Source organism: Peromyscus leucopus, chromosome 4, assembly GCF_004664715.2.
Source record: "Peromyscus leucopus breed LL Stock chromosome 4, UCI_PerLeu_2.1, whole genome shotgun sequence".
NCBI classification, from domain to species: Eukaryota; Metazoa; Chordata; class Mammalia; order Rodentia; family Cricetidae; genus Peromyscus; species Peromyscus leucopus.
Genome location: NC_051066.1, coordinates 91,774,520 through 91,846,608, shown reverse-complemented (window position 1 = coordinate 91,846,608; position 72,089 = coordinate 91,774,520). Strand labels below are relative to the sequence as shown.

The following is a 72,089-nucleotide window of genomic DNA, read 5'->3' as shown; positions in this document are numbered from 1 at the left end:
TTTAAAGAGTTCCTAAGAGGAGGAGAGAGGAATAAGAAATGTTTTAGATAGAAAGATGGCAGAGATGAGACAGACAGAAACACAGGATAGCTTCAGGAGGACCTGGATCAAAATCTACCGGCCTCTTCTGTCTCTTCAAAAGGGCTTTTTATAACAATACCAAGGGGTGGGGCAAAAGACCTCCCCCTTGGTAGATCAAAGCATACCGCACAGCCAAGTGCAGACCCTTCCAAACACCTGGTAACCACGCCCTTGGTCAAATCATCCCCTTATGCAGCCCTGCTGGGTAAAGCAAGTTCAGATCTCACTAGGAAACCTCTGTGGGCTACCACATCAAAACTGATAAATACTCAGATAGCATATGACGGCAGGAAGCAAGGAGAGTTGGTACTTCAGACAATGGCCTGAAGCCTCAGTGGAGGATCGTCGATACAGAGGGGAGAGGGTGGTGCTCTGTGGCAGCAACTGACAGAAAAAAAAAATATGTGTCCACTCCCTGTTATGTGGGTGTCAAGACAGTCAGCAACCTATGACTAGGAGATGGGAACAAGGAGGTGGAGGAAGTATGAGAGGAAGTTGTGCAATGAGGACAGTCTACGTGAATGGGGATTCCAGAATCTGGGAAGGGTGGGGGGGAGCACTGATCAATAATTGAAGGATGGCAAGTGGTCTTAGGGGAAGAGATTAGAAGGAAGGACAGGCCTGGAGAGGTTTGTGTTTCTCACAGTGTTGAAGGACTGGGGATGGTCAGTGACAGCTGTCCCAGAGGAGCTGGCTGCAAGGTGCAGACGGGATGCCTGTGAGCCAATGGCTTCAGCTAACAGAGGCATTTGCCCTGGCAGTGTCTGAGGTGAGGTAGCATTTGTTGTTTGTGGACTGGTGCGTTCGGGCAGCAGATGCTTGTTATGGTTTGTTCCGGCCAAGCAGCTGGGTCAGTGTTTGGTCGGGAGTGCAGCCAGCCTGGGCAGCACTGGGGCCTGTCTCCAGAGAGGCTCACCCCTTGTGGGGCCTGGTGTTAAGGACAAATGGAAGCCTCCATCCCTGTATCCCCAGGTTTGGTTTTACTTAGTGCTAAGAAGACTCTTGAGGAATCTCTAACTCTCCATCTGAGCTTTGCCTCCTAAGGAGACAGCTGTCCTGGTCTGCCACTGATGTCTGGGGCCGAGGCCACTCTTGGCTCAGGCCTCATGTGGAGAAGCTGTCCTAGGAAACAGAGTGAGCAGGCCCTAGGATGAGCCTGAGACTGCAGAGCTGGGAATTCTGAGGTCCTGAGTACCTAGACTGTTCTAGATGAGAAGTATGGGTAGGTCCTCATGCATCCCTTGTTCTTTGGAAGAAGAACAGCCCAAGGGTGATCAGGGAATCTAGATGTGTTTAGGCACTGTGTTGGGATCTGGATATGGGGTCCATTGACCTGAGTCTGAGGATGGAATAATGTCTTTGGGATCCTGGGACCCAACTTCAGTGACTAGAAGAGGACCCCAGCAGAAGTCAGAGCTGTTCCTTCTCTTTCTTCATGCTTCTTTGCCTTCTCCAGCCTCACTTTCTGGAGTTTACCACTATTAAAGGATGATACATTCTTCCAGGCATTTATAATTATTATTTGCATCATTGTTCAGTGGTTGAATTTTGAAAGCCTAATGGCAGACTCTAAGTGTCTCAAAGTTTTTGTTACTGTGATAACCTGGGGTGGAGGTGGGGGCTATTTCAGCTCAGTTTCACATCACAATCTATCACTGAGGGACGTCAGAGCAAGAACTCAAACAAGGCCTGGAACCTGGAGGCAGAACCTGATGCAGAGGCCATGGAGGAGTGCTGCTTACTGGCTTGCTCCTCATAGCTTGCTCAGCCTGCCTTTTATTTTTTTTATTTTTTTTTTATAGAACCCAGAACCACCAGGCCAGGGATGACACTACCCACAGTAAGCGGGGGCCCTCCCATATCAATCACCAATCAAGAAAACGCAGCACAGTGCAGAAGACAATTTTGTGGGGGCATTTTCTCAATTGAGGTTCCCTCTTCTACAATGACTCTGGCTTGTGTCAAGTTGACATGAAGCTAGCCAGCTCAGCAAGGGTAAGCCAAACGAACTCTTTTCTCTACCAGTTGCTTTTGGTCATGGTGTATTGTCACAGCAATAGAAACCCTAACTAAGACATACGACCTGGCAGAACCATTTTGTACTACAATTTGTGATGAATGAAAGTCCCCATGGTTCCTTGCTGGCAGATGTCACCGCCAGTGTGTTCGGATTTGGCTTTTCTAATAAGTCATAGTCATTGACTCCTAGGTTCATGAGGCATGCTTTCCTCTAATTGACAGCACTCTTCTTTCTTAGAATCTTTAAGTGACCTAGCATTAATTATTTACCCCACTTTCTCTGCACTCATATGTGGCAAAGGAAAAAAAAAAAAAGGAAGAAAATTTGGAAAGTCCGGGATGAGATCACAAAAGCAGTGGACTGTCCCTTCCTTCTCTCCCCCACCAGTCAGCTTCCATATGAAGAGTTCCATGAAGAGGCAGAGGACACAAGGGGCTGAGGGTGAGTTTGCCAATATCCACCGATGATCAGAGGCTTGTGACCACTGGAATTCTGCTTGGATTCCTTCTCAGTCAAGCCTCAGAATGAGAACACCGCCCTTAGCCAGCATGACTTCGGGCTTCCATCTTGAGACAGAGACACGCAGATAAACTATGCTTATGTTGTACGGCTATATCCCCTACATGGAAGCATTCTGTTCCAGAGGGAAATATACAAAACGGTCAGGGTTCAGGAAGTAGATTGGGGTTACATATGGAAGTATGGGTGAATATTTACTTACATGAGCATGGATGACCCAAAGTCAACTGTTTCACCAAAATGCCCACACCAGCATCCCTGGAGCTCCCAGGGAGGTTGGCAGCTGTGCAGGTGGGAAGACCTCCTCTCTTTAGCTAACGTTACAGCGAACGTAAACTTGGAGCAGGGCCTCATAGATCATTAAAGTTTGGGGAACTTCCGGAGGCTTCTAAATTTCTTTACTTCAAGCCTGGCAGTGGTGGCGCACATCATTAATCCCAGCACTTGGGTGGCAGAGGCAGATGGATCTCTGAGTTTGAGGCCAGCCTGGTCTTTGTAGTGAGTTCCAGGACAGCCAGACAGCCAGGAATTGTGGTGTGTATGTGTGTGTTGATCATTTACCTGTGCCTTATCTACAGTGAGCAGTGGTTTGTTTATCTCCCCCAAAAGTCACACAACAGACTAAATTCCCAACCCCGGTATTGTTTATGTCCGTGTTATGGTATACATTCATAGACACTCAATACGAATATATAAGAACAGCATACTTAATGTCATGTTAGTTTCCATGGATGTTGTAACATCAAGCTGCATGGCTCAAAATGACAAAAATTTATTCTCTTGCAATTCTGGAGTGAAGAAGTCAGTATTATGAAGCTGAAGTCAGGGTCTTGGCAGGACCACAACTCCAGAGTTTTTTTTTTTTTTTCTTACTTTTCCAGAAGTGCCTTGTTCTGTGATAATACCCTAGGCTTCAAGGCCAGAATTGTAAACCTCTGTCTGTGCCCATCTTCCCATGACCTCTGTCTGTGTATGTGCATGTGTGTATGTGTGTGTGTGTGTGTGTGTGTATATGTGTGCATGCATTTGTCTGTGAGTTTGTGTGGATGTGTGTATGCTGGTTCCCTGCTTTCCTCATAAAGAGACCTACAATTGCACTAGGGTGCACTGTGATAATCAAGACCCCCAACTTCCATCCTCCATCTAGGGATTACTAGCTTAGTTAAATGTTTAAAGATACTTTTACCACATTGCACAACATTTATAGGATCCAGAGGTTCTTGGGGGAACCATTTGTTTTTGTTTGCCTATTGTAAGCAGCTACAATTTCCAAATCTTACTATGTTCTAGATATCACAAGAGACATTTCATGTGTGTTTTCACTTACATGCATTAATTTACATGTGTTATCACTCTCCATTTATACACAATAGCATCTTAGGGAGCTTGAGGGACTTGATTAGGTTACCTAGGCAGGAGGCGACAAATTCAGCAAGCTGTCTTCAGAGCATGGCCTGCTGAATTGTCTTTCTATCAAATACTTAGGGTGATTAGAAAAGAGGTCTATATTTCCCTGTGCATAAAAATCAAAATGAATCATTTACAAATGGCATATCTGTTGGTATCTCTCCAATTCCCGTTAAAAGAACACTCAGTCACTCTTAAGGGGAGCCACCTTGAGCTGGGAAGACCTCTTCTAATATTCCAAATGTAAGATCCCATTTCTAGAGAAGATTCACTAAGTACAGAGCACGTCTTCCTGAAGGCAGCCCTGGCTGGCCTGTTCCTTTTAGGGCATACCACATTTACACAAACCACATCTCTAGTTGAAGGGCTGAAGGCCAGGAAGGGCCAAACTGTCCTTCAGGTGCAAGGCTTTCTGTGAGAACTTCCTGCACTGGCCTCAATAGCTGGTTTTGGATGGACTTGGCTTAGCTTTCCTGGTAATGGGGCATCTTGAGGTGAAATCTGAATCGAGGAGGACAGAGAAGGTGTGTTTCCTACACTGATCATGGTTCAAATGGAAACTGTGTCATGACTGCAGGTCTACACGGTCTGCTTAGCATGTGCTATGACATCCCGTCAATAGTTTGCTGATATTCTGTGTGTGACCAGATGGTCTAGGAATTCAGGCCACACTGACACTTCAGCCCTATGTAGATGGAAGCTCTCAACTTCTCCCTTCTACATGTAGATTTCTCCTCTGGGAAAAGCAATTTAAGGCAGTATAGGTGCCACACAACTAAGAGCTATTTCTGGAACCTGGGCTTTTATTGCTATGGCTTTAATGATGGCGTGGTCACCCCTCCCTCTGACCCGCGTGACACGCCTGAGCAGGTGTGCAGATGGTTCGAAGACTCGGGAGATGTGGCTTCCATGGCAGATGGCGATGCCTTGTCATGGTTCCAGCTACAGTTTGAACATTCTGTTCCCCTCCGACATGCATCCCTTCTGGTGGTAACCTCACTTGGAAGTGATCGCTCCCAGCTGGGCTTTTCATGTTGGAGTGCCCTCATGTCTGGCACCAACTGAGATGTATTGGTTTCATTTCTTCCCAGAGATTTTAGAGGCCAATTGGGCTTCAGAGAATGCTTTGTCATACTGACTTTTCAAATGAAAGTTGCAGAGACCATCTGATTCTACCACGATTACCCAGCCCCAGGCTTATACTATTCCCCTTACACCAACATCTCCCCAATGACAGTTTTTCTCATGGCAGGGTATTCTGGAGTCCAATAAGTTGAACTATTTCATAGAAGAAAATCTTTAGAGGTCAAGTGAGTTTAGAAAATGATGAACCCTATCCATGCCATCATCGTGGAGCTAATATATTTTAAAGATAGTTTTAAAATTATTAATTTTTCATTAATTCACAAAATAATAGGTTTCACTACCGCATTCCCATACACATCCTGTACCTTGCTCTCATCCCCTCCCTGATCCTTCTCCCCATCTTTCACTAGTTCCCCCCATCACCCAAATGATCCCCTTTCTGCTTCTATGTCAAATGAATATTCATGTAAATCTAAATCCTGCAGTTGAGAGGAATATGGGGTACGTGGTATTTTGTTTTTCTTCTCTCGTTACTTTTTTGTGTACCCCATCTTCTCTTTAGATCTCCTTTGCCTATAGTCCCTCTTCTATGTTCATGTCACATATACATATATGCTTATATCATGATTCTACATATGAAATATGTCACTTTAGCTTTCTGAGTCTGGCTTATCTTGCTTAATGTGATATTCTCCAGTTCCCTCCTATTTCCTGAAAAATGTCAATTTCATTCTTCTTCATGACTGAATGAGACTCCATTGTGTAGATATACCACATTCTCTGTATCCATTCACCTGCTGATGGGTATCCAGGCTGGTCCTGTTTTGGGTCACTATGTATAGCATGGCGATAAACACAAATGCAGAATCATCTCTGTGTTAGGCTCACTTACATTCCTTGTGCTTATCTCCTACCTTAATTCAACCTTTTTCTTTGCTTAAGGGCTTTCTTCACACTCTGGAAACTTCTGGGATTTCTCTAAGTACAACCTGGAAATGCAGGAAAGTTTAAATCCTCACGACAGTCCCCAAATCTTGGACAAATGCCTAGTGTTCTACCTTCTGAGGTTTCTGAAATCACCCAGTAGTTTGCAGAGGGTTGCCAGGAGAGCTCAGCCCTGTTGCTTACAGTAGTAACCTGTTTATCAACAGGACCTCTTCCCATTGCTGGCAATGGCTGGAAGCCCTGGGATTTCTGTTCAGTCCACTAGGGGCAGTTTCCACACTACCTAGGTGTCTCCTATCCTGGCTGGCAGGATCTTGCTGTCCTCTGAAGGCTATCTATCTTTGGTTATCTCATACGACTGGTACCATCATGTTTCTTTTGAGGATTCTCTCTCTAGGTGCCACTTAGGAAGTAAGATGAGTTGGGACCCACAAGGCATGCTGGTGGTATAAACCCAGTAGACTGAGCATGACATGCAAAGGATGATAGGGACCATTGTGAATCCATGGTCTTAGGTTCCGTAGCAGACTATTTGTCAGAGTTGAGCAATTACTGTCACGTGGCAAGTCTGTTCAAGGGTAACAATACTCTTCATATTTTAAAAAAAAGTAACCCTAGAGCCTCAACTTTAGACAGTATCTCCAGAACTGTAAATATTTGCAATAATAATACCAAAACAACAACAATCCCCCCCCCCCATCATGTGGAGTTTGCATGGTGTATCCGTGAGGCGGGTCAGGCCTGTGGCTCACCAGCTTTCTATATCTGATTTGAGACGAACAGAAAGAGCCTTCCAGACTCAGCATCAGTCACTTCTATTTCTTGGTCCTAGAACCCATAGCTGGTCATGGTTTTGTCTTTGCTGACATTTAGTGTGGTGGTATTGTGTTCCCCAAAATATTGTGTACTCTAATAAATTTATCTGGGGTCAGAGAACAGACAGCCACTAGATACAAAGGCTAGAAAATGGTGGCACTCACACTTTAATCCTAGCATTCCAGAGATAGAAATCCCTCTGGATCTCTGTGAGTTCAAGGCCACATTGGAAATGCCAAGCATGGTGACACACGCCTTTAATCCCAGAAAGCCAGCCTTTAATCCCAGGGAGTGGTGGTAGAAAGCAAAAAGATACATAAGGCGTGAGGACGAGAAACTAGAAGCATTTTTGGCTGGTTAAGCATTCAAGCTTTGAAGCAGCAGTTCAGCTGAAAGCCATTGGGATGAGGACACAGAAGCATCCAGTCTGAGGAGACAAGACCAGCTGAGGATCCGGCGAGGTGAGATAGCTGTGGCTTGTTCTGTCTCTCTGATCTACCAGCATGGACCCAATAACTGGCCTCGGGATTGATTTTATTAGTAAGAACTTTTAAGATTCCTGCTACAATTTAGTTGACACACGCTGTCTCTTCAGGGTTCAACACTTGCTACTGAGAGAAAAACTAGCCAACCTAATGGTTGTATTCATTCCAGTGGAACTGCCCATGGGTCTTGCCTTCCCTCTCAGAGTGAGATCTTGGGGATAGATGTTAGCAGGGCTAGCAGGGCTTCGAGCTGTCTGGTGAGTCATGAGGTCATCAAGATGACAGACTGAAGGCGTGTGGGGCCTCTGTCACCTGCTCTCCATAGTTACTGCTTTCAGTTCCAGCACCATGGAAGGCCATTTCCCCTTCCTGAAGTCGAGAGTGGTGTCTGTTGTCCACTGGACCATGATTTATGGCTCATATACCTGGCAATTAGTTCTACTTGGCCTGGGCACCACATTTAGCATTCATTCCTTGTGCATATGTGTAGGCATGTATATGTGTGTGCATGTGTACCCGGGGAGGTCAGATCCCTTCCTCTTTGTTGCTGAGATAAAACACCATGACCAGAGTGATTTCTAGAAGGAAGAACTTATTTGGGCTTTTGGTTCCAGAAGAGAGTCCTTAATGGCCGCATCAGGTGGTAAGTGCTGGGAGCGGGTGGGACACATTCCCATCCACAAGTGTGCCACAGAGAGAGCAAACTGGAAGTGGGCTAAGGCCATAGACCCTCAAAACTCACCCCTGCTGACATACTTCCCCTATCAACATACTTCCTCAAGGTTCCATAATCTCCCCAAACAGCGCTGTCAGCTGGTGATTAAGGACTCAAAGACTCGAGCCTGTGGGGGATAGTTTGTTGCTGGAGGGCTTCTCTCCAGGTTCCCCAAGCCCCGCAGTCCCACAATCCACATATAAAATAATCACTCAGACGCTTATATCACTTATAAACTGTATGGCCGTGACAGGCTTTTTGCTAACTGTTCTTTTATCTTAAATTAACCCATTTTTATAAATCTATACCTTGCCACATGACTGGTGGCTTACCGGCGTCTTTACATGCTGCTTTTCCTGGCCATGGCTGCAGTGTCTCCCCCTCAGCCTTCCACTTCCCAGAATTTTCCTCTCTCCTTGTCCCACCTACTTCCTGCCTGGCCACCTACTTCCTGTCTGGTCACTGGCCATCAGTGTTTTATTTATATAAAATGATATCCACAGCAATAGTTCTCATTCCAATCATCACAGGTGTCTTTCCCCAGGAGCTGTTCTCAATGTTTTGTTTTGGTTTTGAGACAAGGCCCTTATTGACCTGGGATTCACCAGTTTGGATAACGCTGGCCGGCCATGAGCCCAGGGATCCCACTGTCTCTGCCTCCCTAGCACCGGGATTGGAAGCACCCACCAATGTCACCATGCATGCTCAACTTCTTATTGAAGATCCGGGAGACCGACTCTGGAACTCATACTTGAGAACAAACACATCAAGACTGGGCTATCTTCTCCCACATTAACATTCTTTTTTCTTAAATTAAAAAAAAAGATTATTATTTTAATTTATGTGCTTAATGAGTCAGGCTGAGTGTATGTGCATCATGTGTGTGCAGAGCCTGTGGAGGCCAGAAGAGGGAGTCATATCCCTGGAAGTGGAGTTACAGGCTGTTGTGAACTGTCATATGGGTGCTGGGTGCCAAACTGGGTCCTCTCCAAGAGCAGTAAGCATCCTCGCCACTGAGCCATTTCTCCCTAATTTAGCATTCTTTTTTTTTTTTTTTTTTTAATTTTACAATACCATTCAGTTCTACATATCAGCCATCAGCCACGGGTTCCCCTATTCTCCCCCTCCCACCCCCTCCCTTACCCCCAGCCTACCTCCATTCCACCCACCTCCTCCAGGACAAGTCCTCCCCGAGGACTGCGATCAACCTGGTAGACTCAGTCCAGGCAGGTCCAGTCCCTTCCTCCCAGATTGAGCCAAGCGTCCTGCATAAGCTCCAGGTTTCAAACAGCCAACTCATGCACTGAGCACAGGACTTGGTCCCACTGCCTAGTTGCCTCCCAAACTGATCAAGCCAATCAACTGTCTCACCTATTCAGAGGGCCTGATCCAGCTGGGGGCCCCCCAGCCTTTGGTTCATAGTTCATGTCTAATTTAACATTCTTAATGACATTCCTCTAGGCATTATGAACATTTAAAGGAAAGCTTTAGGTCCCCACAGAGCCGTGGCCGCCAGGGGGTCTTGGGGCTGTGAGAGGCAGTCAGCATATCTGCCTACTGGTCTGAAAGGTACCACATTGAAGTCCATTTCTTCGATGCAGCCATGCCCGTCAACCACCTGTTTCTCTGCCTTCTTCCAACTGCAGTAGCAAGAACCAAAGGAGCGCCTGAGATGGCATTTCCGGCAAGACTTGCAAGCCACCTGTGATCTCTCACAGGCTTTAGACTCTGGACTAGGAAAGCATCCCCTGAGGATCTCTTTGTAGACTCAGAGTCAGTATAACCTGAACCAATGAGTTTTGATTTCTCCCTAGGAAGTGGGCTGTGGATGGGGACAGACCCACAGGTGCTTTTTTTTTTTTTTTTTCCCCAGGATCTGTGAGAAAGTTTCCCTTTCTGAGTTGAGACCGTTTTTTTAAGGGAGCTCGCGCCACCGTGTGGAAGAAGTGGGTACAGCCTTCTTCAAGTTGCATAACAGGCATCATCTGCCTTTCCTGTCTTCTTTCTCATCTATTTCTTACATCCCTTCTGAGTCACTGCGGAGAAACTTAGTGATAAAAATAAGTTTTGCAGCAGTGCTATATCCTGCCGAGCTCGCGAGGATCTTCTTCCTCTACAAAATGCCCGACTGAGCTGCAGGAAGACGACGGCAGAGGAAGCCCGAGGCATCTGGGTATCTGGGCACCAGACACCCTGCAAATCACAGGCAGCCTGTACACTGTCCACAGGGCTTTTCCGTGGAGGGTGACGGTTTTGACTGTCACCCAGGCGACATTCTGACCTTTATTGCCTAAGGGACAGAGGATGAGTCAGGGGAAAGGAAGGGGAAATCAAATCTGTTCTAGAACACAAAAGAATCTGAGCAAACCTCATAGTTCATCCCGGTGGAGCCGGAAAGTGAGCCGGAGCCGTTCCTGCCTCATAAAGTAGAATGGGGAGGAAGGATAGGACAGTGTGGACAAACTCTTCAGCCTATAGCTGGGTTAGGGAGCAGCATTTGGGAGGAGCAACAGGTAAGGCTGAGAAATGGAGGCCTTCCTATGCGTTGCCACAGGTCTGTGCCCTGCTGGAGGGCCCTCCTGCCTCTCTCAAAGACCAACTCCCTCCCCCGCCCCGCTCCCGCTCCTCTTTCTTGGAGTCAGGGCCTCAACTCTGTAGCCCAGGCTTGCCTGAAATTCACAGTGCCGTGCAGGCTGCCCTCCAACTCATGATAATTCTCCTGCCCCAGGCTCTTGCACCTCGCACCCATGTACTTCAGTCTTTTCAAAATTGTTTGGATGTTGGGAGTTGATCTCAAACCAGTGAGGCACAAGGAGCCACTGCTTGCCGTGACCATTCAGCATCCATCACAGCATTGCTCAGCGTTCCCGCTTTCTTGGCGGGCTCCCATCCTAAAGGAGAGGGTTTCACAAGCGCTTAAAACAGTCCGCACTGCACAAGAAATCTGGTGAATAAAAAGGAAACTGAGGCACTAACATCTCCTTTAATGAGGTGCTGAAGTGATAGGAAAATGTACAAAAGGGCTGGGAATGGGGAACAGTTGACGGAGTGTCTGCCAGGCATGCAGAAGACCCGGGCTTGGTCTCCAGGACTGAATAACTAGAGTCCTGGCTTGCAGTCTTAACTCTGGTAGCGGGGAAAGGAAGGCGGAGTGTCAAAAGTTCGAGGTCACCCCTGAGGAATAGTGACTTTGATGCAAGCCTGTGATGTGTGAGACCATGTCTCCCTGAAAAAACAAAACAAAACAAAACAAAACTAAAGTCCTCCCATGTCTAGCCTGGTTCCCACAGATGCTGATATTAGCATATCTGAACGTTCCTGTAGGTTAGGTTAGCTTTTTGGGGGACACAGTGTGAAGCTCTCCTCTGCAGGAGGCTAGTTTTTGAACTAGGGTGAGAAAAAAATACACTGGATTACTGATGGGAGGTGCAGATTCCAGATCCCACAGACTTTCAGGCACAGGGATGCAAGGTGGACATTTAGAGAGCTCATGTACTCTGTGTGATACCCCAAATTATGTACATCCCATCATTTGGATTCCACAATCCAGGAAAAAAAAACCCGCTTCAAGAGAATTTAAATTTTAACACTACCCTTCCCTTCCACCTCATCACTAAACTCTGGTGGACTGTTTTAGAAGAAGCATCTAGCTTTTCTTCAATTCTATGACTAGTCTCAGAGTCTCTCTGGCACCTACGTTATCTAGGCATATAACAAAGGCTGGGATTTTCCTGAACAGATGTAGGTAAACATCCTCTTCCCTTGGGGTAAACCCAACTCTCCCTGGCTGGACATCTGGTCTACCTAGCTTCAGAACTAGAGAGTTTAGGAGCCAAGTTGTAGTTAGAGTGAGAGCCAAACATGGATTCCAGCATTTCAAGTCAAACCTGGGAAATCAGTGTTGTTTCCAGAAAAAGGCTTGCTCATAAATTGGCCATAAGGACATTTCCCTTGGAAGATTACATTTAGTGCAATGATGCTTGATGCACACAAAACAGAACATTGTCTGGCATATAGCTGGTGCCTACAAATCAAAGTCAAGGCATGAACATCACATCTGCTGTGAGGGGACAGATGGAAACACCTTACACATGTGTTGAAGGATGCCAGCTCCCAGACTTTTTTTCCTTCAAAGTGAGTCTCATGTGCTCAGACTGGCCTTAAACTCATTCTGTAGCCCATGATAACCTCAACTACTTATCCTCCTGCTCTATCTCCATGTACTAAATTACAGGTGGGTGCTGCTGTACTGGATCCAAAAACTTGGGTTTTTCTATGTGGAAAATATGAGAGGAAGAAGTGATTAATGCTCTGGTAGAAGCCACACATTTTCCATGTGTGGAAGCAGAGGAAAGTAGCTTCATTAAAGACAAGAAGCTACCGCAGCAGGATGAACCATGCACATCTCCATCTCCACAAAATGAGAGAGCTTTGGGTCATTTAAGCTTTCTGTTTATCTTAATGTATGTAGAATTGTGGAGTGACATCTATTCGGGGAATTATCAAGCTTCAAGTCCTACTTCAAGATGCACTTAAGTTTAACGACAGAGGGGTGGGGATCTATTCGGGTACACAGTCTGTGGATTAGAGCGATTCTAACTCTAGGTATTGATAGTTCTTGGTATCCAGGTACTTTGTCATTTGTACTCTCGATGTTCTAGCATACAAACCATCCTTTGAAACATAGAACAAGTGGGCGTCGGAGATATCCATGTGTCAGGGAACAGTGCCCTCTACTGTTCATGCAGAATATATGCAGCTTGGTCAAATAAAGGCCTCCTACTGCAACAGCCCAGTTGTCTGCTGTGATGGAGACACCATTTGGAAAGGCAGTGTTGAGGTCTCAGGTATAAAAATGCTGCAGAAGCCAGGTAGCCAGCTGCAGCAGCTCTCTGGCCATGCAGTAGGTAGCCTCTGTTTGTTTGTTTGTTTGTTTGTTTTAATACTGCGCATGTGCCCTGCTTCAAGCTCACAGCAAGCACCCAGGAGGTGTGTTCCGCCTTTACCAGAGGAATTTTAAAAGCAGTGAAGCTAACCACTGCACCTTAGCTCTAGACCGTCTCTGCTTCAGAGGGTCACAACGTTAAGATTTCAATCCATTCAAGGCAGAACAGTTACAGCTGCAGTCATAGGAACCACAGTTCATCTTCAGCTACTGCCTTCCGACCCCAAACAACGCCCTCAGCACCCATCTTTATTTTAAACAACCAATGAGGCAGTTGTACAGATGCCGAGCTCGTGCTGCGGATCTGAGTCCTCTTCAATCACAGTCAGCTGTTTTCTCAGCATTATCCCACTTAGCCACAGCGTAGAAAATAGAGTGATGAACCATTTACGGAAGGGAAAAAAAAAAGTCTTAACATTTTCTTCAAAGGATTCTGAAATTACAATGTGTGGTAGTACTTTTCCGCTTCTACTTCTGAGTTTCTAATGTATGAGGTGAGAAAGTGTCGACTCACCTCACAGGGCAGAACACGCTGGTAGTGAGTTCTTTCACATCGTCTTTCTGTGTGCCAAGAGAGTCCGTAACATACCACCGACTGCCCGCCCAGTGGGCACAGACCACCAGGCTCAGGGAAGGAAGGGCTAACGCTAACGTGGTGTGTAATGCAGACCTGGACTGGTAGCCTTTAGGACTGAGCTTGGTGTTGGGTCTTACCATTTAGGATACTGCAGTATCAGGAGACAAGTCAAAATTACAATTTAACAGTCCCATATAATTTAATGGGTGACGTTGCCCACCCTCATTTGAGACAGGACCTCACTTTGTAACTGGCTAGCCTGAAACTCACTCTGTAGACCAGTCTGGGCTTGAACTCGGAGATCTGCCTGCCTGTGCTTCAGTCTTTTAGTACTTCTGTTTAGTCACTTCCATTGAAAATGTTAACCCAAGATAGACTTGTGCATGTGTGCGTGCATGTGCGTGCATGCATGTGAGTGTGCGTGTGCGTGCGTGTGTGTGTGTGTGTGTGTGTGTGTGTGTGTGTGTGTGTGCCTGTGTATGAAGAGCCCAGAGGCTGATGTTGATATTGTATTCTTCTGCACTCTACACCTTGAGACAAAAGTCTCTCACTGAACCAGGGGCTCACACATTTTCAGCTAGATTGGCCCCAAGCCTCTGGGATCTGCTTGCCTCCATTTGCTCTGCCTTGGGGTCACTGATCCATTACTCAGGTGCTAGGCTGGGGATTTAAACCCAGGTCCTCATGCTTTTACAGCAGGAATTTTACTACTGAGCCATCTCTTCAGCCTTAGATTTTTAAAATATTTTATTTGTAATTAATTCTTAGAGAATTTAATTTCATACAGTGTATTTTGATCATATTTACTCCCCAAGCCCCTTCAGTACCACCGTCCACCCTCCACCCTCCACTCTCACCTCCCTACCCCCCAACTTTGAGTTTTCTTAGTCTATCACCCTTCCCCCGCCAAGCCCAGGTTGTGTTGCCCAATGGCTTGTTTTCAGTCCTTTGGTAAACATGTCACCGTGGCAGCTGACCTCATGGTCTAGCATAACCACTGGCCTGACATCACTGCCCATTGGACATTGTCATGGGGGAATTCTCCCCCTCTGTTTCCTATTACAGGACCCATCATGACCACATGGATCGGTTTCCCTTTCTCCTCTTCTCAAGGACAGATGTTATGCCTCTCTTGTCTTGTATCTCTTCCTCTTTTATATTCATTTTTCCTCCTCCAGACAGGAGAGGCATAAACTCAGGATTTGGAATAGTAACTATTTGGGAATTTAGGTATGTAGAGATCCTGCCTCAACAGCAGCTTAAGAACTAAATTTATGTCGGACTACAGAAATAAGTGGTTTAAACCACCTTTTATTAAATTTTCTCCAGGGGTCGGCATTTTTGAGGAGTGTGGAAAGTGACTGCAGGAAAGGTGTGCTCCTCTGAGCCTCGCTTAGGTGATTTTACGAACCCTTTATGTTCCCAGGGCCTAAGAGGAAAGATTCCTGACTACAGGAAAAGGGGGTAACCTCTAGAGAACAGGCTGGCTCTAGTCACCAGAAGTTTCCTGATAGACCAAAGTTAGAATCTATCTTAATTCTGAAAACTTGACCTTGGTGCTAATGATTTAAACAGAGGGAGAGGTGTGCCTTGAGCACAGTGCTGAGACCTGAGCATGTGGCTTCCTGGGCTGTGCTTGGCACAGAGGGACACTCATCTGCCTCTGCAGAGCACACAGTGCTTGGGATCTTGGGCAGCTCTAAGGTTTCCAGGACAGGCCTGTCTTTCTCTCCTTGGCTCATGTGTCAATAGTATCTCTTTCTATTATCCAGTGTGTCTTCATGTGTTTAATAGGTGATCCCTGCTCCTTGTGTAGCTAACTTTTCTACAGTGACATCATGTGGTCTCAAAAAGCAATAGCAGTGGGCTGAGCCAGCTCCTGTTCATTCCTGGCCAGTAGTGAACTTCAGAGTTGTCAGGGGTTCAAACAGAGTGGGAAGGAGGGAGTCTGAATGACCCTGTCGTAAGGCACTCAGGTGCTTTGGCAGTTTTGAAAAAAGAAGGACTGTGGCCATGTGTCAACGACACGGAGCCTCAAAAGTGGTTTATACTAGTTGTGTGTGGTTGAGAGTCCTTGTTTATTGCAGCTCTAAAGACCTGATTAATGACACGATCCTTATCCTGATCTGTCTGTGGGAATTTTCTGTATCAGTCTACGATCTTGAGGATTTAGGAAGTTTGCTTGTGGGAAGACAGATGCAGCGCCAGCTTTAGGTTTGTTGAATTGCTAGGGCTGAATGATTAAGGGAATGTCTGCCTTTGCTTGTCAAGCATTCCTCTCCCCATTTCTGGAAACACAGGCTCTTTTCCTGTGGGAAACACACTGTGGACAATGTAGCTGGGCTGGTCCCCTTAACAATTTCTCACACACAGGCACTGATGGAGGGCAGTGGAGGAAATCTAACGCCCTGCTCTATTAATTTCCTATTTCCCTCAGTCGGGGTCTCATGGACTCTGAAGCCCACTCTTTAGGCTCAGCTGCCTGGCCAGAGAGCTCCCTGGATTCATCTCTCTCTCTTCTTCAGCATTGGGCTTTCAGGCACAGGCTTTTTTTTTTTTTTTTTTTTTTTAACATGGGGACCAGGGATTTGAACTCAGGTCCTCATTCTTCCACAGCAAAAGGCTCTTACCCATTGAGCCAATTCCCAGTTCCTCCTGTTTACCTCTCCTATTCCTTAACAAGGAATTGGACAGCTGCTTCAGGCTTGACCAGTCAGAGAGTCTGTCCTGCTGGCCACAGTGATCGTGGACGGGAGGTAAACTATCTACTTCAGGGTGGGCAGCCTGTGTTCTCTGGGCTTGGCAACTAGAGCTATGGGCAAAGGTGATTTCATGCTGCTGAGGTTGCTAACGGGGCAGTACAGAATTTAGGGTGCTGACAGTCATGAACTAAAAGGGGAAGAACCAAAGAGGAAATGAAACCTGACGACATTTTGAGGCTTCTTCCAGCCTTGCCTCGTATATTATAATTTCTTATTTTCAGAGATTTTGGTTGTTGTTGATTGTTGTTTTTATTTGTTACTGTTATTATTATTTTAGAGAGAGGACCTTCCTATATTGCCTCTGCTGGTCTGGAACTCATGGTCTTCATGCCTTAGTCTTCCGAGTATCTGATGTGTGGCACTCTAGTCAAGTCTGTTGACGGGGACACACACTAGGTTAGTCGACACTGAGAGTCTAATGTAAATTCAACTGTAGGTAGTGGGGGAGGGGGCTCTTCTGCATTGCAGGGATACCAGTCATTAGAATTCAGAGATCCACGGAACTCACGGGTCAGTGCTATCTTTCCAAGTATCTATAGAATTCTGAAATTAGCCGGGTTTGTTCACCACGGTGTACCGTTCGTTTTATCCATTCATCCAGAGACTCACTGACAGAGTTCTTTACTGGGCAAGGTTAATCTTGGAAAAGTGACATGGAGACAAATGGGCACCATGGTCCCAATCTCGAGGGAAAAACCGAGGCATACCTCTACCCTCCACGGGTTTGGCCACCTCCCATCGATGTCCCTCTTGCCTTCTGCTGACGACAGACACGGCTTGGGGTCAGTGGGGTAACATGTCTTCGGTCTCAAGTGTGAGAGATGGGAAGAGGAAGCATCGCAGCTTCCATAAGACGTCCCTGCTCAGAATCTTGGGCAGCGCGTTGATGAGGAGGTCGGGATTTATAAAGCTTAAATGGAAGATCAGGTACCCCAGCAATCTGATGAAAAATAGTGTGGTAAAAAAGAGGGAGCGGAAAATCCTGAAAGAGAACCCCCAGAAACTGTTAATCAGGAGTTGCAAAACCTGGAACAGAATAGAAACTCAGACCTGAGCACTTCTCACGGCTTTGTATTCCTCTGTCAGCCCTTAATTTACTCCCATTGCTTAATCAGTTACTCCTTCCATGCATCTATTGTATTTTTGTTGTGCCATTTCTCATCATGAAACTTCATTTTGTTCCCTTAGTTTTGATTTTTTTCCAATTATTTTCCAAAGTAGTTAGTTGCATCTAAGTGTGTACTTCTTCTGTGGGCCCACATCTCTTCCAACATAATTTTATCAGATGCTTAAGATTTTGCCAGTCAAACAGTTATAAAACAAGAACTCATTTGGCCTCAATTCACATTTCCATGATGAACATTGAAAGTGAACATTGGTCATAGGCTAGTTGGTCTTATGTGTTTCCTTCCTCTTGCCCATGGTAGTTTGTGCTTGTTGACTGACAGGAACTCTTTATGTATTGTGGATGTAGATCCCTTTCCATTGTGTGTAATTTTCTAAACTCGTCCACTTTTATAACGTTTCCTGGTTCTCAGGTATCAGAGAAAAAAGGGTCTTAATTTTAATAGGATCTTGTTTGTCAACCTTTCATTTGATTAGTGATGTGCTTAAGTCAAGTGTGATGATATATGTTTGGAAGCCCAGCACTTGGGAGGTGAGGCAGGAGGGAGACCAGCACAGCGATTTCCTGTCTCAAAAAGCTAAACAACAAAAGTCTAGAAAGATACTCCCATTTTTCTATTTAAAGTACATGCAGGTTTGTAAATATCTGCAAATTCATTATTAGTTTTGCCCTCCATGCATGCACTGGAGTGTGGACAGGAATTAACAGGCTACTTCTAAAGAATTAACCATGGCAGTGAATCCTGCTGGACTCTGTTGTTATGATTTAGAGGAGCAGCCTTGGGGTTCTGGGAGCATTCTGCTCATTGTCTCAGGAATGTCTTAGCTAGGGGTATGGGAACATGCAATACTTCATGTATATGATATAAAAAGGTGTTCTCCTTAACCAAATTTCCCAGACAATTGGAGTTGACTTTAAAGCACCGACAATTTTAACTGTCCTGGTGGAACTCTTTCCAAACCATACTTCGTGCCACTTTGAATATATGTTTCTTTATGCCTTCTTAAGCGGATCATATGGAACATAATCTGACCTTTTCTTGCACGTGAGGGCCTTACTGAATACTAACTGTTACTTGCTGTCAAATGTTCCCCTCAGGACTCATATGTGCTCAGGTGTTCAATTTGGCATCCTGTTCATTTAAAAAGTTTAAAATTTCTATTGTGTGCTGAATACTATTAGGGATTTCTTTCCACAAATGTTTTGTTTGTTATGTCTGCTGTTAGATGGTTGTACACTTTCTTCTAGGGGTTCTGTCCCCCTACTTCTTGTCTACCAGTAACTGTATGCAACAAGTTACTTCAAACCATATAAGGGAGTAAGGGAGCTAATGTGGGAGCTGCCACATCTTGAGAATGAAGACTTCACTTCTTCATCACTACTAAGTTGCTGACTTCTGACACTGCAGAGCTGAGTCTAGCAGTTGCCTTTGGATCAGAAGTCACGTCACTAGAACTGAGTTACAGAGCTGGTGACACCAGTCTGCTGGTGTGTGTGTGTGTGTGTGTGTGTGTGTGTGTGTGTGTGTGTGAGTGTGTGTGTGTGTGTATCAAGTTCTCCTTGTTTAGATTTTGCTCTTTGCCAGGATGGCTCCTTAGCTTTGCAGGAAGTTTACTGGAAGAGGTCTTGCTTACCTTTTACTGAACCTTGATGCCTTTTTGGTGATGGAATCATCCTGGAAGAAACACCAATAGTAAATAAGCACTTTCTGAAAGTTGCCAGGTAACATTAGTGAATCATCAGTTGAATATTATATTGACATAAATCTTAAAAATTCTTGATATCAGGACATGTAATTTTCAAAGATGAAAGTTTCTTTGTAAAGATTTATTTTATTTCATTTTAAACTTATGTGGGTCTGTGTGTGAATATGTGTATGTAGGTTTGGGTGCCCACGTGTGGTGATACTTTATTTGTGCTGAAATGTGATATTTTATTTGTATGTTAATAAATATAGTTTGCCTGGAGATCAGAGGTCAGTGAGCCATAAACAGAAGTCAGGCAGTGGTAGCCCACACCCTTAATCCAATCACATGGCAGGCAGAGTCTCTGTGTGGTCAGGACACAGCCAAGCATGGTGACATGAGCCTTTTAATCCCAATACCAACCATAGAGACATGGAGATCTATATAGACAGGCAGTGATGAGGAAGTCATGTGGCTGGGCTTAGAGCCAATGACAAAGCAGAACAGGAAGGCAATAAAAACACAGGTTAGATGGGAATAAGCTCTCTCTGGGGAATCCATGGTGGTGAGGTGGTAAGATAAGGCTAGTCATGGCTCTTGGCTAGTTCTCTGATCTCTTTGGCTATTACCTCTGTATTTGGCTCTGTGTTTCTTATTTAATAAACTGTTTAGAAATTCATCTACACCCATGGATGCCAAAAGAGGGTGTCAGATCCCTAGAGCTGGAGTTCCAGGTGATTGTGATCTGAATGACTTGGGTGCTGAGAACTGAACTTGAGTCCTCTGCAAGAGCAGAAAACACTCTTAATGCTGAGCCAAGTTTTTTTTCAGCCTTGGTTTTTACACACATACATGACTGATAAAGTAAAGTAGAGAAAGATAATTATAAATGAGGTAATAATATAACTGGTAAGTGACCTACAAACTGAGCCCTCAGAGTCCACATTCCTAGCTCTTTAAATTTCTCATTTACCTTCTACTTAGCCAAGGGGAATTTATAGTTCATGGGAATCATACAGACATGCCCTAAGATAGAAGTTTCAAAAGGACTAAAGTAATCTCAAAAGGAGGCTTTCTGGATTTATTTCTCTTCTTTTCTTTCTTTTTGGTTTTTTTCTTTTCTCCTTCCTTCCTTCCTTCCTTCCTTCCTTCCTTCCTTCCTTCCTTCCTTCCTTCCTTCCTTCCTTCCTTTTTTGTTCGTTTTTTGAGACAGGGTTTCTCTGCCCTAACTGTCTTGGAATTCCCTCTGTAGACCAGGCTGGCCTCAAACTCACAGAAACCCCCCTGCTTCTGCCTCCTGAGCGCTGGCATTAATAGTGTGCACCACCACTTGTCCAGCTGGATTTCTTTGATACTTCTCTTCCAAAATATTTTCTCAGCTATTTTATCACCTTTATAAAGTCCTTTTTGAAATCAAGAGTAAGAGGAGTTTTGCTCACATTTTGAAGCCAATAGAACTGGAGTCAGATACTGGGAATGGGTTCTGTAGCCCGAGGGGACTAGAGTGCCATGGTAGGTGCTCAGCTGCTCAGGCAGCCTTTCCTGAATGAAGACACTTGAACATCACTGGCCAGTGGACCCTCCTGGGATTATAACGGGCTTTGAGAAAACAAATATATTTTTCTCTGATTGTTACTAAGAAGAAATCCATCGATGGGCCTCTGAGATTGTATAGGACATGTGAGCATGGTCCAACAGAAGCAAATGTCTGGTGGATCCCAGGACCATAGTGAACATCTGGTAGTTTCTCTTATGGAAAGAGATGGTCTTTTGTTTCTGAGATTAAAAACAAAGCAAAACAAAACAAAACAAAATGGCACTGAGATGGCTCAGTGGCTAAGAGCACCAGCTGCTCTTCCAGAGGTCCGGAGTTCAATTCTCAGCACCCACATGGGGACTCACAATCTATAGTGGGATCTGATGCCTTCTTGTGGCACGCAGATAGAGAACTCATATACATAAAATAAATGAATCTTAAAACAAACAAACAAAAACCTATTTATCTTGACTGCATGAAAACTCTGGTGATTGTCAACCCCGGCCTGAAGTCCAGTGTGACACAGTGTGCCTGTTGGTGTGAGACAACAAGAACACTGAAAGGTCTGGTACCCTCCTTCCAAAAAAGTCTGTGACTTCAGACCTTTGCCTGTGAACTGGTGACTTCATGATGCTAACTATGGGCAGACATTGAAATGTGACATTAAGAAGTATGACATTCTGTTTTTTAACTTAACAGAACAACTTCAGCTACATGGTGTCAGATACCTGGTGCCCTGTGATGTGAAAGATTCAAGATTGTGTTGGGAGGAACAGAAAAGCATTTTGGATTATAGGAGAGAAAGGGCATTGCTACATCTGCCTCTTATACAGCATACCCTCCGTTAATGCCCTTTCCAGCTGTCATTTGGAATTCTTAGGTTAGTTTTGAGAATCTGTGTTTTGTATGTGTAAAAGTGGGACAGACAATTGCTCCTTTGCATCTTGGTTGGGGGTGAGTAAAGTTGGAAATGTTTGCAAAGTCCAGTGAGAAAACTGGACGTCTACTTGGTGACTCTCAGTTCCTGGAAATTCCCTCTGTAGGTGAAGGCACTGAGCGAAAGGAGTGGATTTCTTACCTTATTATTTAGGCTGTTACTCTTTTCTCTCTCAGAATCCATGCTTAAGACTTTTGATCTAGGAGGAGAAGGAACCACAAAAGAGATTGGACAAAGCATCCAAATATTCATAACACATAGGATGGTTATTTAAAAGATGCTTTATCCAAGAGCATAGCTGTTACCTATAGCTGTTTAAATAAATCTAAAGGGAAAGCCAGCTCCTTTGCTACATTTTTCATCTTCCAAGTACTCAGAAGTCAGCCACCGGTAGACAGTGGCTTCCTACTGGGTGGCGCAGGAAGTTCTACTAGACAACTCTCTTCCAGAACATCAGCTTAACAGTGAAGTTCTAATCTAATTCCCAACAAGCATCTAGAAAGACCTGAGAGTGTCCTTCAGGATCAAGGACCTCCATGGCCTAGGACCTGGCTTCTGTGCTGCCATTTGTAAATGGCTGACTCAGAGGATTATACAGTCTTGACTTCTTGTTTTGAGCCAGAGACCCTCCAGAAATTTAATAAACAGAAATGCATATTTATTAAGACTAGCTCACAAAGGGTGAAATGATGGAGGCAAGGCTCATTGTTTTGATTCTGTACTATTTACACCTGAGAAGGAGAGCAAGCGTCTTGCCATTTCTAGTTTTTAGTGTTCATAGTTCAATAGAGTTCATTCACAGTTCTCAGTTTCAGAACACATATTGTCAGTATCTCCAGGAGTACATTTCATGCCTATATCATAATTGGAATTTTACACATTTAGGAGTAAGAATGATGATGATTTTAAATTCATCCTGTGAACAGTGAGGAATACCCCACCTACCAAGGATTTCAGATACCAGCACTTTTTAAAATGCATGCTTATGCAATTAATCTTAACCCAAATGATAATGTGGCAGTGTGATAAAGTTATGAAGGTGTGTTTTTATAGTCTTCTAAGACTGTGATTCTAACAAGATAACAAAAGAAGGGGCTCATTCTGTTTCAGAGGTGACCTGGGAAGAGTTGGGCCTGATTCAGCTGAGAACCAGGATGTCCCTGGGTTAATGCTCACACTTCTCTCTCAAGGAATCCAGTCTCCAGCTCTTCTTCTATCCTCTTCAATGCTTCCTGGTACTTCTTTAAAGAGAATTGAAGGGAGCCACAGTTACTATTTGGGCACTTTATGATTTTTCTAAACATGCAAGCCCTTTTCACTAGACTATACAAAGAGTGCTTGGCATTCCCATGGGCACATCCTCTCAACCCACCACCTTTTCTCCCCTTTCTTCTCAGTGGTGGATAGGTTCCCAAGAGTAACTGGGGTTAGACAAAGAGACATTCTTGTTATTAATTTAAGAACACAGACACTGAGATAGCATATCAGCAGTTACCAAGAACCAAGGAAAAATAGGGTGATATGTGCCAGAAACTGATGACCATACAGGCTCTCCTTAGTACCATATTGAGATAATATTTTCCTAGGTAGTATTCCTTGGGCAGCTTGGCTACATTATACCCTGGGAAGCTGTACCTTTATGCAGATAGCTTGATCTTCGCAGAGCTGAGACACAAACACATAGTCTTCCATTATCTGGAAACCAAAGTGGAGTCTTCCATCTTCTCCGCTTATTGCCATAAGAGGAGAAGTACATAGGTCCACTCCTGTTTCTAGACCCACAATGTAAACCTTTGCTGTATGTATAAATTCATTTCGTCTTGAGGGTCAAATAAATCATATTTTATAGTCCAAATGGAAATTATTTGGGGGAAATTTGGAAAAGGAACAGGTACTAATATGTGTTAGACACAGATGTTGGGATGAGTTCTGTAAAAATGTTTAACTGAAGAAAATCTAGAGGATTGGGTTTATTCCCCCCCCCTTTTTTTTAAACCCACTATTTAGACCCATGATGGTCCTGAGTCTGGAAGCTGATGATACATCAATCTTTTGAATGATACATTAGGTTGCTGGAGGATTATGTTTCCCCTTCTTGGGAAGAACTTTGGAGTCCCTGCTCTTACCTTGGCAAGTTCCTTTTCTTGGTCTGCACAGGAAGATTCCAACTGTTGTAACTTAACCTGTTGAAAGAAAAGGATCAAAAACCTTACCAGATAAAAATGCACAAGGTAGACACATCATCTCAGTGATGCTCTGCTAGCTCTTGATGGGTCAGGCTACAGTTGATGGGGGCCTTATGGCATCCAGTGCTTTGCAGCTGAACAGACTTCTCATTGAGACTTTGTCTTTTACTTTTGCCTTTGGATTCTACAGTTTTTAAGCTACTTGAGTCAAAACTTACAAGTCCTGAAGAATTTGGCTTTCCCTTTTCTCCCCTGCACCCCCACCCCACCTTTTTTTTTTTTTTTTGAGACAGCATTTCTCTATGTAGAGCTGGCTGTCCTGAAACTTGCTATGTAGTTATTTTGGTCCAGGACTTTTGCTCAGTATTTTATCCCTCACTATATTCTTTCTTCCCTGTTTTATCTCCTTAACTATTTGGAAAAAACACTATTTTATACTGGCCACTATAGTAAACTAACTAACACACACACACAAACTCACTCTCACTCTCTGTGTGTGGAGAACAAAGATTGGTGAGTCCTTTGCCTCCATGAGGAGCTTTCTTTATAGTTGGGGATATAACAAAAAAATCAATACAATAATGGTCTCTGCAAACAAGGCAATAAAAACAGAATGTGAGCAGTGCTATGTTATAGGTGTGAGAGGGTGATGTGAGGGGAGGCAGGAAAGGCCTCTGTAGTGAGACAATGCTTGAGCTGAGACCTAAATATTAAATATTAGTCTGATAGCTATCTGAAAGAAATACATTTTATGGGGAAGCTATTGCCAAGGCTAAGGTCAGGAAGTAGTGCATACTTGGTGATCGTGAACAGGTAGATGAATATGGCAGGTAGCACAGGTAGGGAGGGCAGATAGGGCCTAGATTGTGGGCCCTTGTAACTTCTAGGAGTGGCCTAGGTTATAGGACCTTGTAGCTTCTAAAAGGAGTTATACAACCCATGGATCAATGGTTCTTAACCCGTGGGCTGTGACCCCTGTGGGGATGTCAAAAGACCCTTTCACAGGGGTCACCTAAACTCATCTGCATATCAGATATTTATATTATGATTCACAATAGTAGCAAAATTACAGTCATAAAACACCAACAAAGTAATTTTATGGTTAAGGTCACCACAACATGACCACAACATGACAAAGCATTAGGAAGGTCGAGAACCATTTCCATAGAGTCTAGAAGGAATTGTCTAGGTTGTATTATAGGTCCCTGGAGCTGGTAGATGAAGTCTGGATCTTTATTCTAATTGCAGTGTGAATTCATGGGAGGGCTTGACATATAAAGGCAAAGGCTTGTTTGTTATTTGAAAGAACAATTTTTTTCCTGGTATAGAAAATGGATGGTTTAAGAGTAAAATAGGAAGCAAGGAGAATAGTTACTGAGATGATTTCAGTCGGCCCTGTTACGGTGACTTTCAGAATCAGGGAGTAACAGGATAACAGATGGAGAGGAGGGGTTGTACTTGGGATGTGTGTTGGAGGCCGAGCAGAATCACCACACTTCTCTACTCAGCTCTATTTTTCTTCTTCCATCTAGATGCCATGATTTGACATCTTCACTCTGTGCAGCTACTTCTCCCTTCAATTAATTACATCAAGGCTAGTCATCCAGATGCTCCAAGAGCTAGTCTTTCAGGCCAATGGTGTGAGTCTTAAGGTTTGGGAGCAGATATGTCCTCCAGTGGCTGGCCTGATTACTACTATGCTGGAAGAAAAGAAGCAAAAGAGATGCTGTGCATCCCACAATAGTCACAGCAGAATGCCAGGGAACAGATGTCTCACAGGGCTAATGAAATGTCTCTCCAGCAAAGGGTGGAAGTAGTTCTCACAAAGGTTGAGATGCTGACAGTCACCATAGCCAGACCCAATGTGTTTTCTATTGGTTATGGCTGGGTTACCTACAGAAAAACTTGTTCTGCAAAAGGATCTCTGGAGAATACTGGTCTCCTGGCTGCTTATATGGCAAGTGTAGTCAGGGTCTTTATAACCCTTTCTGGTCTTATCTCCAACTTCCTCCTGATGCAGCCTCAGACCACCACGTTCTTCTTCTCAGGTGTTCCTACAGGAGTATATACAGTCAAGCAGGTTTGCTTGCTGGCTTTGGACTGCCTATATGTGTGGCCCCCAGTACTAAACTGGCCAGCAGAAGATGGGACATAAATTCAATATCCTTCTATTCTCTGCTTTTATCTTCAGCATCTCCATTTCTTCAGAGGCTTCAGTAGTGTGGGTTTTTAAATGTATAGGGAAGTTGGATTAGGACAAAGATGTGATTCTAGAGAAAAATATCTTGAGAATTTTATCTTCTTTCTCAGTACAAAAAATGTCTCTAATTCTTGCACTTTTGATTAGATAGGTTGTAGTTTGCTTTGGATCCTTAGATCTGGAACATAATTAAAGAAATGCTTCATGTTTATAGTGTGTTTAGAAAATAGAGATCATTAAATAGTTTAGGGACTAAGTGAGCAAATCCTTTTTGGATTGCAATCAATAAATACACCTTACTTGACCTTCAGATGACAATAGACATACAGATCCTAGGTCGGCCTCTATGCGTCACCTCAGCCAGAATTCTAAGTAACAACATGAACATTATTAGATAACTCTGTGGACATTCAGAGAATACAAAGATGAAAAAATATTCCATATACACAATCTCATTTGTTCCTCAAGCTGAGACTGTGAGAGCATGATGAAATAGCCTAATGACACACATCAGATTAAGCGCTAGAGCCAGGGTTTAAATGAGGGACTTCACTCCCTCAAGAATTTGTACTCACATATGCTCTGTTCTTCCAAACAGTAGACAGAATAAAATCTGCTGCAGAGAGAAATTCTGGAGTAAGGACAGAGGAGCGATGCTGGGGACGCTGTGAAGGTGTTGCTCTGATTAATTGATAGATAAAACACTGATTGGCCAGTAGCCAGGGAGGAAGTATAGTGTAGGCAAGATAAGGGGAGAGAATTCTAGGAAGTGGAAGGCTGAGTGAGGAGCTGCCGCCAGCCGCCGCCAGGAGAAGCAACATTAAAGATACTGGTAAGCCATGAGCCACATGGCAAGGTATAGATTTATATAAATGGGTTAATTTAAGACATAAGACATAAGCAAGAAGTCTATCATGGCCATACAGTTTATAAGTAATATAAGTCTCTGTGTGTCTACTTGGGTCCAAGCAGCCAGCCGCAGGCGAGCGCAGCAGGAAAACTTTAGTTACAGAGCAAGACCAAGACCTCAGTGGCTCTGGCTATGTTAAGTCAGATACAGACAAAAGCACCAAGAATTTGCAGTGACTTCAATGACCGTGTCTAGCTTGACAGTCATTTTCCTGGCCATGCAGTTCAAACCCACCCAAGATTGCTTGAGCACTTACCTTTGACTCTTCTGGGGTTATTTCCAGATCACCTTGTTCACATCTGACTATCTTCTGTGATTTCCTTGTAAGCTACAGTTTCAAATAAAAAGCACATTTCAAATACAAACATAAATACTACTGCTGCTGCTACTACTACTACTGCTATTAAAAATAATCAGAGAGAAAAGATATCCTCTGGTGTGTATGGGTTAAGAGTCAGAGCTATATGAAAGCTTCAAGGAGACAGCCTTGAAAGATACTTGGTATTCTGTGGATCCATCTTTGCTCTACCCATGTCTACTTGTCTTGTGACCTAGTTAGGGTCAGCAAGTACTCCTCCCAAGCCCCATTTCAAGATGGACTACATAGAGCTTCAGGATGAGTCAGAAAGGATATCCGTGTTAAGTTTTCTGTAATGTGGAGGGGGGTGCAAGAGGAAATCTTTAGGGATTAAGGGTAGTTGTGTGTGCTATAGTCTCTGTTGAAGGTAAAGTTAACTTCTCATTAAGGTTCTGGTTAAGCACTGTTATGGAGTACCTATTAGATTCTGTTTTCTTGTGATAGAATAGAGAGCTAGTGAGATCATTAAACACCCTATCTACTACTCCTTCCACTCCACACTTACAGAGAATATTCACGGATTTTTGACATGAGCCTTAACCTCAGGAGAGTGGGTCAGAGAGAGGGATCCATGCCAAACTAAGGCCTTTTTGACACCCAAATCTACTTTCCTTATTTTGCCTCTTTGGGAACCATGATGCTGTGGAGGCACTGAGGAACATAGAGTCCCATCCTACCTTTCTCTGAAGTTCTGAGATACTGTGGACCAAAGCCTCGTTCTTCTTCTCCTAGAGAGAGAAAGGACCAGAGTGTAAGTTTGAATCATGGTAATATCATCTTTTTTTTTTTTTTTTTTTTTTTCCGAGACAGGGTTTCGCTTTGTAGCTTTGCGCCTTTTCCTGGACCTCGCTCTGTAGACCAGGCTGGCCTTGAACTCACAAAGATCCACCTTCCTCTGCCTCCCAAATGCTGAGATTAAGGGCTTGTGCCACCACCGCCTGGCAACATCATCTACTCTTATTCAGTTGGTATTCCCATTTCACCAGGCAGTTTTTTCTTACAGAAGTTTGAACTTATTTGTACAATGTAAGTAGATCTTGAAATTAATTCACAGGTGAAACAATCAGCAGCATATGAGGAATATAGATATTTATGCTCCCAGTACTAAATATTACCTGAAAAACCTTATTCTCCCCAATTCCCTCCCGTGCATGGACATACTCTTTGTATGCAAACAAGATTGGCTTAAAGCCTCCTTTCTAGGACTAGGTTTCATGGCACCAGAATGCTCCATGGAAGCTTCCAAATGAGGGAAGCAACCAACAGTCCTATCCATCTGTGCTTCCCATGAATCATAATACCAATCAACATGGCATGATAACCCTAAGGATACAATAGTGGCATTCACACCTTTATGACAACCAACAGCTCTCTAATTGGACGTAAGACCTGCTCAACAAGAGGGAAATCATACCAGGTACTGAAACCTAGCCAACTACCCAGGGCCAGTGAAGTCCTGGATCCTGGAGGAGAACCTACCACTTTACTACACCAGCACAATCATATTTTAAATGTTTCTCTTTATACCCACAGACAAGTATAGTCCTCACCCTTTATCAAGGAAACTTCTCTTTGCAACAGACAAAGAGCATTACAAAAAACCCACAACCGACCAAAATGCAGACTTGGACCTAGTCCCATCTGATATAACTTTAATACAACTCCTGCCCCTAAGGTTCAGGGATCTTGCCAAAGAGGAAGAGGAAAAATTACAATAGCCATAGGAACAGGGAATTTCATGTGAGGTTATGTCTTTTAGAAATGTCAGAAGCTACACCCATAATGTCTCATCCATATATAGATACCTAAACGTGACTTGAAGAAGGATGACACCAATAGATACACTAAGGTCAAAGAGGGCCTCAACCCTACACAATAGTACAGTCAACTAAGAAATACTGGAGAGAAACAGTCTCACTCAGAGAAGAACACACTAATTAGTCATCCAATACCAAATGGTCAGCCCTGAAAAAATACATACAAGTAACAAGATACAGACTGAACAGGTTATATTTATATATTTAGTATTATACACACATGCGTGTAACAACAATTAATGAAAAAAGAGGCAACAAATTTGAAAAAGAGCAGAGTAGAGTACATGAGAGGGTTTGAAGGGAGGAAAGGAAGAGGGAAATGATGTAATTATAATCTCAAAATCATTTAAAAAAGAATGAAAATATGCTAATTACATGCTTATGTTGACTTTATATTGAAATGATATTTCAGCTATGTGGGATTAAAGATCTTATCCAATTAAGATTTACAATGACTGGCTTAGTTGAAGGGGTTGTGCTCTAGGGTGAGGCCAGGATGAAGCCCATGGACTCGCTTTCCCCGGTATCATACTTACGAGTCTGGTTGTTTCTTCCTCCAGCTCCTGCAGAGCCCTTTCTCTCTCCATCACAGCGCAGTTTTCCTTCTCCCAATCCTCATCTTCTGCAGGGTCTCCAGTCTGGGTGATCTCACTTTCCAGCCTGAATGATGCAAGTGTAAACCAGAAGGACCCATGATGGCCAGGTTCAGAAGTGATAAAACTCAGGGCTTGATGACTACATGTGCATCTCAAGTTAGAAACTCTTCTTTCCCAGGTCCATAGACTCAGGTCATTTCCAAGCCATATAAAGAAAGAACTGCCTTATCCCAGGCCAAACACTCTGGTGTTCTTCAGCTCAAGGAAAGATCTGCCTAGTCTTTTAAGTAAAATATTTTTAAGCTTGCTGTGTTTGAATGTCTTAGGGAAAAATACCAGAGTGAAGGATAGTTGTTTGCTACATGAGATAGAGTTCTCTAGAGAAAGTAGGAAAATTGAGGGTTTTTGTCTGTCTTCTCCACCACTCTCCTTTCAGGTTGAGAACTTCCATCATGAAACCTAGACTTACCTCTGGATTTCATTTTCTTTTTCTTGTATTTTGAGAAGAAGCTCCTGGTTGGCTTCATCTATTCTCTGCATATCCCTTTCAAGGTCCATGTTCAAACTGATAATGTTCTTCTTTGATTGGGCCAATCTTAAGATTTCCATTTTTTCTGACCTATAGGCTCAGCCCCCCAAATAAACAAGGGCTGGTTATCTCAAGAGCAAAGATCAGTGGACCAAGTGGGCTTTCTAGAAAATAAGTAATTCATCCGCTGTGCTCTTCCTGGGAGCACGCTTGCTTTTCTATTTTCATTCCTGGATATTCATACATCTGAATCACACCCTACAATGTCTTAGTAATTCTCAACCCAACAGGGGACATCTTGAGATGCATCTCCAGTCTGATTTCAAGAGAAGCTTCACTTCCTTAAATAGCCTTGTACTGGAGAGAACTGTTTCCCATGGCAACCTTTTCCTAAATTGTTCTCCAAACATGCTTATGCAATACACTTTTATTGACTATTTTTGTCTAGGCACCTGCTCCATCACTTCTGAGTTTGTCTGCTTCATTCAGAGACAGAAGTCTCTACCACCATGATAGGGCTTCAGTCTTTCCATCCTTGCTTTCCCTTCCCTTTGATTTCTGATTATAATGTGTGAGATTCTCATATGAGGGCCATTTCAGTGAGTACATACTTATATTTCAGGAATATCATTCAACAGCACAAACATCTGTTTTGAAAAAACTGTGAGTGAAATGATAACTTTAGGAAGAGTACCTACATCAAGGGAGGCTCACACTAAACTTTTTCTAGCATGTAAAATAATCCTTTGGAGTTCTTAACTGGGAATAGGGTAGCATGGCCCCGGGGATTTCGTTTTGAGTGACATGAAGCATGATATTGGAAAATGGAGTCCTATCTTGGAAGGGCTGGCTTGGGTGGTGTATTTACAGTAGTTACCACTTCCTGTAGGAGTGAAGGGCTTGGGAGATGGGTGCAGGGGAGAGGAGGGAGAGGTGACTGGGAAATTAGAGAAGGTATGGCCAGCGACCTGCCTCACACCTGGTGCCTGGATGCCGCCTTTCGTAGTCGCTGTTACTTACTCGTAATCTAGCTCATTTTCCTTCTGTTCTTCCATTGTAGACGCCTGAAATGTTAGCAGAGATACGGTTACCAACTGCAGAAGTGGGTCCAGCAGTCTCCCCAGTAGAAAGTCAGTGAACTGGTTTTCTCCCTTCAGAGCCCCTGAGTTGGATATGACAAAAATCCCAGATTTTTCTGCTCCTCATCTGACTCTGCATCAAGTGAGGGTGCAGAGGCCTCCTGGAAAATTCCATAAGAGGTCTCACAAGCAAACACCTAGAGGTTGTTTGCCATAATAACTGGATTTGGAAACCCAGACAAAGCACTAGGAAGAAACAGAGGTCATCAGTTTTTCTTAAGTCTTCTTTCTTTATGACCTGCTGCTTTCCTAAAGGTCTCAGGGCACAGATGTATGTGTATCACCACCCTGGAAAGTCACGGTTGTTCCCTAGTCCCCGGCCACTGCAAGCTTGATGGGAAGCGTGTCAATATTAATCAGGGATCAGAAAATGAAGTCGAAGGAAACTCCACGGCCCTCTCTGCCCTCTAGCTCCTTCTACAAACTTTACCTCCCTTCTACAGATGTGCTTTGGCTTCCTGATCCTGCCCTAGTCAATTAGCTTCTGAAGACTCTCATCTCTTCCCACTGGAGCCCTCCAATAGAATGTCACAACCTTCCACGGGGTTATGACTCCACAATTGACATAGGAAGGTCAGGGCAGGCGTGTCACAGTGGTGCCGATGACCAAGTCAGAACCTCTTTATGGCTAAGTCTGCCCTAAGCAGGGACAAGCTTCAGGGCATCTTGTTTCTAGGCAGTAAAAAGGGAGAGTCTTCCTCACTATGTCTCTCAGGTAAATAGGGCTTTCTTCCTGCCCAAGTGTCAAGAAGATGGGAAATTTGCTCTTGTGGCCACAGTGATGCTATCATGTGCCCAACCAATGACCCATTCATCCTATGAGTATTAAAAAGTAAAAGCACCAGTGTCTTTAAGAGTGAACAGGACAATCCAAAGCACTTGGCCTTGGGAAAAAGTTTACATTCTGAGGGTAGTGGTGTGTGTGTGTGTGTGGCGGGGGGAATACACTGATTTTATATCATAAGAAAGGATGTGACAATATGAGCAGGTGAAGGGGATGGGGGAAGGGAGCATGTGTGTGGCAAAGGGTGGATTTTACAATTGGGTGGTGCAGAGAGAGCCCCGGAGCCGCCTCATGTTTGAAAGCAGTGTGTGAAGAGGCTTGATGGACATGGGGAGAACTTGGGGTGTGCTGAGATAAATGCAGTGTCCAGCAGATCCAGCCATACCAGCAAGGGGCACCAAAAACCAGTTTTGCCTGCAGAGGTTTGTGGATCCATCCAAGCTTTCTGCGGTCTGCACTTTAGAGACTAAGAACCCACCCCCGAGACAGAAATTACAAGAGATTTTAACGCTGACAATGCCCCTGATTGTCTTGAATGAGCTCCACAATTGGAGTCTTCTCTTGCAAGCTTTAAGGGAAAAGCACTCACAGAAAACAAAGAATATGCATTCTCTATATGGGAATGTGTGTGTGTGTGTCTGCCAGTTCTTCACAGCTGGTAACTTCCAGGTGTCAGTCACAGACACCTGTCAAGCTTCAGGTCTCAGAGAAGACCACATGGAGGTGATTTGTGAGCCAGACCAACTTCTTAACATACTGAAGTTTCTAGCAAACTATTTGTAAAATTAATGGCCTCTGATGACCCCCATTACCATCTCCTGAAAGAAGGCATCTCATTGCTTTATGAAGCTGTTCACAGAAGAGTAATTAAGTAACAATTCAGGCCAATGGCCTCTCCCAGGAATTGATGGTAGGGAGAGTTCATTAACCCCACCTGGCTATAGCTTCACCAGGAAATGCCCTGGACCAAGGTTATTGCAGCTGTTAATGGATTGGATAGGGACTTTAACTGGGTAAAAATAAAGCTGTGTCTCCTGCCCTGGGAGCCTTTCTCCTTGAGGGGCTACCCCTGTGAACTGGAAGAGCGCAGGACCTGTGCCTTGGGCCCTGCACTGACGAGGACAGCAGATTGCTATCAAGGAGAATCCTTAAATCAAGGTGGAAACAGGGCCTTCGGGGGAAGTTAAGGTTTTTTTGATCCAAGCCTCTTCCTGCAGACCACAGATGTTTGATTAACACCCAGTACAGCTTTTGGAGCAGCTGTTCTCTGTGGTAAAGTTTCTATGCCCTCCTCTCCAGCGGGAAGAATGGCTGAGGTTCATTTCTCGGCTCACTCCCTGCTGTCAGAAATGCCTCTGCCCTTGTGAGGTCCTCTGCTGGGAAACTCTTGCCCTGATTGCAGGCTGGGAGTCCCTGCTGGGTTTGCTGGGCCTGTGCCCATGTGCTGTGGAGACCAGGCAGGTAGGTGCACCTGAGCTCTCGGTGGAAGCTGCCTGCTTGGTAAGGCCTACGGGAAGTGGAAAGCTATCTTCTCTGTTCACCTTGTGTGTCCTTTCTTTGCAGGTTGCTAAATGTTTACTGGATGCTTTTGTGATTAAGTCTGGTTTTGAGGTTCATTCCGGGGGGAGAGTCTAGGGCATCGTTTTAGAAAATTGTTCCTCAAATACACTGTAACCCCTGTGTACTTTTGTATTTGTAGTTACTGTTATCATATACACTTTAGGTTCATTTATAAAATCTCTTTGAATTTCCCTTCAGAATACATTTCTCGTATTCACAAAAGCATATATTTGAACTACTAAAGAGAGACAGTGATACATATAGAATATAAATGTGGGGAGGATAACACTCTCATTGGATCCAAGTTGGCTTTTCTTTTCCTTTGCAAGTCAAAATTCAGATATAATACAGCTTAATATTCAATAAATTGAGTTTCAACTGATGAAAGATATATGTATTTCTTTTAAAATGAAATTTACCAAATCATTGCTATTATAACAACAGTAAATAACTAAAAAAGTTTATCATGGATTTTACCTCATAGCAATAACTCTGTTTTCAAAATGTGTTATTAATTATTCAATAATTCCATACGACTTAGTTTTAAATTATTATTATTTTTAGAATTATTCATGTGTATGGGTGTTTTGCCTGCATATGTGCACATGTATGTGCATGTGTGTGCCTGGTGACTGTGATGGTCAGAAGAGGGAGTCAGATTCCCTGAAACTGGAATTACAGATGGTTTTGAGCTTCTCTGTGGGTTCTAGAAACCAAACCCAGGTCTTATGCAAGAGCAACTGGTGCTAGTCACCCCTGAGATATCTCTCCAGTCTCTCATATAATTTATTTTGATCAAGCCTTTTTCTTAATCCCTTCTAGATCTGCCCTCCTTCCTCACTCCCCAACTCTGTGTCTTTGAAAAAACAACAGTTCACCAACTCCATTTTTTGCTGCTTATATACTCCTAGATGTAGGGCCATCCACTGAGCTGTGCTCAACATACCAGGAGGCATATGCCTAAAGAAAATTGACTCTACCTTCCTAGGAAGCCATCCATTGTCCATAGCTCCTCAGTTAGGGGTGGGACTCCTTCTCACTCTGTGCTAGAATGCTGACTGTCTTAATCTTGTACAAATCTTGGTACAAGCAACTTCTGGAGAATATTATTTTAAGATGTGTTACATTTGTTTATGCTGTGGAACATTTGTTTCATGATGCAAAGATGTGTTGTATTCTTTTATGTTGCATTTGTTTAACTCTGCGAAGCTGTGTTACTTTGCCTGTCTAAAAACACCCGATGGTCTAATAAAGAGCTGAACGGCCAATAGTGAGGCAGGAGAAATGATAGGTGGGGCTGGCAGGGAGAGAGGATTAATAGAAGGAGAAATCTGGGAGGAAAAGAAGAGCAAGAGAACAAGCAGAGGAGGAAGCCAGGAGCCAGCCACAGAGTAGGAGTGCAAGTAAGATATACAGAAGTAAGAAAAGGAAAACAGCCCAGAAGCAAAAGATAGATGGGATAAAGTTAAGAAAAGCTGGCAAAAAAAAGGCAAGCTAAGGCCGGGCATTTATAATTAAAATAAACCTTCGTGTGTGACTTATTTGGGAGTTGGGTGGTGGGCCCCCCAAAGAGCCAACAGAGTAAAGAATAAAAAAACAATGGGTAACCACAGATGTTATGAACTCATGAGTTCAACAGTTCTGTCATGTGCAGAAGACAGTTTTGATCCTGTCATTCCTGACCTCTGGCTTTCATCCTCCCCTGCCCCCTTTCTGTGATGGTCTCTGAGCACTCCAGTGACACTTATTCTCTGTACTTTGACTATGGCTCTCTTACTAAACACAGTCCTGTTCTGAAGTACTGAAGTTAGAATTTCAACAGAAACATTTGGGAGGATATAACTCTTCCCATAATAGTGCCTAAACATCACTTTCTACTCTCCATGACTGGCCCACCCAGGCACTCAAGGGATGCTTATCTGCAGCAGAACTTTCCAGCATTCTCATCTCTTCTCCTCTCTCATAAATCACTCCAAAGGGGGCAATGGCTATAGCTGAGTGGGAAAGCACATGCCGAGCTCATGTGAGGCTCCTGGGTTCAGTCCTGACACACACACCCTTCCCTCAAAGAACACATTTATATAATCGTCGGGTTGCCTTCAGTATAACCAAATGACAAATAGAATTATTTTTTAACTACTTTGAATATGTATAATTAAATTATGAAGAAATTGAAAACAAGAAAGATTGTCTCATTGGGATTAGAGAAGCTTTCAAAATCTTCAACATGTATGACATGCTCAATATTTTCTAGTTGATTTTTTTTTCTGTGATTCTAAACATGTGGAAGAGGAAAGGGGATTTCTTCAACTGTACCATGAACTAGGGAATTTCCATAGTTGTGATGCAGATCTGATACTGTGGATGCCATTTAATGCACCCTTCATATTGGTGATGTATTTTTGTTTTCAGTGTACTAATTTCTTCTGGGATAAACCCATGCTTGGTAGGCACTTTAGCCAAACTTTGTTTGACTTATTTCCACATGTCTCTGCATGGGGTGTATGCATGTGCGTGCTCATGTGTTCAAGTGCACATACACCTGTGTGTGTACATGTAGACTTGAGGCTGACGTCCAGAGTCTTCCCCTGTTGCTCTCCATCTTATTTGTCGAGGCAGGGTTTCTCAGATGATCCCAAAGCTTGCCGGCTAATCTAGCTAGCCAGCTTGCTCTGAGGCTCTCCTGTGTCCGTCTTCTGAGCTCTGAGGTTACAGCTGTGCTGCCCCTCCCTCCCACCCAGTGTTTATGTGGGTGCTGGGGTCTAAACTCTGGTCCTCATTGTTTGTGTAGCAAGTGCTTGGACATTTCCTCAGCTTCTTTGCTTATTTTATGTTTGTGTCTATAGCTTTATTTTCCGTGTGTTCTGTCAGAGAGTGAACATTAATTATGAGGATCCTAAACAGAGTGACTGGAGTCTCTGCACATGAGCTCATAAAGTCCTGATGTTTGTTTTCACGCCTTTAATCCCTGCACTCAGGAGGCAGATGCAGATAGAGCTCTGTGAGTTTGAGGCCAGCCTGGTCTACAGAGCGAGTTTCAAGGCAGCCAGAGCTGGTACAGAGAAACCCTGTCTCAGGGGAAAAAAAAAAAAACATAAATAAAATAAAAAAGAGTGCTTAATGCTTTTGCAGAGGATCTAAGTTAGGTTCCTAGCACTCAGGTCAGGGGGTTCATCACTGCCAGCAACTCCAGTTTCAGGGGACCTGACATTCTCTTTTGGTCTCCACAAGCATCTGTGTTTGTGGGCACAAATATAACCCCCCACAGACAAACATGCATACACATAATTAAACAATAGTTATAGTTAAATATAGTAAAACTACAAACATTATTTTAAATGTAATGATATTGCTTAGGACAATTTTTTAGCATAAACAATATTTGTCTTATAGAAGAATCTTACATTGGTAACTATTCTAGTGGATCAATGTCTAAAGTCACTCTGACCTAGGCAGAGGGGAAGGACCAGCCAGGTCAACAGGAGCACTGTGTATTTATTGGAGCTTCAGCTTTCGTCTCACAAGTGTGAGAAGGGTTAGGTACAGTGGGTAAGGATAGGGGTCATCTAGGAGAAGATGCTCTCATTCAAAGATAAACACAGATAAAGATGAATGGATCCAGTACCATATGACACTAAAGGAAGCAAAAGGCCAGGAGTATCCAAGTTGGAAAAACTTACCTTGATTGATAAAAATTAAAACATTGTTTCATAAAATCAGAATCTGTAAAGAAAAAAGAACAACCCTCCCCCCTCCTCTGGCCACCCACCAAATGAGGGAAGTGACCTGATACACCAAGGAAACAGCCCTCTTTTCTGGGTGTTGCTTAAAACTGAAAAACTATAGACAAGTGTCTAGCAAGAATGTTCCAACTTGATTTCCTACATCTCAACCATGAACTTTGTAAATGACAGCATGCCACAATGTCAAAGCTTGGACACACTTGAAAGTACAATAGCCCTTTGGGAATGACAGTGTGGATCACAACTTTTAGACACTGCAAATCTGTGTCAGATGTAAAGGTTAAGTCATTTTTTCCTTCCACATAAAACTTTAGCTACTCCAGTTTTCTCTAGTTTATAAACCGGCTGAGAGCAGGACTTTGTGATGAATACTGTTACAGCCTGTGTCCAGACAGTATTGATTCTTACGGCTCTCACAGTCCATGTTGTTTTCTTCCCTTGGTGTCCCCTCTCAGTTGTTGAAACACATGTGAGGGCTACTAATTTTTTTCTGCAATAATTTGAGATTCCACCACCTCCCTGATGGGCTATCTCCTCTCTTCTTTCTCTCTGCATTCTCAATGGTTCTCTTGCTTTCTATAATTTGATCATCTACATATAAAGATGGTATTGATGTTGCCTTTCCTGTTGATACAGGACTTGGCTTTTTCTCTCTCGTCTTATCCTTAGGGAAACTTAGGAGATGATGCACAAAGTTTATAAAAGGAAATGTAGAGCTGGGTGGTGGTGATGCACACATTTAATCCCAGCACTTGGGAGGCAGAGGCAGGTGGATCTCTGTGAGTTCGAGGCCAGCCTGGTCTACAAAGCAAGTTCCAGGAAAGGCGCCAAAGCTACACAGAGAAACCCTGTCTTAGAAAAATCAACCAACCAACCGCAGCAACAACAACAACGCAGAAAGGTCCATTTTCTAACACAGAGATAGAGAGGCGAACAGCCTGTTCTCAAGTAGGAAATCTTATAAAGATGACAAATTGTTCAATGCTGACTCAGCATAGCACAGTCCCAATAATAATTCTGTGGGTTTTTCTTTGGGAAGAGTTAAAACTATAAAACACATATGGTAAAATAATTTGTTAAAATAGCCAGGAAGACTCTGAATAAAGCCATATGTGCAATTACAGAGAGGAACAATGTCAAGGGTAAGACAGGAAAATAGTATTTCAATATATCTTTATCTTTTGGATTATAGCTTTCAACCAAGTATGCATTAGGTATAATTTAAAAAACATAGCACAAGATTGTAATAAACAGGATTGAGACAACATGGGATTCTAAATCAGAGAGATGTACATTTCTAAGCTATAAGACTGTGAGCATTATGAGGCATGATGGGAAATGTTACTCTTGATATAACACACAAGCCTCAAGGATTTTAAAACAAGGAAAAGGAAAGAAAAGAAATCCAAGGTGGACACAGACATGGTTTTAAAATACGGCACATCCATGAAATAATGAACTTGCAAATAAAGAGAATTATGAACACAGGGAAAAGGAGAGGAGAGGAGAGAGAAGAGAGGAGAAGAGGGGACAGAAGAAGAGAGGAAAAGAGAGGACAGGAGAGGAGAGGAGCGGGGAGAGGAGGGGAAAGAGGAGGGGAGGATTACAGGGATGGACAGCAATCCTGAAGTAAGTTGTAACTGAAATAGAAAAGGTGGGCATTCTGAACCAGATGGACCACTGGTCCTCTATGATTTGAAACAGGGAGACAGCTTTGCTACAGGAAGAACAATACCCGGAAATGTTTTAATAATTTGAGGCATAACCACTGGCACTATAGATCAGAGCTTTTGAGAACATCTCAGGCCTAGGCATGTGGTGCCCACCTTTAATCCCTGTTTTTGGGAGGCAGAAGCAGGCAATCTCTGTGAGTTCTAGGCCTGTTTGGTCTACATAGTAAACTCCAGGCCAGACAGAGCTACATGGTGAGACCCTATCTCAAAACAAAAGAAACAAAAAAGAGCATCTCTAACAACGTGAAATTCTAGGACCACACCCACCCCCCAAACAATGGTCATGTAGCTTTGTCATTTGGTGAACTTCTTACTTATCTATCTAGATGGTGCCTCCTATAAAATTTTTGTTTATAAGAGCATCCATAAGAGAAAGACAAATCAGATATGAACACCCACCTAGGCTCCAGGGATGAGGGTGCTGGTTCCCAATATCAGTCAAATAGAACTTCCAAATTCTTCTTTCTTCTGTCTAGCAGATGTTTGGAATCGTATAGTTGCTCGTAGAGGAGTCCATGTTTCACATGCAGAGAGAGGTTAGTCATGTTAGTCACTGTCTTCAACTGCGGTGTGCTGGGGAATATTATTTCAAAGTGTGTTGCATTGTTTCTTCCTGCTTTTGTTAACAACTCAAAGATGTGTTTGGTTAAATAAAATTAACCTTCGAGCAGGAGGCTGAGTCAGCAAGCAGCTGACAGGAAGGGGTAGGGAGGAACCACGTGTAGCAAGAGTTTTTAAAGTAGGGGCTGAGAAAAGGATGCTGGGTTTTTGAGAAGACTCCAGCAAAGGGAGAAGGTCAGCTACTTGCTATTCAGCCCCCCTGAGCAAGCAGAACTCCACCTAAACTGTTGAGTCTGAGTTCTTTAGATTTAGGTAAAGTTTCCCTTAGTAGCTTTGAAAGAGTCCGAATCCCCTCAGGCTGCTGAGAGCAGCAGAGCTGCAGTTGCTGTTTAGGACAGACTTTGCTTAAGGGGAAGCCACTGTGAAAAATAAAAAACAACAGTAGTGTTTACTCTATCGCAGACCTCTTCTTGTCCTCTTAGAAGATTACATCTGTTTGGTGACCTGTCAATCTACTGTGAGTCGATTGCTATGGCTTTCCAGCATCACAATTTGGTTGTGATTTCCTCTGAACAGGTGTCGTTTTCTGCCATTCTTTTTGGGTGAGAGCCCCAGCTACATCCTAAAATGTAATTTTTTAAAAACCCAGTCATATCTATTTCTTCCTCAGAAGTTGCTGTGTCCTGAGAACAGCTATCTCTCCTTTCTGTCATTTGGATCAAACGTCTATCAAACAGCTACTGCTGATCTCTGAAGTTGGGTGGGTCATTCAGATCTTGCTCTTTACACAGTAGTCATGATTGTCCAAGGGCCAGCAGCTCAGGATCCACTTTTTCCGGGTACTCTCTAGCTCCTAGGGCAGGTCTCAGATCAGAAGGTCTCCTGTGAGCGGTTCTGATTCTTCAGGCTTTATATTCATACCACAGATCCCATTTACCCTTATGAAGGTGGGAACTGTGAGCTATGAAAATAACAGACAGAACAGGCAAGTTAAAAGTAGCAAATACTTCTTGAAAGAAACCAGCAGCATTTTCACCTCATGAACATCCCTCAGCTATTGCTCTGGACACTCTGGGCTTGCCAAGAGCATTCACGGCTCAAGTTTTGTCATGCATTTTTTTTCCTTTTGGAGATCTTTTAATTCTTTGCTTGGTTTACAAAGGCAGTAATGAATGCTCTATGGATACAATGTCTATAAAACTTTCAGTGAGAGTCTTTGTTCTCTCCTCCAGTTTGACCTGATTATACAGTCATTGTCTTGAACAAACACCAACTGTCTTAGAGTTTTTACAGCTGAGAATAGACAGCATGACCATAACAACTCTTATAAAGGAAACTATTAAATTGGGGTTGGCTTACATTTTCAGAGGTTTAGTCCATTATTGTCATGATGGGAAGCATGGCTGCACGCAGGCAGACACAGCATTGGAGAAGTAGCTCAGAGTTTGACATCAGGATTGGCAGGCAGTAGAAAGAGAGAGACAGACACTTGGCCTGGCTTCAGCTCCTAAAATCTCAAAGGTATCGCCTGTGACACACTTCCTCCAGCAAGGCCATACCTACTCCAACAAGGCCATGTGTCCAATAATGCCATTCCCTTTCAGTCTGAGGCCATTTTCATTCAAACTACCACACCAACCAACACACAGATTACTTGGTCTCCTACTGCCTGCTAATGCAGGTTTCACTGGGGATAGTTTTTTTTCTCCAAGTGGGGAATTGAAATTCCATTTCCTTTTCTGCTGGGCTCCAGTTATAAAACAATGCTCTGGTAGTAAATACTTGCAACATTGAACTTGCTTTGCTTGAGGCTTCTGTACCCCAACAGTCAGGTCTGCTAGAGGGGAAAGGCTGTGCCTAGGGAAGGAGGCTTTGCCGACAGCTCTTTTCATGTTGTCCTGTTTAGGTGTCTGCTGTGGGATGATCTGTATGTTAAATTGCTCTGATTAGTCAATAAATAAAACACTGATTGGCCAGTGGTCAGGCAGGAAGTATAGGCAGGACTAACAGAGAGGAGAATTGCGGGAACAGGAAGGCAGAGAGAGACACTGCCAGCCACCACCATGACAAGCAGCATGTGAAGATGCTGGTAAGCCACGAGCCACGTGGCAAGATATAGATTTATGGAAATGAATTAATTTAAGCTATAAGGGCAGTTAGCAAGAAGTTTAATCTATAAGAACAGTTAGCAAGAAGCCTGCCACGGCCATACAGTTTGTAAGCAATATAAGTCTCTGTGTTTACTTGGTTGGGTCTGAGCGGCTGTGGGACTGGCGGGTGATAGAGATTTGTCCTGACTGTGGGCAAGGCAGGAAAACTCTAGCTACAGGTGTCTGTTGCTGTGATCAAACACTATGACCAAGTTGGGAGAAAGCTGGGGAGGAAAGGGTTTCTTTTACTTACAGGTGACTTACTTGCAGTCTATCACCAGGGGAAGCCAGGGCAGAAACTCAAGGTAGGAAGCTGGAGGCATGAACTGAAGCAAAGACCATGGAGGAGCACTGCTTACTGGCTTGCTTCTCATGGTTTGTTCAGTTTGTTTTCTTATGCCCTCTAGGACCATGTGCCCAGGGATAGTACTACCTAATATGGGCTGGGCTATGGTGATATTTTATTTGTGCTGAAATGTGATTTTATTTGTATATTAATAAATAACGTTGCCTGGGGGTCAGATCTAATAGCAAGCCATAGCAGAAGCCGGGCGGTGGTGGTGCACACCTTTAATCCTGATCACATGACAGGCAGATCTCTGTGTGTTCAAGGATACAGCCATCATGGAGACACACGCCTTTAATCTCAATACCAACCATAGAGACCTAGAGGTCTGTATAGACAGGCAGTGATGAGGAGGTCATATGGTTGGGTTTACAACCAATAGGAAGGCAGAACAGAAAGTCAATAAAAAGACACATAGGAAGTAGGTTTCTTTCTCAGGGGAAGAACGGCAGTAGCAGCGAAGGGTAAGAAGGCAGTTTTAAGTCTCAGCTCTTAGCTAATGCTCTGACCTCTTAGGCTTTTAACTCTGCATTTGGCTCTGTGTTTCTTATTTAATAAGACCATTACATCTACACTGGGCCCTCCCATATAAACATTAAACAAGTAAATGCCTAACAGGCTAACCTGCTAGCCAATTGTTGTGGGAGTTATCACCATTGAAGTTCCTTCTCAGATGACTTGTCTGAATTGACAAAGATTATCCTGTACACACATGGAACACATTGACTCCTCTACCAGCACCTGGCTATGATTTTATATACCTACTTATGTATACAAAGGAAGGAAGGGAAAGTAGAAAGCTCTTTCTTGAATGGCATTGTGAAAGCACCCTGATCTCTAGGACTTGGATGATATTTTCTCAAATGTATGTCGAATCCAGGTTGTCACTGTTTTTCTCTCAGTGTTTAAGATTTTTGTCATTCTGTTTCCTTCCCTGCTGTTTTCTTGCTTGTCTTGTTGGCCAGAAAATGTCACACGATTTTCAGGACTGGGTACAAAATGAAAATGCAGAACCATTTGGCACAAAAAGAATTGAGTATTTTGAAGGTAGATGGAGTGCTACCCCAGCATACACGAGGCCCTGGATTCAATCCCCAGCATTGCAAAAGGAAAATTAATCAACCTGGAGACAGAAGAACATCAAGTCAGACAGTCATTTCTTCCGAATGCAGGTCTCTGTGTAAACCACCTGTTTCCATGCACATGTCTGCTCTATGGGTGGCTCTTCAGCTAAGACAACCTTTGTAGTTAGAGTGCTTTCATGTGCTTTGGGACTGAGCAGGGGCACAGCCAGCTTCCATTGTTTTGCTCAGCTTGTAACACAGTTAGCTAGCCTGTGCCATGCATTCTATTTTCCAGAGAGAGTTTGCAACCCTCCCTATTATTCCTTCAGGTCCAGAAAATCTGTAGTAAGCCCCCCTACTGGACTCTTACTATATTAGTTTTGTTATTATTGTCATGTAAAATTACCAGAAAGTTTTGGGTATAACATAACACAAATTATAATCACGTAGTTAGAGATCAGAAGACTGATATGGTTCTCATTGCATCAAAAATCGAGTTGTGGACAGGTCTTAGGGATCCCAGAAGGACTATTTTTTGTCTCTTCCAGTTTCTAAAGGCCACCTGTATTTCTAGGTTCATATCTTCTCCCTCCATCTTCAAAGCCAAGAATAAGGAATTACAGATATTTGAACTTTCTAGCTTTTGTTTGTGTTGGCCATCTCCTTTTCCCATTCTGATCCTCAGGTCTCTCTTTCTTGTAAAGATCAATAAATATATGTGGTTTAAGTTAATCTCCCTATTTTAAGATGCTTAATCACAACTGTAAAGAACTTTTATCATTTGATGTGACACAATTACAGCCTGTGAGAGTTAGGACGTGGGTATGTTTGAAGGGTCTTTATTTAGCCCACCTGGCTTATATCAAGGTGCAGGTAGAAGCAGTTATATTAACCATTCCATTGATACTTTCATCCCATGTTGCATGGGAGGGGAAGCCTCTGGGGTTGTGGGATAATTATACATAGGATGTTCTATTAGGTGGACTTAGGACTTTGTTACTATCTTCATGGAGAAATTAAGCATGGCACAAGAAGATTTGGCTGAGTGTCAAGCTGACAAGGGGTGGACTTGTGATGGTTCTCCTTGATTGTCAACAGGACAGGACCTGAAATCAACAAAGTAATGAGCCTCCAGATGGGTCTCTGAGGGCATTTCCAGGAAGAGTTAACCGAGAGGAAAAGGCCTTCCCCCAGATTAGCAGCACCTTTGACAGGCAGTGGTTTTGGTATAAAGTAGTCTGAGGAAACAGACGTGTTGCTTGCCTGCCTTGCTTCATGCTAGTGAGTGTGTCTAGCCCCAATACTGCTGTTACTGCTGCCATCCTCCATTGACATTGGAACCCAGATTCTTGAAGCCCAGCCATTCTCTAGGAGTCTTCCTTCAGCACCAGATTGGGACAGGAAGGTATCCAGCCTCACAGGCTAAGTAGCTACTAGGTTCTCAGACTCTCCTGTATAGATAGCCATTGTTGGACTATGCAGCCCCTACAGTTATAAGCTGTTCTAGTAAAGACACACAGAGACACATATACACACACAGACACACACACAGACACATATACACACACAGACACACACAGGCACACACAGACACACAAGGCACACACACATACACACATACACACAGACACATGTATACACAGATGCACACACAGACACACAAGGCACACACACAGACACACATACACACAGACACATGTATACACAGACACACACAGTCACACACAAAGACACACATACACACAGACACACACACAGGCACACACAGACACACACAGGCACACACACAGACACATACACACAGACACATGTATACACAGATGCACACACAGACACACAAGGCACACACACAGACACACATACACACAGACACATGTATACACAGACACACACAGTCACACACAAAGACACACATACACACAGACACACACACAGGCACACACAGACACACACAGGCACACACACAGACACATACACACAGACACATGTATACACAGATGCACACACAGGCACACACAGTCACAGACACAGACACACACAGTCTCACACACACAGAGACACACACACTGTTGGTTCTGTTTTTCTAGAGAACCCTGCCTATGGAGTGCTGATGTGCTTTAGTTATTTTTGTTGTTGTTTGCTGTGGGATGGTCTGTATGTCAAATTATTCTGATTGGTCAATAAATAAAACAGTGATTGGCCAGTGGCTAGGCAGGAAGTATAGGCGGGACTAACAGAGAGGAGAAAAGAAAGAACAGGAAGGTGGAAGGAGTCACTGCCAGCTGCCACCATGACAAGCAGCATGTGAAGATGCCGGCAAGCCACGAGCCACGTGGCAAGGTATAGATTTATGGAAATGGGTTAATTTAAGATATAAGAACAGTTAGCAAGAAGCCTGCCACGGCCATACAGTCTGTAAGCAATATAAGTCTCTGTGTTTACTTGGTTGGGTCTGAGCAGCTGTGGGACTGGCGGGTGACAGAGATTTGTCCTGACTGTGGGCCAGGCAGGAAAACTCTAGCTACAGTTGTTGCTGTCAATTGACACAGCTAGAGTCATCTGAGAAGAGGCAATGCTCATTTTCTTGATTAACGACTGATGTGGAAAGTCCAGCCCACAATGAGCAGTGCCACCTTTTGTGCATGTAGTCCTCAGTGGTAGAGGAAAGCCAGCTGAACGAGCCACGGAGAGCGAGCCACCAAGCAGTATCCGGTTCCTGCCTCCAGGTTCCTGCCTTGGTTTTCCTCGGTCATGGACTGTGAGCTGTAAGATAAAATAAGCCCTTTCCTTCCCAAGTTGCTTTTGGTCACAGGGTTTAATAAAGCAGTAGAAAATAAATAGGGACTGGTGACTATCAGTAGAACTATGAAGAAATTGTCTCACTAATCTTGGCCCAATTTGATTTACTTCATGATTATCCACTTTTGTGCTTAAAAGTTCCTAATGTTTGTCTCTAGGGCCAGTGGAAGAACTTTCTAAAAGAAACCCAGACTCTTGACCCCAAGCTTGTGGTGCTTCTCAGGTGGTCTCTGTTTTCCTTCCTATCCTCCCAAGCTACATAGGCTCTTAGGACTCCGATTGCCACACATCTGTCACTCATGTCACAGCTCAGAGTGGTTGCTAGATTCATACTCTCCTGGGGTAATTATGAACTTAAGGTTTGCCTATAACATAAGTATTATTTTTACTTAAAACAATTTATTCTCATTCTATGCTATATATTTAAGTTTTGAATTTTATTGTTTTAAAAGTTTCATGTATGCATGTGTCTGTGTGTGTGTGCATGCGTGTGTGTGTGTGTGTGTGTGTGTGTGTGTGTGTGTGTGTATGTGTGTGTCCACATGAGTGTAGTGCCCATTGAAGTCAGAAGAGGGCATTAGATTCCCCTGGAGCAGGAGTGACAGGTAGTCGTAAGTCTTGCTATATAGCCCATGTTGGCCATGAACTATTATTATCTTCCTGCCTTATCATTCCAAGTGCTACAATTACATGTGTGCACCACCACCATACCCCCCCCCCACACACACACCTTCCAGTTCCTGTCACTTGTGCAGCAAGCACTTTTCCAACTGGACCATCTCCTGAACTGTTACCAAATTCATGTGTTAAATAACTGACCCTAATTTGATGGAATTTGGAGGTGGGGCCTTTGAGAGATGCTTATGTTCAGGTAAAGTTCTAAACATGTAGCCCCATAATGGAATTGTTAACCTAATTGTTGACATAGGTTATTAGTGCAAAATAATAGGTTTAATTATGACATTTTCACACATAGACATAGCATACTTTGGTCATATCCATGACCTTGGTACCCTGATCTCCCAAGTGTCTTCCTTTCCTTTCATGGCCCCCGTCTGTTTCCCCTAGATTCACTACATGAGAGAAAACACAATGCTGTAACTTCTTGCTTAACACAGTGATATACAGTTCTGTCTATTTTTCTCCAAATGTCCTGATTTTGACCTTGTCCACCCTCCAGCCATTATAGAGAGGGAAAAAAGTATACTGTAGACACAAAAAGGCCAAAATAAATAAAGGTCAAAAATAAAAAGCAAATCTTCCCACTCTCTGGCAATCAACTCTCACTGCCTGGAGCCTGACCCAGGGCCTTGGAATGCCTCAGACAAACAATTGGAGTCTAACTCCTAATGACCCCGGGCACCTCATCTCAAACACCAGTCTCAGGAAGGACAAATGGTGTGATAAAATTTACTCCCTGACAAGAAGAAAGTGAGCCCCCTCTTATCTATTCAAATACCATCCCGGACAAATAGCCCAGGAGACAAGGCCAGGTAATTTCTATTAACTGCTATAAAAAGACACCATTCACACTCAGAGGGGTGATTTTCTCTCTGAGAATCCACACATTAGTTTCTGTCCACAGAATGGATTCTTTATTTCCCCAAAGGAGAATTCATGTTTTATTTTTCTCTTGCTTTCCTGAGTAATATCAAATATGCAAAAGTAACATTAATTTTTTTTGCTATTTTTACTGATTTATTTTTTTCATGCAGTAGATTTTGATTACGTTTTCACCTCCCCAGCTCTTCCTAGGTTCTCTCCACCTCCCTAGCCACCCAACTTCACATTCCTGTTCTTTCTTTCTTCCACACACACAAAAAAAAAACCCCTCAAAAAATAAAATAAAATAAAAATCAAAACAAACAAAAAACTTAGAAAAAAAATCCCCAAACATAACAAAATGAAACAAAAATCTCACCAAAAATTTCACATGGAGTTTGTTTTGCTTTGAACAATTGCTCCTGGACACAGGGTCTGGGATTGTGGAGTGTGGTTGACAGACACTGTGTCTCTCCATTGAAGAAAACTGATTTTCCCTTTCCTGTCCAGTATCAATTTCAGATAGCTTCTTGGTTAGGATGAGACTTTGTGTCCACTCCCCTTTCTCAGTGCTAGGAGCTTGTCTGGCTTTAATCTGCAGAGGTCTGTGCATGCTGCCACAGTCTCCGTGAGTTCATCAGTCTTGTTGTGTTTGGAAGACACTATTTGCTTAGAGTAATTCACCACCTCTGGCTCTTATAACCTTTCACCTTCCTCTCTTGCATAGATTTCTGGACCTTGAGGTTTGATGAAGACATCCCATTCATGAATGAGTACTCCAAAGTATTTCACAGTCTGCACTTTTTCCAGTTGTGGGTTTCTGTGTTAATTCCCATTCACTGCAAGAAAATGCTCCCTTGATGAGGGTTGAGGGAAGCACTGATCTATGGATATAGCAATATGTCATTTGGGTCACTTTATTACTGTATTCTTTTAGCAGAATAATAGTACATCTAGTCTTAGGTTCTTGATCTCTTTAGCAGTGTGAAGTATGAGTTCTATCTCATGGAGTCGGCCTTTAATTCAATAAAAATGTTGTTAGTAACTCACATAACATCTGTGCAACTATTGCACCAGGCAGGTTGCTATTGTGGGTCACAGGGTTTGTAACTGGGTGATAGTGATAATTCCCTTTCTTCTTTAGTAGCATGCAGAGTAACTTCCAGGATCATGACAAATAGTCAGTAGGAATAAAGCTTCTAGTAGGACATGAGATCTAACTCTCCAGGTTTGATGATGTGCTGTCTTCAGTAATAGGGCATTACCATCAGATTGTGGAGAGCAACTCATAACCTTGGCAGGAGCCTGTGATGTTTAGGGGAGTCCATGGGACCCCATTGGCCAGCAACTCAAGAAGGTGTAACCCATTCCTGGCACTGGAAGTTTTACTTGATGGCATATGATATCGAGCTGGGCCATTGTCTCATCCATTATTTGGTGACTCCATTTAAATTCCTTCCATATATGTGCATATTTTAGGAATCTTATACAGTGGTAGGTTCTATGTGGTATTTTAAAAGGCCTTTAGTGTTAGTATTCTTCCTCATAGCCCCTCTTTTACTCTGATCTCCCATCTCTAACCCATTAATTCTCCTATTCTAGTTCCCCTTTACGTCTCCACAACACTACATCCCATTTCCCCTTCCCTGAGAGATCCTCTCCTCTCCTCTGCTTCCTTCCTATGTACATAACCTCTGTGGTGATTCATAGCACACATATCAAAAGCTTAAAAGCTAACATTCACATATAAGAGAAAACACTCAATATTTGTCTTTTTAAGTCTGGGTTACCTCACCCGGGATGATTATTTTCTAACTCCGTCCATTTACCTGCAAATTTCATAATTTAATTTTTCTTAACAGCTGAACAACATTCCATGTGTAAATGTACCACACTTCATTATCTTAGGTTATCTCCACTTTCTGGCTATTATGAAGATAGCAGCAACGAAGACGAATGAGCAAGTGTCTCTGTAGTAACAGGAAGAGAACTTCGGGTGTATACTCAAGAGTGGTACAGGTGGTTATTGAGGTCCGTAGATTCTTGGCTTCCTGAGGAATCTCCTTATTGATTTCCATAGTGGCTGTACAAGTGTGCACTAACACCAGCAACAAATAAGTGCTCCCATTTTTCCTGCATTCTTGCCAGCACATGCTGTCATTTGCTTTATTAATCTTGGTCATTTTGATAAGTATAAGATAAAGTCACAGAGTAGTTTTAATTCGCATTTCTCTGATGGCTGAGGATGTCCAACATTTCTTGAAGTGTTTCTTAACCATTAATGTTTCATCTTTTTAGAACTCTTTGCTTAGTTCTGTACACCATTTTAAAACTAGGTTATTTGTTTTCTTGATGTTCATTTTTATTTTTTTCCTTTTATTTTATTTTACAATACCATTCAGTTCTACATATCAGTCACGGATTCCCTTGTTCTCCTCCCTCCTACCCCCTCCCCTTCCCCCCAGTCCAGCCCCTATTCCCACCTCCTCCAGGGCAAAGCCCCCCCCCCCCAGAGGACTGATATTGACCTGGTAGACTCAGTCCAGGCAGGTCCAGTCCCCTCCTCCCAGACTGAGCCAAGTGTCCCTGCATAAGCCCCAGGTTTCAAACAGCCAACTCATGCAATGAGCACAGGACCCAGTACCACTGCCTGGATGCCTCCCAAACAGATCAAGCCAATCAACTGTCTCACCTATTCAGAGGGCCTGATCCAGCTGGGGGCCCCTCAGCCTTTGGTTCATAGTTCATGTGTTTCCATTCGTTTGGCTATTTGTCCCTGTGCTTTATCCAACCTTGGTTTCAACAATTCTCACTCATATAAACCCTCCTCTTTCTCGCTAATTAGACGCCCAGAGCTCCACCTGGGGCCTAGCCGTGGATCTCTGCATCCAGATTCCTCAGTCCTTGGATGGGGTTTCTGGCACGATTATTAGGGTGTTTGGCCACCCCATCACCAGAGTAGGTCAGTTCCGGCTGTCTCTCGACCATTGCCAGCAGTCTATTGTGGGGGTATCTTTGTGGATTTCTGTGGGCCTCTCTAATGCAAATCAAAACAACTCTGAGATACCACCTAATGCCTGTCAGAATGGCTAAGATCAAAAACACTGAAGACACTTTATGCTGGATAGGGTGTGGAACTAGGGGAACTCTCCTCCATTGCTGGTGGGAATGCAAGCTTGTACAACCATTTTGGAAATCAATACGGTGCTTTCTTAGAAAATTGGGAATCAATCTCCCCCAAGATCCAGCTATACCACTCTTGGGCATATACCCAAGAAATGTTCAATCATACCACAAGAGCACTTGCTCAGCTATGTTCATATCAGCATTGTTTGTAATAGCCAAAACTTGGAAACAACCTATCTAGGTTCAACTGAAGAATGGATAAATAAATTGTGGCACATATACACAATGGAATACTACTCAACAGAGAAAAACAATGACATCATGAGATTTGCAGGCAAATGGATGGATCTAGAAAAAATCATCCTGAGTGAGGTAACCCAGACTCAGAAAGACAAATATGGTATGTACTCACTCATAGAAGGATACTAGAGGTAGAACAAGGATGACTGGACTGCTACTCACATCACCAGGGAGGCTACCTGGAAAACAGGACCCAAGAAAGACACGAGGATTGCCCAGTGACGGAGAAATGGCTGAGATCTACATGAACACCCTGGACATGAGTGGGGGTAATGAAGGGCGAGGGTCGAGGGAAAGAGAGCCTGTGGGAGCGAGAGATCCCAGCTGGATCAAGAACAGAGAGGGAGAACAAGGAATAGGAGACCATGGTAAATGAAGACCACATGAGAAAAGGAAGAAACAAAGATGTTCATTTTTAAAAATATATTCTGGAAACTATCCCTCCATCAGATGTATAACTTGTCTACATCTTTTCCCACTCTGTGGGTTGCTGCTTTGCCCAAATGATGATATCCTTTGCTGTACAGAAGCTTTTCTGTTTCACGAGGTCCCATTTATTTGTGGTTGTTCCTGTGCTAATGGTGTTCTGTTCAGAAAGTCTTTTCCTGTGCCAATGAGGTCCCCACTGTCTCTTCTATAAGGTCCAGGATATCTGGTCTTATGTTGAGGCCCTTGATCCATTTGGAGCTGAGTTTTCTGAAGGGTGATAGACATGATCTTTTCTTTATAGATTTTTTTCTTATGAATTCTGGTAAATACCTATTATTTTTTTTTTAAATTAAAACTGCTTGACCATTAGCTCAGGCTTCCTACTGACTAGCTCTTACTCTTAAACTCAGTCCATTTCTGTTAATCTATTTGTCGCCACGTGTTCTGTGGCTTTCTGGTAAATACTTTTAATACTCGCTGTTCCTATGCCTTGAGACTATCATTCCAAGAATGACACACCACATTTTCTTCATCTGCTCATCTGTTGGGTGGCTGGGTTTACTATATACAAATATATATATATATATATATATATATATATATACACACAATACATACATACATATGCATTCACTGTAGCTCTAGTGCAGAGTGCTGCAGTAAACAGAGATGTGAAGGTATAACTGTGATATGCTAACTTTGATTCCTTTAGCTATACACCCTAGAGTGGCATATATGACTCATATGGTAGCTCTATATCTAATTTTTTAAAGATCCTCTAAACAAATTCCATAGTGACCATATTCATTGTAATTTTTTTTGAGACAGAGTTTCTCTGTGTTGTTTTGGTACCTGTTCTAGATCTCGCTTTGTAGACTAGGCTGGCTTCAAACTCACAGAGATCTGCCCAGCTCTGCCTCCCAAGTGCTGGGATTAAAGGCGTGCCGCCACCACCACCACCACCACCCGATTAATTATAATCTTTTAAAAACAGAGATATGTGATGTAATTTTTTTCAAGTAAGAAATGGCAAGAGGGAGGCACTCTGAAAAGTAGAAAGAAGGTCTTAGTCATATTTCTGATGCTATAACAAAATGCTTGAACCTGGGAACTCACATTTTAAAAGGGTTTGTTTAGGAAAGTAACAGTTTTAGAGCCTGGAAACCCAAAATCACCACCATTTTTTTCATCTCTGTCAAAGTCTCCTTTGGCTTCATCGTAACATAGCAAAGAAAAGGGAAGAAAGTAGCTAAGTTCAGAAGAGGCCAAGTTCTTGAAGTATCTTTGCCTTTTCTTTTCCTTTCCTTCTTTCATTTTCTTTCTTTCTTTCTTTCTTTCTTTCTTTCTTTCTTTCTTTCTTTCTTTCTTTCTTTCTTTCTTTCTTTCTTTCTTCCTTTCTTTCTTCCTTTCTTCCTTTCTTCCTTTCTTCCTTTCTTTTTTTCTTTCTTTTTTTTTGAGACAGGGTTTCTCTGTGTAGATTTGCACCTTTCCTGGAACTCACTTGGGAGACCAGGCTAGCCTTGAACTCACAGAGATGTGCCTGCCTCTGCCTCCCGAGTGCTGGTATTAAAGGAGTGTGCCACCACCGCTTGACCAGTATATTTGCTTTTTAATAACCCATACTTATAAGAACTTACTCTTTGAGACCAGGATTGGTTCTTGCTGAAGGCAGTGACCTCATTGACATATTGACTTCCCTGTAGGGGTCACCCTTCAAGGTTCCACACTTTCCCAACACCACTGTACTGGGACTAGACTTCTACACGAGTCTTTACAAGACACAATGAACTATGTCAAGACTATATCGGGACCCTCACTAGGAACTGGATTAACTTGGCCAGCATCTTGGTCATATAAACATAAAGGAAAACACTTCTTTTGTATAAGTCATGCAGCTTTTACTATAGCAGCCTCTTTTAGTGTTTTACATTTTCAGTTTGAGGAGCTGGACCTGTGAGCTGGGAATGCAGTTATAATTCTGCATTAGACTAGGATGTTCTCAGAATCTCCATGCAAGTATCTCTGATGCTCCCCCATCCCCCCACCATCCTTCTCCAAAGCTGGGGCTCAGCTAGTCCTTCTCCCTACCTATATCTCTGATGCTCCCCCATCCCTCTAAATCCTTCTCTCTATCTCTAAGGTCCTTTTCCTAGCTTGCTTTTCATTGCCGGTATAAAATACTGACTAAAAGCAATTTGGAGATAAAAGGATTTATTTGACTTACAGGTCACATCATCCAGGGAAGCCAAGGCAGGAACCTGGAGGCAGGAACTGAAGCAGAGAACACAGAGGAACACTGCTTACTGGCTTGCTCAGTATCATTTTGTATATATCTCAGGCCCACATGCCCAGAGATGGCATCACCTATATCAATAAAATGTTCCACAGACATGCCCACAGGCCAATCCGATGGAGGCAATTACTCAGTCGAGGTTCCCTCCTCCCAGGTGACTGGAGTTAAGCTGACAAACACTGACCAGCACAGGCCTACAACGCCCAAGTCCCACGTTTCCATGGCTTCCCTGCTTAGTGGAGGCAAGGACTTATTGCCATTAATTGGGATTCCTGAGTTTATCCAGTGTCCCTCCTTTGTCTGTACTTGAGCTCTCTAGATCCTCAAGGCTTCTTGAGAAACTACTCTTCCCTTTGCTGTGGGCCTAGAAGCTTAGATGCTACCCCTTCTGGAAGTTGTATTTCACCCTGGTTTCAGCCCCTACTCATATAGAATATTCTGTAGCAAAACAAATGCTTATTATGATATTTGTATACACATTGGAGTATTCCTGATGAAAATAGGAAAAAAAGAGGCTGTAGGATTAGACACACTTAGAAAAATCTGTCCATTAAATGTAACACATGCCATCTAAACATGTACATCACTGGAGGGAGCTATTTTCACAGATAACATAACATGCCTTCTCAAATGCTGGATGGTACTATTCTTTAGAAGACAGGGAATTCCCCTTTAAAGTTGACCCTTCCCTTCAATATTAATTGACCTTTGGCATATTCACTGTACCATTGAACTGAACTCTCTCTTGACAAAATGTAAATAAGTAAACAAAAATAAAGTTGCATATTTTCTTAGGCCAATTTTGGTTTAGAAGAAAACATTTTTTGAGAGGTCAAGCTCAAAATAATTTGGAATTCTAAACATGTTTTATAACCTCTGTTGGCAAGAGATCTGTATCTGCAGAATCCATAAAGCGTTTAAGGTATGGTTGATACGGAAACTATAATGACCCTGGAACAGGATACTTCCTGGAGATTAATGACCAGCTGGGAGGGGTTGATGGCCTGAGGTGTAGTTGAGGGCCATTAACCTCAGACAGTCATTAAGGCCCAGGAAATGTCCTATGTCTAGGTCGTTATTGTTATTATAAATTGAAAATGAAAAAAAGAAACAGGCATACAGATTATTTGAAGGGTGACTCCATTTCCAGTGGTCTGAGCAGGGAGTGTTCTGGGAGAATTTATTCCCCCATCCATTAGCTAACCCATCTCCCCGAACCCTCTTGTCATTTCGCCCTTCAACTGATGGGTCTTTGTGCTGGGCATCCCTGAATTCCCCGGGTGCTGGACTGGAGCGTACCGCTGCCCTCCTTGGAGTGACTGGTGAGCACACAGTCCTGCGGAATGACTTTACCGCGGCTCCAAATTGCATCCTGCATTACAGCTTGCTTGCTTCCCCAGGGACCCGCTGTTTTCTTCTCTATTTAGCTGCAATAAATTTCCCACAGCTAAATTTTAAGCTCTTGACTATTTTGTTTGTGCTTATTTCCCAGACCCTTAGGGGTGAAAGTGCACAGCACTGGCTTAGCAGTTGCGTTTTACCTCTAGTCAAGCGAGCTGTGACACCCCAATGTAGTTCCCGGTTCACTTCCCAGAAAGCACTGTAATTCGGATGGCTTTGGAGTTCCCCATGGGTCATACTCAGCGTTGAGTGCAATTAAGTTTCACCTGTTTACAGCTGTCTTGTATCTCTAAGAAACTAAGAACCATTCAAAATGCGCAAGGTCTTACTTGAAGGCATCTTATAGTTCTTTAGGACTTTGCAAGTGGTGAGATGGGAATCGCTCAGAAATAGATCATGCTGCACTTACCTTACTCATCAGCCACGGGAAACTTCAGCGTGGATTTTAAGAAATCCCAGTCGTCTGACTCCAGCATCATGTTGCCGCGGCTCTGTGAGGCTACTGTTTCACTGATTTAAGGGATACCTGAAATTTTGAGCAACATGTCAAATTAGCCAGAATTCATCATCTGTGCACACAAAATAAAGAAAAGATTAAAAAAAACAAGTCCTAAGCGTTTGCCTTGGTTGGCAACATGAGCATTGTAGAACAGTGTGCTGCAATGTAACACTAAGCTGCGATATTGTATGGGTTCCAGCACTGTGTCTATACTCAAAAGTCACCTCCTCTTGCTATAGAAAAGCCTGGAGTTCTTAGGATTCCTATGTTTCTTTGACTTAAGACATTGAAAAGTTCAGTGTAAACACAGCGCTGAATATCCAACCATTATTATTTAACATAATCTCAACTATTGAGTCTTCCAGACCATATTTAGCCTGGAAACTCAACATGCCCGAAGTGGTAAAATGAAATCATATTGAAGTATTATGATAATATCTTTTTCAAATTCCTGTTGGTGTAATCTATGTAATCCCTTTCCTTGGCAGGCTCTTCAGAGTAGTTCATGGTCTCTCTGAGAGAAGTCCTTTTATGTCACCATTTTGTTTTCACATTAATAAGTCTTTACTGAGCACCCCCTTTTTTTTTGTTCCAGTCTGCACTCTACCCTCCAGCCCTTGCCTTGTCTGTCATTCCTGATGAGCTGGACTAACCTTCATGCAAGCAGCAGTCTGGTCTTTGCATTTGGTAGCACATCTTAACATGGATGTCACCCGAGAGGCTGTGACATGATGTGGAGACACATGTTCTTCCCATCAGCTGTCCTTACCTGTTTTCTTTTTAATAATCTTTCACACTGAGTTCATTTCCTTAGGGTGCCTACTGGTTTCCCAATTCGCTTTAATTTACTTCTTGTCTAGGACTCCTCTTTGTAGAATTTGGAATGAGTTATTATAGGTATGGATTAGGACATGTTATAAATGATTGTGACCTATTGGTCAACCCCTGGTGACATCATCTCCCACCAGGATAATTCTCTCCATGTGTCATATTGCGCAGGAATACCCAACACCATCTCTGAATGTTAATTTTAGCCACATTTCCACCACATCCAGTGTGCTCCTTGCTGAAGGTCCTGCAGTCATTTCTGGTGTTCTGCACAGAAGCGCCCGGTGTATATCGGCTCTGTCACTGAAAAGGTAGTGTAGGGGAACCTTTGAGGAACCTCAGGTCACTTCTTCAGATTATTTTATTGTGTCTCTATGGGGAGTCTCAAGAGGCATACGTATTCTGAACATATACTCACCATGTTATCCGGACAAGGGGGAGAAAGGGACAGCGTATCGAATAGTAGCAACATGTCCATCTTCATTCTCAAAAATATGGAGGGAGGGAAAAATACACCTAAGTATGTTTATCTAAGAGGTTCAATTCAGCTATACACGCTTAACCAGCATACAGAAATCTGTAGTTAAAGCCAGCTACAAATTCCAAAAAAAACAAAAAAAAAAAAAAAAAAAAAAAAAAAAAAAAAAAAAGAGGTTCAATTCAGTATAGGCTTCCAGCTACTATTGTAATACACTACAACACAATTAGATATCAAAGTACCTAATTATATACAGGTATTAGCAGGTATCTTAATAGTATGCTGCCTCAATTACAGAAAGTTCTAGTGACTTTCCAATATTATAAAAGTCTTATGTTGTTTCAAAAATCTTTTCCTCCCTTCTTCCACAAAGTATAGACTTCTCTATCCTCAATCTTCTTGCCAGTTTTTTTTTTTTTTTTCCCCCATGGAGGAGCAAGAGCAAATGCTTCACTGTGTGACTGCCTATGGTTAGGCTCAGCTTGCTGTTTGGTTCACCGAAGCTATCATGAATCTCCTCTGTGTAGCAGGCTTATACTTTTTGGCTTATTCCTGAGTAGGCTCTTCTGAAGTTCTTCCAAATCCTTTCCTTCCCATTATATACTTCCTCATGTGAAAAACAATCTTTATCTTTCCCATTCCGAAATTTTCTTTTGGGAGGTCAGCCTGCCTAACCTAGAGGTGTCAACTGGTCCTGAAACATCACTGGCCCGTATCATGTCACATAGTGGAGCCGGAAGCTGCCTTGCCACCTTTTCCCTGCCTTGTCACACCTATCAACTCTTTGTTTTTATGTCAAGTAGCCCTGTGTGCTGGCCAAATACACTGTCTGCTGGAGAACGAACTGCCCATCTTGCCATCTTAAAAATGAATCCATTCATTTAAAGCTCTCTTGTTGATTTTCAGTAGTAAGTTATCCTCCTGCCCAAGGAATGGCATCTCTTTAGTGTATCAGCCTCCTTGCTGTCCTCTCAGTTCTCTTCATGAAGTCTCAGAGAGAGGAGGTGGTGGCTACTAGTAAGGTGTGCGCCAAAGCAATCTCTCGGTAGGCCGTGCAGGGCCACCTTCTACAGCAGAATACTGGGGTGGCTCTCTTGGCATAGTGTAGTCCTTAGCTTTGATATTGAAAGTAATTCTGGGAAAACAAGAAAACCCTACTAAGTAACATTTTTTTTTTCAATCTAGAGGAAGAGAAGAATGTTTAATGAAATCTTATATCTTATCCTAAAAGAATAAAATCGGAGTCAGGAAAACAAAGTTGATAGCAGGGTCTAAATAGGGAACTAGTTGAGGGATGGGGAGAAGGTGAAGATTAGAGAAAAGGGTTAACCCACACTGAAGATGTGTGAATAAGTCACATGGAAACCCACTAATTTAAAGCTAATCAAACACATAATTTAAAAAAGACTTTGCCGGTTGTGGTGGCACACACCGTAGATTGTGAAAGGCAGAGCAGGAGATCTGAGTCGAGGCAGCTGACACACATTTGCCGGCGTGGTGGCACACGCCTTTAATCCCAGCACTCGGGAGGCAGAGGCAGGCGGATCTCTGTGAGTTCGAGGCCAGCCTGGTCTCCAAAGCGAGTTCCAGGAAAGGCACAAAGCTACACAGAGAAACCCTGTCTTGAAAAACAAAAAAAAAAAAAAAAAAAAAAGACTTGCTGGATGTGGTGGCACACACGTTTAATACCAGCACTTGGAAAGCCAAGAAGGGATCTCTGTGAATTCCAGGTGAGCCAGGGTTCACAATAATGTACTGTCTCAAAAACAAAACAAAACAATGAGAACAAAAGACTTTGAATGTCGGTGCTATCCATGGGACACAATGCCAACCTGAAGCCACCGGTTATTAAATGAATATCTCACTGCCAGATGTGGGATACTTTTCTAGAAGTTATTGGCTACGAAGGCCCCCGAGGCCCCCAAACTATACAGGTTAAGGCCAATGCCCCTGGATGCTTACCAGAGCAAGGTGGCAAGGCCCTCTTATTGAAGATACCACATACTTCAATTGGAGAATACAGAGGAACCATGGACTTGAGCTGGAAATTCACTCCTTACTGTAAGTTGCTGTGCAGGAAACTGAGCAGTGGTGATGGAGGAATCAGCAAAAGTCTTTTCTAGCATTGGACCTTATATGCTACAATACAAACCTGCCAGGAAAGAGGTTCTTACTGCTTCAACCGGGCCAAGGCTGTTACAGGGGTAACCAAATGATTTCTGATTGTATGTGAGGACTGCTCCACAGGACCGAGTTCTTGCCCAGTACTGTGGACTTGGAAAGGCTCAAGATTCAGGAGGTCATAGTGAATCTACTCCTTGCTTTGTTAAATGAGCATGTTCTCAAATTTCCTGCTGAATATTTGTGTTTATATTCACAGACTAGTTCAGTCCTTTGCCTTGATCAAAAACGGTTCTCTGTGCGGCAAACAGTGGTTAATGCAGAGACTCCTGGCTGATCGAAGTGCTGAGAACAAGTAACAGTTGAGTGGTAAGCCTTAGGCGGACCACCTATACCACCTCCCCACAGTCTCCGGGAACATTGTAGAAGAAGGGGTGAGAAGAATGGAAGAGCTGGATAATTGGGAGGACAATTGTGACTCGCTTCTGAGGGGGTTGACATGGCGGTGGCACCCATTAACTCACATCAGCTGCGGCTGCCTGCATAGAGCTTTGGAATGACTGAGCTAACAAACATTCACTCATAGATGGGAGTAGGGACTCATGGAATCCTGCTCAGTGAAAGTAATGGAAGTAGAGATTGCTGGGGTGGGGGGGGGGGAGGAAGTCATTGTCTTCGTGCTCCATGGGAAAGCTTCACACTCATGCCCACATGAGTCATTCCACTTAAACACAGTGGTTCCCAAAGCAGAAGCAAAGACAAAACAAAAAGATATAAAAGTAGGATGGAGATTGGTGGGAAGAAAGGTGTTGGGGTGAGTAGACGATGAGAGAGGGTAAAGTGGTGAGTGTGACCAGAACGTTTATACGCTTGCGTGAATGTCAAGTTTCTATTCTCATTCTTGAGAGTTAGACATGGTTCCTAGACACAAGAATTCACATTTTTATTATTGAATTGTATTGTTTTTCTAACAGGAAACAAAAGTACACCAACTTTCCCAATCCTGTCTTTAAAAATGCTTTACCAACTGAGCTATAACCTCAGTCTTTTAATGATAGTTCTGATTCTATTGCAATTTACAGACTCTTTTTTTTTTAAAGATCTATTTATTTATTATGTATACAGTGTTCTGTCTGCACATATCCCTGCAGGCCAGAAGAGGGCACCAGATCTCATTACAGATCGTTGTGAGCCACCATGTGGTTGCTGGGAATTGAACTCAGGACCTTTGGAAGAACAAGCAGTGCTCTTAACCTCTGAGCCATCTCTCCAGCCTGCAATGACAGACTCTTAGAAGGATGTCCCACATCAGTTTATCCATCAAAAGTTTACTGAACTCTTAGTGTGTACTGGGCTGTAACAAGCTTTATTGTTGGACTCTTTGGATTGCCAGTCCACAAATAATGACAAGGAGACTTATTATTAATTATAAAAGTTTGGCCTTAGCTTAGATTTGTTCCCAGTTAGCTCTTACAACTCGAATTAACCTGCTTCTATTAATCCACCTTCTATCATATGGCTCAGTTACCTCTCCTCTGTACTGTATTGTATTGACTTGTTTTGTGTCTTCCTGACATCTCCACCTTTCTTCTTCCCAGAGTTCTCTCCCCCCAGAAATCTTTCCTATTCTCTCCTGCCTATCTTCTGGCCATTCAGCTAAACCAATTACAGCAACACATCTTCACACAGTGTACACAAATATTCTGCAACACTGGGCCATATACTTGGCCCTGGGGATTATAGCAGAAATTAAATACCATTCCTTTCCTCAAGTTCACCGTCAAGTAATGTTTTACTTTCCCTGGCAAAGTTTAAACTTCCACTTTGACAATCTAAGGTCCTTGGCATCGAATGCCATTGTTTCATTTAGAGGTCAGAACGAATTGCCTTTCATATTTAGGTGGCCTATGGCATTCACAGTTCACTAGTCTGCTGGCTTTGCAGCAAGGCTAGGGAGAACCAGTTAAAGCTCTCTTTTACCTTTCCATCCCTCTTGCCATGTGTGACTACAATATTTCTTGCCCCATTTTGAGGACACAGCTTTGAGAGGCTGTCTTGGGAGCAGATACCTGCCCTTACCAGACACTGAGCCTGGTCGTGTCTAGATCTTAGATTTATAATGTCCAGAGAGACTTAACGTAAGAAATAACGTTCTATTGTTTATAAGGTACCCAGTTTCTGGTGTCTTCCTGTAGTTGAACATTTGACTGGATCCTTGAAATTTCCTTTCTTGCTGGGACCTGGTTGGGGTCTTTTTGCCAGATCTGACCAATCTGTCCTTGTGTGACCACAACCTGAACCTGACACTTTAGATGCTGCTGTTCTTGGTGGGCCTCAGTGGCCAGGGGATTTGCTTCCCGACTCACTGATCCTGTGAAGTGACAGGATCCTCTTGCTTTGATAGTAGTTTCTAGTTTATCACGGGAGGTTCATGTCAAGCCTGTGGTATCCTGTCATCTGAGCACCACTGAGAGGAGAGGCCGTTAGTTACCCTTCACAGGAAGGCCCAGACTTACTCATCTCAGGGAGGCTGCTTCCTGCCTGCACTTTCCCTGAACTCTGGCCAATGGGGACATCATCGTTTACAAATGGATTTACACTGGGTTGGCTAGAATTGTAAGTCTGATTTTAATCTCTTCTCCCTAAGGCCTTCTGCAAAATTCCAGGTGCTCCCTCTGAGTCCTCCCTCCTGGGTGCCCAGGGATTCCTCCTCAGTTGTGCTGATTGTTTGCTGTAGTTTTGTAAAAATAAATAAATAAATAAAAAAAAATAAATAAATAAATAAAAATTTGCCTTTATAGAGTTTGTCTTTCCAGCCTTTATTTATTTCCAGGCTTTCCCAGGAAGCCTTCCTGTGCTCGTTGATTTCAGGGTCACGTGGTTATAGACTGCTTAACACGTGGTCTCCTCGCACTGCAAGCCGCAGGCCACAGAGTCGTGCTCTGAGTGGCTGAGCTGTTGGGCCTTGGACTAACTATCCACCAGTCCTAGACTTCAGTCTCCTCCTTGGTGGGCTGAGGCTAAGCCTCACATTCTTTGTATCACAGTGGAATCTCTCTGGTGTTTCCATGCACAGCAAATCCTCAGGCAGGGAAGAGGAAGGTTGTGTCTGTCTTTGCACCAATGAGTGATTTCTTTTTATAAAATATTTCCCTCTGCACCAGGACAAAGTTACTTACAAAAGTTTAATCACAGCCGGTCTGTAGGCCAGTTAGTGTGTGTGTGTGTGTGTGTGTGTGTGTGTGTGTGTGTGTGTTATTTAATTTATAGGTGCAAGCATAAGTAAGAGTTAAAAGGGTATGTGCTCCCAACTTCTAAATTAGCAGCAGCAGCAGCAGAGATGAACTCAGTGTCATTAGAGACTTGGTCAAGGAGCAACTGCATTGCTTGCCTGACAGATATCAGAAGAATGAAGAGTATATTGGCAAAAGAATGTGGCTGCACACAAATTATGTTCTTTAAGGAAACATCTAGAATAACTGACATTTTTTTAAAGAATTTTTTAAATTCATTTTACATACCAACTGCAGATCCCCCTCTCCTGGCTCCTCCTGCTTCCCCCTCAGGTTCCCCCCATCCCCTCCTCCAAAAGGAGAGTCAGCAAAGCCTGGTACATTCAGAATAACTGACTTTTTAAAGGCATAATATTGAGCTGAATCTAAACAGACTTTTAAGAAATTCTCATTATGATTTAATCTCTCTTAGGTTTACTTTAACACTTTTCTTGATCCTCTTTCATCATAAACGTATAAATGAAAATTGATTCAGTAGTAGGAAATTTTTCCTTCAGAGAATTTGTTCCCCTGAAGTTTAGGAAGCATTACTGCTGGGTCCTAATTTGGTCTGTCCCTTGGTGTTTGGGGATCAGTCTCTCTAACACATGTGCTCCTCAATTCACTTAGATGGTTTTAAGTTCAAAAGTCAACCATGCATTTCTATGTGAAGAAATAATGCATCTGGGGTGGTCGTCCATGTCCACCAGTTTGCAGCTAAGTCTGGTGGCAAAGGCCTGTAGTAACCCCAGCTACTCAAGGCATCGACATTGGAAGATGGAGATTTGAATATCAGCATGCTTCACTAGATGCAGTCTGAGTGTCCTGAAGAGAGCTTGCCTCAGGAAGAAAAAGTTAGGGGAAAGAAAAGGGACTGGAAATACGGCTCAGTGGAGGAATGTTTTCATGAGGCCGTGGGTTCAATCTCCTGTAACGGGAAGACAGACACAGACAGACAGAAACACACACACAGACTCAGACATACACAGACACTCTAACACACACATACACACACACAGACAGACAGATACATACACACACTCAGACACACACAGACACTCAGACGTACACATACACACACACACACACATACACACACACACACACACACACACACACAGACCTACACACATGCATACAGGCACACAGAGAGAAACATGCAGACACAGACAAATACACATGGAGAAGCACATAGATACAGACATAGACACACAGACAAACACTAGACATACACATGCATGACATGCACAGAGAAACACACAGACAGATGCACATACACACTGCAACAGAAACACACAGACATAGGCACACGCAGACACACTAATAATAAAATTTAAAAGAAATGTTAAAATGGGAGAACGTTCTTCAAAACAAGGAGAAAATGTTGCTAAGCTGGTGTAAGCTCTCCTCTGCCCTGCTATCAGAGACAAGTGCATCGTCGTTTGTTTACCCCGAGTAATTCCAAAGAGACGTAGAGATGTGAAAGCAGCTGACACTGGTGGCCAGAAGTGCCACTGCATTGTCTGAAAGGCAGGTGAGGATACGAGCACCCTCCGTTCTTTGGGGGACAGTCCTGTCGAAGACATCGCCAGCGGTCTTTTTGGTTCAGAAAGCCATTGTCCGACCCAGGAGAGACTCCAAGCTGGCAGGGAGCCTTTCTATCTCGCACTTCCAGGGTGGAAAAGGGAAAGCCTTACACGTGACACATGCTGGGCTTCGGGATGAAAAATTTCCGTGAATCTGAGTGAAGATAAGCAAGAAGGGGACAGTGACCGATGCTCCGGTGGCGAGGGAGCGCTGGTGTTGGCTGCTGCCCATCCCTCTTATCTCACCTAATGGCCAGTGTCTGCCAATGTTTATTTGGCCACTGCCATTCACCAGCTGCTTCTCTACCATGTTGTTTTTCTTCCCAGATGGCAACACGATGTTCCACGATAAAACTGACACAAAAAACAATGCAAAATTTGTCTAAGAGAGGTTCAGCAAGCATGAGAAAAACATCTGATATCTCTCAGAGCCCGCCAAGTTCGCAGCTCACAGTGCCAGGGTAATTATGGGGTGATTTGAACAGAGGCTGTACGGGGAAGCCACTTCCAAATGAATCAGGTAGCTTCCAGAAGGGATGAACGTTGGGCTCCTGGTTCCTCTGGCACCCTGACAGAATCGATAAGTACTGGCCGAGGCTCCCAGAAGCCTCGTACATTACAGAACGCCTTGCTTTACTCCACGCTGCCTAATTAATGGCTCACTATTTTAAAAACTCTTTTTATTCAATTAGACTCTGCTTTCAATAAGATAAACACTCTTGCTACAAAAATCCTGCCCATCTCTCCAAAGCATCTGCTTTTCAGTTGCCCCCAGTCTCTCATTCTGTCCATCTTCATGTGCTTTAGTTTTTGAAAATGGACTGCTATTTGGGGACTGATAAAAAAAGAGGGGTCCCTCCCACCTTCTTGCTCTGGGTGCTGTTTTCCCTTAACCCCTGCATAAGAACAGCTGCAGAGACTAACACAACTGTTCTCACTGATTGCAAAGAGCCACAGATGTTTGAAATGGGGCATTGACTGAGTCTTATTCTTATCCATCACTTGGAGACCAAGTCTTGCCTCTTACGTGGGGCTGCAACCCTTCCAATCTCTGTCAGGCCAGAATCTCAGGAGAAATGTTAGCCGCCTTGCTCTCATTTAGCTCCTCATTTGCCTCAGAATTGGCTCCAAGGGATGACTGTATGTGTAGACTGAGTTTTCAGTTGCTTTGTTATAGAGTTGATCCTGTGAATATAAATAGCTTTATATGGGTCTACCTCCCATTTGAGAAATCTGCCCCAAGCTGGTTTTACTGTGCAATTAAGCTGTTGTTAGTGAAAAACAAAGAATAGAAGATTGCCAATCATCTTTGCTGACAAGTACTATTACAGCGAACAAATTAAACTTTGCTGACTTATAAGTGGAATAATGTGTAGGTAAATCTCAAAAGCAGATGTATTTTTTTTTTTTTTTTTTTTTGGTCTGGAGGGCATGAGAAACACCAACACATGCCCACTCATGGCCAAAGGCTGAGCAGCAAGGACTAAGGATTTCCTGAAAAGACCGGAGTTTAGCTGTACCACTAACCAACGTTGGATGTCTCGGCCTCCCATAATCTCAAGTTCCTTTATAGAAATGAAAAAGATGAATGATGGTTATGTAAAGTGTCATGAGAATCAAATCAGTACAAAGGTAGAAAAGTTCTGTAAATTTATGAACCGTGGCACAGCTATTAGGTATGAACGTGTTATCTAAGATGTTTAGTTGAATCTCACATTTTAAGATTATAACTTTCCTTCAGGAGATGTTCTGTTCTTTAATTTGATAGTTTGTTGCCATGGCCTCGGGAATCCAAGGAGGAGAGGACAATGCAGATTTTATGACTGTTGTGAATAACTGGCTTCTAAGGGCAGAGAAAGGCCCTGAATATATTAACGTTTGAGGGTCACACTCTAATGCAGTTTTGTAGGGAGCAAGGTCATTTGACACTGGAACCTTTCTGAAGGACAGAGTGTTGGGTGTCTTCCAAAGTAGCAAGAGTTGATCTTTTCTTTCTCACATTACTTGACCATTCTTGTAGAGGTGGAATTAATATAATGTGCATATTCTTGTTCATATTAATGTTGGTTCATAATGAAGAGTACAAGCTCAGGCTGAGGACTCTGAACATATTGGGAGGGAGGTTGAATTTATAATCTATGTTTGTTGAGCTTATCTTCATCTAAGGAGTGTGGTCCTCAGCTCTAGCTTGAGTCAAATGTATCATATTTGTGTACTTTGGTTTTGACTCCTCATGAGTACTGTAGCTTGCCTAATGAGTAGAACTCATATTCAAACACTGATTTCAGGGACTGGGGAATGACATGTAGTCTTCAAAATGTTTAAAGTTTCTCAGATGATTCTATGGGGCTCCTAAGTTGATAAATAGATATTCATAGGCAAGGAATAATAAATTGTCTCTCAATTCATATGTGGTTCTTAGATATTTTGCTATTGTTTTGCTTAAGCATGATTTTTTCATTATAGAAGAAAGTCACACATGAACACATCATATGCAACCCATAATCTCTACTTATTTATTATACTTTTATAGTAATTTAATATGTGTGTTTGTGTGTGTGTTTGCTTGTGTGTGTGTGTGTGTGTGTGTGTGTGAGAGAGAGAGAGAGAGAGAGAGAGAGAGAAAGAGAGAGAGAGAGAGAGAGAGAGAGAGAGAGAGAGAGAGAGAGGATGCACAAATGGAGCACTTGTAGATGTCAGTTTTCTCCATCTTGTAGGTCTCATGGATAAAACTCGGGTCATCAGGCTTATAATTTCTATACTAATTTAGTGTGTGTGTGTGTGTGTGTGTGTGTGTGTGTGTGTATGTATGTATGTATGTGTGTGTGTATTCACAAATGGAGCACAACTCGTAGATGTCACAGTGCACAGGTGTCATAGTTTCCTTTTGGTTGCTGTGATAAACACTGTAACCAAAAGCAACCTGGAGAGGAAAACATGTATTCCAGCTTATAGCTTATTGTTTGTCCATCATGAAACTAATTCATGGCAGGAACTTAAGACAGGAACCTGGAGGCAGGAACTGAAGCAGAGAACATGGAGGAGGGCTGCTTGTTGGCTTGCTCCCTATGATTTGCTCAGCCTGGTTTCATAAACACAGGATTACCTGTCCAGGGATGGCACCACCCACAGAGGGCTGGGCCCTCACACATCAATCATTAACCCTGAAAACGCTCTACAGATAGGTTAATGTGGCTAAGACTGTTATGATCAAGGGGAAAAAAAACCTCTGAATATAACATAAAATATTAAATTTCTAATTCAGAGACTCCCTCATTTTTAACATTTTAATCATTTAAAATAAATCACCTTCTCTAGTGAGAGTTCATTGTACGGCAGGCATGGCATCAGGGCAGGATAAAACCCTGAATTTCTCAATTCTCTTCCAACCTATTAGTTTAGTGGTCTGGGGTCTGCTGTAAGGATTAACAAGTGGACAGAGCACTAGGTGGAGGGAGGCCATGTAAAACGACAGAGTGAAGAGCAGGATGGTTACCCCTCTGTCTTTATTACTAGTTACCAAAATAACTTGAGCCCTCTGTTGTTGAATTATCCCCTTGCAAAGGAGATGTATCAGCCAAGAGGAATATCACTGCATCAGGCATGGACTTGTCACAGGGCTAAGAGTGGCCATGCAAATGTGACTAGTTGCCCTACTTTTTCATATAAAAACTTGAAAGGTTCATATGGTACTCAGGGGATAGCTTTGTACAAACACACAATACAGATGGTATGTTTCACATTACATGAGCATTTGGATGCAGCCTATTCCAGAGAGGTAGAGCAGGGCCAGATTACCCACTTCACTCAACAGCTTAGTTTAGAAGCCAGGGGTAAAGCTTCAAACCTGTCTAGAAGAGAGTGACCTCTAATGTCTGTCCAATGGGAAGCATTTGTTTTGTGACGGGCACTCAAGTTACTTCTCCTCTCACCCTTAATTCCACTTCCTTCCCTTACTAGCCTGATCCTCCATCTTTCCTCAAGCCAAGTTGTTGTCAGAAGTTTTCCTTCCATCCTACTTGATACTTGTTTTATTCTAGTGTTTTCAAGCTCTGTCTTTGTCTAGCTCTGTAGTTCATGTTGGTTGGAACATGCTGGGTTGACAGCACACCTACTGAGGAGCATCCTAAAGACACTGTTCTAGGAAAGTAGGAGAACCATGGGCAGTTCTCCTTTAAGGCAGCATTTCCCTTCCTGTCTCTCTCTGACTTTCCTCCCAGTTATTTAATTAATCTAGATCTCATTCTAGCTGTAAGTTATTACATTTTATTTGTGTGTGTGTGTGTGTGTGTGTGTGTGTGTACCCACTCCAAGTGCATATATGGAGAACAAAGGACAAGTTCTAGGAATTGGGCCTCATGTGGATCTTGGGGATCATATTCAGGTGTCTCAATCCACTGAATCACCTTACCGCACTCACTCCGTAATTTTTGGCATTACTAAACCACCGTGTGTAACCTTTTATGTGTGTGCCATGGACTCAGTAGATAGTCCAGAGAGAGCAATCCAAACAATAGCAAGGCAGCACCTCTCTGAAATCTTAAGACAACCACATAAGCAGCTTAGCTTAGGCTTTCTATATGCCATTAAAGGATGCACACATATTTGATCCATTTTTTTTCTTTATCATTTAGTTCTCTAATAGTTTCCTTCCATGTAATGTGGTCTATAAACAACTTTTTACTCTGACAATCCCACATGTGATCTTAAAATGTATAATAATCGACTTTGTTTCCCTCCTTAAAAGTTTGGCATCATACAGATTATGTACACAGCATCAATGACCCCAGAGGGAACTGTAGACATTTTTTTCCTTAAAAAGGAAGTATATATTATTATTGTTCATATTATGGAAGACCTGTGCATCTATACTGTAAAACTACATCAAAAGACTTTTAAGATATGAGCATGGATGGAGAAGAAAATTACATCTTTTCACTAATCTCTCACTAAAATGTAAGGTTTCTTTCAGTTAGGAATGAGAAAAAAAACTGTGTTAGTTTTAACAGTATATGTGAATTTTTCACCAATAGAAATCACAGTTATTTATTTATTTTTTATTTTTTGTAGCCTATTATCATTGCAAATCTCTCAAAAGTTCACTTAGGTTCATTGTGATTTTGAAGTTATGGTAGTTGTTAAATCTGTCATCACATTCTGATTCATAACAAATTTAAGAAGGCTATATGGTAGCACATTGTAATTTTAAGTTTAAAAATATTTAATATATTTAAATATAACTGGTTGCTTCATAATTCCCCATATTTTACTACCTGTATCCGAACACTAATAATCTCAGGAAGGAACCACAGCCTCACTGGGCTGCCTGAGACATCTCTGGCACATAGTTAGGAGGGTTTGATTAGGTAATGCTTGAAGTTACAGCTGGAATAATATCCAGATTATAATATTATGATAATATACCAACTGATGCATAGATAGGGCAGCTATTACCTGAGAATAACATCCTCCCTCACTTCTCCTGTTTTCTTGAAAAAGAGATTGATCCAGCAACAGAGGAGACCCCAAGTGACTGACAGTTACTTCTAAGCACAGGGCTGGGCCTCTTTTTCACAAAGCTCCCTTTTCTGCTTAACTAAACAGCCGTGCATGTGCTAAGTGCTTCAGCACAGAGAGAAAATGTATAAACCTCGAGCAATCTTAGAACTGTTAATAAATATATTGTAATTAATCACATATTTCCTTTATTGAATATGCATTTGGGGAACAGGCTAACACATAGTTTTTGCAGGAGAGATTTATCTGTTGTCTCCTACTTTGAATATGTCCCTAAACAACTGTGTTTTGTAATTATGTATGTTCTCTGTCTCTCTGTGTGTGTGTCTCCAAACATATATATGCATACAAGTCTGTATTTATGCACACATACATGACATATGTAGACATTAAAGTTTAATATATTATGCATTCAAAAGTTACTTTTAATAATATTATACTTTAGAGATAAATCTTTCACCAGAAATTTCTTATCACCTTAAAGAAAGTATTCTTCTTTAACGAATGGGGCTCTTATCTTTTGTCACTTAAAAAATAAAATTATGAAATTTAAAAACTTTTCATTGAGCAATTACTTTTGCTCCATCAGATAATATCAGCTTGTTACATTATAGTGTAGTCATCATCTTGAAATGTTATTCTAAAGAAGAGGAAAAATTTGCAAGTTTTGAAATCTCATTAAAATATTTATTTTATATCTATGCACGTGTTTTTAAGTTTTCTCTGCTGACCTTTTATTTTTGATCATTTCCAGAGTTTCTGCTTCAAAGAAATGTTCCAATATTAACATCTTCATAAAGCCTTCTTAGACCAGGGCAACAGGAATACTTATACCATTACATATTTCTTTTAGCAGTCAAAAGATTTATTTTTTTGATCTTTACAGATAGTGAGTAGATATGAGTGTGTCATCCACAATCTTACTGAAATAGGTTTAATTTCACACATTTATATTGGGGTGTCTTTAGTTGGGTCATCTACTCTATGTAGATGCCAATGACTCTGTTCCATGACTTGAGTCTCGCTGCTTAAGGATGATAGTGATTAGAATGTGAAGTGTCTCATACTGGCTGATGCATCTAAACACTCATTTCCTGATAGTTGGCATTATTATAGGTTGCTACAAAAATGTCAGAGGAAGGACAGATGCTAGAGGGAGGCCTTTTAAGGTACAGCCCAGCCCTGGCTCTACTCTAGTTCTGTCTGCCTCTGGGTCTGTCACCAAGAGAAAAGATAGCAGGAGCAAGATCCTGTTGCCATGTGCAGGGGGTGCTGTGCTTGGCTTCTCAGACATGATGGACTGAAATGGTCTGAGAAGATCAGCCCCTTCCCCCAAAAAAACCTTCTTCCCTTAGCTTTGTTCTGTCCTAGTGGCAAGAGAAGTAGCTGGTTAGAAGTGATATTGTTGCTGTGGTAACTTTACCATGTTGTTGGCTCACTGGCCTCTGCAGCCACTTTGTAGGAAGAATACAGGAAAGTTTAGATATTATTGCCTAGAAAAGCCCATATACTGTGAGCTGAGGTTAATGGGTCATTTTGGTAGAAATTTGAGAGACCAGAATGATGAGAGGAACGTGGACAATGAAGGCCTGGATCATGAAGTTTCAGATGGGAGAAAAGGAATGGTATTAGAAGCCATTCATGTTATGTTCTGGTAAAAAAAAAAATACTGCTGCATTTTTTTCTCATGTTCTGAAAATCTGAGTGAGGCTGGATTCAAAAGTAACAGTCTAATTTATTTGGCACAGGACATTTTAAGACAGCATATTGAATTCAGACTGTGGAATGGTTATTATTCACTACTTTTAGCCAGATTTCTACTAAGAAGGTAAAACAGGAAGATAGGACAAATGTATATGTCATCAAGGGAAGGAGCATTAACTCATTAAAGTGTGGACAAGGCAGATGTGCTACTTCAGGGACAGTGGCATTGGCATTGGGATGATAAGAAATGGGCCTTGAAGGTCAGACACACACATGGAAATCTCTTCAAATTTCAATTCCTTTGAAAAAAAATTTCTTTTAAAAGAGAGTGCCTAAGATCATAAAGTATTATGGATTCTCTGCTCCAACAGGGCTGCCCGGGAAGCTAGACACTCAGACAACACTGTTGTCACACCCAAGGGGGCCAGCCTCATCTTGAGCTGGCAGAAAAAAGTCTGGTGCTATTCACACGGTATTGACATTGCAGCTATGGCGAGTGCTAGAATCATGGGTTCATGGAGGCATATGCTAAGGTTCCAGGAATAAACAAAGAATTCTTGTGTAGCTAATGCATAGCATAGCCAGGTTCTTTGTATAGAGCTTTGGGGGATATTCCTTGCAAATCTGTGAAGATGGAGACCAAGTTGCAGTGATGACCTCAGGTTGTTGGAGCTACACAGAGCCTGAAACATCCACCATGCAAAGCAGCAACTCAAGAGAGGCCATATTTGCTGTATATGGCAGGGCCTTAGGTAGGGCCGACCAATCCCATTGTCACCCATATGATGTCACCATATGTTTGGGGTTCTGGATAAGGAGATGCAGAACTCAGTGTTTGCCCTGCCAGATTTTGGTCTTGTTTTGGTCTGCCCTTT

General features: G+C 42.8%; 1 protein-coding gene across 6 annotated transcripts; it reads right to left on the bottom strand.

Annotated features, from left to right (window-relative positions):
• Positions 1-16,963: 16,963 nt before the first annotated feature.
• Positions 16,964-31,904, bottom strand: Tmco5a (transmembrane and coiled-coil domains 5A). 6 transcript variants are annotated; one of them, XM_037205101.1, is made up of 13 exons: positions 31,809-31,904; positions 31,260-31,303; positions 30,180-30,329; positions 29,651-29,774; positions 27,975-28,025; positions 27,196-27,267; positions 26,605-26,645; positions 23,770-23,826; positions 23,279-23,372; positions 22,820-22,884; positions 21,785-21,842; positions 19,119-19,159; positions 16,964-17,340 (listed from the first exon to the last, which is right to left on the bottom strand). In XM_037205101.1, the coding sequence occupies exons 2-13, from the start codon at positions 31,292-31,294 to the stop codon at positions 17,142-17,144; spliced, it is 987 nt and encodes a 328-aa protein (XP_037060996.1). In that variant the 5' UTR covers positions 31,295-31,303; positions 31,809-31,904; the 3' UTR covers positions 16,964-17,141. The 6 variants fall into 6 exon arrangements, with proteins under 6 accessions (XP_037060996.1, XP_037060998.1, XP_037060997.1 ...); XM_037205103.1 differs by having other exon boundaries at positions 16,964-17,298; XM_037205102.1 differs by having other exon boundaries at positions 31,813-31,901.
• Between the last annotated feature and the right edge of the window lie 40,185 nt (positions 31,905-72,089).

Excerpts from the sequence above, each read along its gene's own strand:
- Tmco5a (XM_037205101.1), bottom strand. The coding sequence starts at position 31,294 with ATGGAAGAACAGAAGGAAAATGAGCTAGATTACGA. Across the intron at positions 28,026-29,650 it reads AGGAAGAAACAACCAGACTC|GAGAAGAAGAACGAGGCTTT; the intron begins GTAAGTATGATA and ends TTCTCTCTCTAG. Across the intron at positions 19,160-21,784 it reads GTAACAGCCTAAATAATAAG|GATGATTCCATCACCAAAAA; the intron begins GTAAGAAATCCA and ends TGTTTCTTCCAG.